Raw genomic sequence first — 72,089 nt, 5'->3', positions numbered from 1 at the left:
TGAAAAATGTAAACTAAGACACACAAAAACAAAGCCAAATCACAAAGCCAAATGTTAAGAAATGGACCTCAGAATATCTCTGAAGGTGTCCTGCGGGATCAGGTACCAAGACAGCAGATCTTTTAAGTGCAGTAGGTTTTAAGGTGGGTCCACTTACTATATCCCACACTTTGTCAACATTTGTGACAGGGAACATCATCGTGCAAAAGAAAGAGGCCACAGCCATGAGAGAACACTCTGTGTAGTAAAAGGTTTGTAGAAATGTTCAGGTAGGTGTTATGTGAAAAATAGCCACATGAATAGCGGTACCCAAGGTTTTTCAAGCAGAATATGCTCAGAACATCATGTTTTAAACTGCTTTGCTACCAGAGTGCATCCTGGTGCCATATTTCCAAAGTTAAACTATGCAAACCAGCTGTCCACATTTTATGAAAGAAAACACGATCCATCAAACCTTCTTTCATTCCATTATGATTTAGTTTGGATACTTGCTTACCCTTTGTATGCACTTTGGTGGTGGTGGACATGAGTCAGCATGGGCATAATGTGCGGCAAGTTGTGGTGCACCATCTGATGCCTCTTTATCATAGCCAGCATATTTTTGGGGGGTTACTGTGGGATTACTGGGAGAGTGAGAGTATTGAATGAGTTGTATCAGTGCCAGCAAGTTGCATCAGTGAGCATAGGGTGCCAATTTGGAGATGCAATGACCCAGTGCTCTAGCCTTCATTATCTAGCATTGTGAAAGTCACTCAGATCCTCACACATTTCCATTTTTTCTTGCTTCTAATATGTCTGTCTATTCTGCTCATTTGCTGATGAACAGCCTAAAAGGTATCATTTGACAAGTGCTGTCAAATTGTCACTGTTATATACTTCACCTTTTCCTGGGCTTAGGTTTTGTCTAATCTTAACAGTGGTGGAGAAGAATCTGGCTGGACCAATAGAGCATTCTGATAAAAAAAAAAAAAAAAAAGCACTTAAGTTTGTTTGTATTTTCTTTAACCCGATCACAATTGTGTTGGACAACAATAGTCTCAGCATGCAGCTACAGTGGCTCTGAGAAATTGTGAGGATAAGAGAGAAACTCGTCTTGGTGGAACAAGGTGTTCTGCCTTACAGGCATACAGCAAGTATCCAAAGTGACCCAAATCAATCTAAACTGCTCGAGTGACCGCTTTTACAATTTAGAAATATTTTACAATATCCCCAATATAACACAGAAATAAATCAACCCACTTATGTGCCTAATTTTTGACAAAAAACACCAAAAATCTAAAGGAAAGTAAAAGAAATGCTGAAAGGATTTATTTCTTGCATTAGCAAGAAGGTTCATACAGTATAATTGACTTGACGAACTACAGAGCTCCAGAGAATCACAGCGACAAAAGAAAAACATCATCTATTCTTCATCCAGTAGCCGAGTCTCTCAGCCAAACCCACACCATGTTCCCGGAGATGAATAAGCTCTCCTCAGACTGTTCGGCACTTAAAACAGGAGGAAAACACATAGATGTCGAAATAGAGAGACAGAGTGAGGGAGCACAAACAAAGGCTGGGGACTGACTGCTGAAATGGAAAAAAAAAAAAAAAGTGGAGGAGATGAGTGAGGCTGAAGTGAAGTGAGAAAAAGAAAAAGAAAAAAGTGAGAGAAATAGTAAAAGGTTCAGTCAGAGAGAGGGGGGGCAGAGTGAGAGGAGGAGGGAGGAGAGGTAATGAGGCCAGTGACTGGCTTTACACCTTGTCTCTGTGGAAACTAATTGGGAGAGAGCTGGAGGCCACTAATTTGAGCACTCTGCTGGGTAAATGTAGTGCACCGAACTATGAAGGGTAAATCAATGTACTACCTCTCCCTACCTCTTCACACACCTTGCTTTTTCTCTTTCTCCACCTCGTACCCCTCCACCCCACCCCCACCCCCACCTTATTGGTTTCCAAATAAAAATTCTATTGACTTCTACTGTGCTTGTGGGCATATGCCTGAGTAGATATGCCTGCGGATGAGGCACAGCTCACCAGACAAGAGATCAGCTAGTTAGATGGGGGAAAAAAAACGCAGGATAGAACCCATCTCTTTATTCCAACTAACACCATGTGTTGTCGACATTTGGCATTGTTCCTATCGCTGGATAAACATCAAAAACGTGATCTGAAGATACATTTTCTTCCCACAGTGGATGAGTAGCAGTGGGAGGTAATGATTGAAATTCGGCAATACCACTTGGAAAGTATTATGTGCAGCATGTACGTGTTCTCTCCCAAGGAGGTTTGGTAAATGGTGGGAGAAAGGGAAACAGAATGTATAGTTACCCCCTGTAGGGAGCGCAAGGGTGGTTGAACATGGAGACAGATTTGGGAGGTCTGAAGGAGGCTTATCCTCGCCCTCAGGCTTGAGAATATTGTAAACTTTTCAGCATTAAATGAGAGAAAAGCTCTGCAGCAAAGATGCGCTTTATCAGACAGAGGGGATTCTGCACTTGTGTTGCGAGTCATTTATGTTGCTTTATTTATTCAAAATCTACAAGTAAAAGGACAAAAACAGTCGCAAGCCTTTGAGAGTGATTGTACTACACTGAATGATTATGTGTGTTTGCCTAACTCCACCATCCACTGTGATACTTGGAGGATGCTGATCTGCTCTGTTCAGCACCATCTGCCCCCCTCTCTCTGCGACAGTGCCTTGCAGCTCGGCCCCCTGGGAAATAGCTGTGGATAAGTTATTCAATTAGAGGGGCATTATTGGCCTGCTCTCTCAGAGGACAGAGCTGATGATGCTGTGATTATACTGCTCTGCATTCCTTTATGGCTCGGCACCCTCTCTCTCTCAGCGTGTTTGTGTTTGTGCGGCCTCCAGTTACGCTTGTGTGTTTGACTTTCTCAACATATGCGTGTGTCTGCAAACCAACAAATAATTTTTGCTGGGTGAACGGACGTGGAGAGGAGGTGGGGGTTAAAAATAGGGGCTCTATCAGAGACGCTTGGGTGGGTTCAAATGAGCCCATTTCAATTTGAATCGAAATACACAGGCAGACACAGTCACTCGACACATATGGACTGACCACGTATCATCTCAGAGAGGATGGAGACCTCCTGAGTGACTATACAGTGTTAGGAGAGTCTCAGGTCCTTTAACAGTCCTTCAGCTACTGCTTCATTTTTTTTAAATGTACAACCTAAAAGAACAACCTAAGTTATTGTACATATGTTTCCACACAATGACTTGTGAATGAATGTGAGTTTGACAATGAGTTTTTACAGTTTTATAGTGGAGTCTGGTGTTTTGTTTATTTTGTCTCTACAAAGACAAAGAAATACAAGGAGAGATATCTCAGAAACGCAGAGGTTCCTCACACCCGAGTCCAAATACACTGGTTCTCTGCAGACCAGTGAGGTGGTCTTTAAAGCACTGCCATGATGGGTCTGCCCTATCTGCCCAGTGCAGACCCACAGATGCCCTCCCAAGGGGACAGGCTAGAGGGGAGCAGGGCAGTGGGCCTGGAGCCTCATCTGCTCTGCCCAGAATACAAATAGGTCAGTGTGTGGTTGGAGAGGAGGGCTACAGGGAGACACACACACACACACACACACACACACACACACACACACACACACATATTTACATACACACTGACCATGAACAAGAAGGGGTCCTGCCAACTGAATTCCTCCATTGGCCATGATGGGAAGGGCCATCTGGTATCAATGTGAGGAAGTCAAGCAAGCTTGTGAATGTGCACACATTCATATTCACAGCCACACACACAGCAGACATGACTTTGTTTTATCTACAGGAGCTCCGTGGCAGAACCCGAACATCGTGTCAGCAACCTCTCACTGAGTCACCAATACAATGCATCGAATAGTGCAACAGTCTTCCACCGCGTGGACATGTGGGCATATAAATCAAGCATGAGACATTTTGCTGCTCGCATCAAACAAACCTCATTTCCTTGTAATGATGGTACGCTTCTGCAGCTTTACTTTGTCTTTGTCTTTCAATGACAAAATCTGTGCATTTAACTATCTGTCAAATTTTTCAACCTTTAAAATGTAGTTGAAAAGTGTAGCAAACGAGAACCGTATCAATGAAAAAGATTGTAAGTTATGTGTTTCATTATTTAGGTTTTTTGTTATTGTTAGTATATACTCAACATATTAGAGATTTTTCCGACGAGAAAAACTTTTGAAGCAGAAACCTGGAGCTAGTTTTCTTTACAAGAACTCTTAATCCCCACAAATTTCATTTCCAAACAACCTTGGAGGATGTTTAATCCCTTTTTTTTAACCCGCACGTATGACCACGCTTTGATTCAATTTTTTGCAGCACTGTGCTCCATCTTTTAGATTTGTCCTGTTTAGGAAATTCCTGGATGTAAGAAAAACTTTAGCCAGTTTAAAAATAGACATTGTTTAGATGTGATGTAATCCCATGGCTGTATTCTAAAGTTTTTCTTTCTGCTGTCGGCGCAGGCTCAACATATAACTGAAAAGGGAAACTGATTTATTTTGGCTTGTTATCAAAACCCAGGCCTGATGAGGGAAGGCTTGCGCAGAGTAAATCAAGTAGAAAATAAGCAGGGTTGAATTATTTTCAAAAGCCAGAATGCTATTAAGCCAAAGCAGGCCTGTGGCAGCAGCTCATGAAAAGAAAACATTTCTGGGTTTTCCATCATACAACTTCTTGTTCTTAATATCAGCACCTCTTCCTAGTTACATAAACTTCCAGAAGGACAGCAAGAGCTTTACTGTAGCTTGCTGCAGGAGCCTTGCGCTTTATAAAAAGTGCGCAAGACCTGCAGTATCATATATCTGCCAGAGGGCAATGTATGAGCAAATGGGAGCAGAAGAGGTCTGGATAAGCACGTAAGTTTAAGTACTTTGTACTGATGTTTCAGGCACGAAACTATAAGTTACAGAAATGGCTCTGGAAAAGAACGTTGAAAATCTCTCACACAACAGTGAGCTTAAAACAAGGAACTGATTTGTCTGCCAAGACACCCGTGGTTGAAATTATTGCAACTTTAGTCCTCTGCCTTGCTCTTGTATTAGATAAGTTCCACACTATGGCAAATATCCCAAGCATCCCTGTCTCAACCTACCACAGTTTCATGTCTGGAAAAAGAAATGTCATTTGTGGCGCAGCAATCTGCCTCTTTTTGATTAACACCCCCATTCTATATACTTGGCGTGCCCCCTCCTCACCTCTCTTTCTTCTTCTTTCTTTCTTTATGCACATCCATCTCTATGATTATTTAAACGGATGCCAGAAAAACACTGTGACCCGTCTAATTTGGGCTGTGAGAGAGCGCACAGAGGAGAGAGGGGCCCTGCAATTCTCCACACTCCTTTTTACCGTGCGGGGAAGTGGCGGGTGAGAGAGAAACTGTTGCCATGGCTACCTGCTGGCAGCTTCTGTCCTTGTGTTTGGAGAGCACTGGCTGTTCCCTCTCTACCAAACGCCTGGGAGGGAGGAGAAGGGAAGGAGGTAAGGAGGGGATGAGGTGAGGGGAGATAGAAGGTGAGGTGGGAGGGGTCCAGCTGCCAAAGGGGAACAACACGAGGTCTCACTGCCACAAAACCAAGGGCTGCTGGCAGGGAAAAAGCAACAAAAGAGAAACAGAGGACTCTGGTGGCTGATCAGCCCCTGCTAGTTACATACAAACACAGGCAAGCACACACACACTTTGGTTGATGACAGGTCTGACAGCAGTGGGGGATGTGGAGGAGTGGCAGTAGATAATTGCTTTGGTCCTTCCATACTATTCAGGTGTCTCAACTGCTGTGTGAGGGGTAAATCTCAAGGGAAACTCATTAAAGCTCAGTTTAGGAGTCTGCTCAGTATAAAACAGGAGACCGATGTTGGCGTCATCACGCCTCTACAGGTTTGATTCAAGTTGAATTTTGGTGATTTTGCTGGAGGACGATATCTTAATAACAACATTAACTTTTCTGCTGAAAGTCTCGTGTCCACGTAAGTGAGTCAGGTTTGTCAGGGTGGCTTCAGTATCACAGGCCCCACCTTGGGTCTAGCCACCCAGTAAGATGATCCAGGTAATTGATAGCAGTGTAATGGACATAATGCGAAGCTGGCAGTTTAAAAAAAAAAAACGCACAGGTCTCCTTGTTACTTTCCAAGCTACTCTTTCATTCTCCTAAACTAATGAGGTAAAGTTACTTAGTCAACTAATTCAAACCATTTCCCTTTCCTTGCACCTTTTCTTTTGCCGCATGTATGTGCAGAGTGAGCTGCTTTCTGCAGGCACTCTTGGATGTGTTCTGAAGTCAAAGAACACTTGCTACTCTGGTGTTATGGTGCTGAAGTACATTCTATGGGCGAGTGTGTGTGGTTGCTATTAGACACAGTGTGCTGAGGCCCCGGTGGCCATGCTGCTGAAGCGTCCCCCTCCCTGCACCCCGCTCCCCCACCACCTCCACCCGCACCCACCCACTGGCAGGCAGATGACCTTGGCAGGGCCTGACAGAGAACTGGCCTGGAGGGGAATCCACGGAGCTCCACGCCAGCCCACTGAGCCAACCCACTCAGTCTGTGCAGGTGTGCAAACGCCTGGACAAACACATGCACAAGAACAGCACTCGTACACATCCATGTGTGCATAACCAGCAGACATGGGAAGGCCCCCGAGCAAGCAGATGTCCTAACAGTCCTCTTCTCCGTGTTCTTCTGGATTTCTCATCAGTTTTCTTGTCTTGTCGTATTACTGTTTCATTGTCGAGTTTAATATTTCTATCCTATCTTAATTGATCTAAATTGTCTCTGAGGCAGATAGCACAGCAACGTTTGACAAAGCACAATAACAAAAAATGAAAAACGCAACAGTTCAGAAAGCTCCACATTACACAACAGTATCACATTTCCCAGAACACACCAGCGTTCCACACAACTCAACATGTCCCACAACACAGCAGCAAAACAGAAAACATGACTGGTCTGTGCTTTCAAGCAGGATTTGTGACTTTGTGTGGTAACCTCAGCTTTAGTTTTGGGTTTGAAGTGTCATGAAAGTCGTCCACTTTCTACCAGGGTACATAGAGAAAATAAAAAAAAAGATACTGCCGCAGGAATGGAGAAAGGGCGAGAAGGCATCCTCTCCTTCCCATATCTCTGTGGAGTCAGATAGAACATAAACCCCTTGGCTTTCCTTAGCAAACATCCTTTCTCTACACAGTATGAAAAATATACAGTGGAAGAGGGAACAGGTTATCTTTAACAGAGACTAAAGAACTAAAGCTTTGTGTTGACTGACATGAAATTGGAAGTTATATCACTTTTTTTATTTAACTCAAGAGACTAATAGATTTCCTTGTAGTATTCTCATACTCAAAAACCAGTTTCTGTATGTGTTTGTCTTATTGCTCCACAATATATCTAAAACATGTAGCTTATTTCTCACAACTAGAGTAAGAGAACCTGTGTCGACTTACTGAGGTGACAAACTAGTGTCGTGACACCACTTAGCGTGATCGCAGTTCACAGAATGCAGCATTTGCTGTGGAGAAAGGAGTCGCTGGGCTCACCTTTGCAGCCTCTTATGGGGAATTTATTAACATAAACAACATAACATAAAAATAGCTAATAACTTTTTTTTTTAAATAAAAAACATACCTTTTCCTCTTAAAGAAAGCCAATGGTGATATCTGACTCAAATACCACTCATTTTATCGCTGTGTTTGTCAATATTCTAATAATATAACTCACTATAAACATTTCTGTAAAGCACTTTGCTGCTCTGTTAAGAGAACGGATGAATTGTTTCATTGATCTGCTGCAGTCAAATAGTTAAATAACATCAAATATAAATACAGATGATAAATATTAACTCAGAATTGGTGAAAACATCATCTCTGTCCCTTCCCTTCACAGGTTGTCAAAAGATTTGATGACTTCTTTATTTAGGCTTTTAAAGATCTGGCAATGACATCTCCTCACGACATAACATATAAATGATATAATCTTTGATGAATGTTCTTTTAAGGTTGGGAAAGTTGACACCTGAATGTTAGAAGCAGAGGAGAAATATTTAGATATGATTTTAAACTCTCAGATACATTTTTAAAAGTCATGTGAGAATGATCACTAAAACATTAAAGGCTCACCTTTACCGCCTTAAGATGATAAGAAACTGTTTGACATTTGACTGTCTGACCTTGCTTTTTTACAATCATTCCTGATATTTTGTGTCATATGGTTTGACTGTCTGGTCTCAGGCCTGTTTCAGGTGGAAATGACAAAGTCTCAATTTGTAAAACATCAGATTTTCTGTGAAAGGAGCAAAGATTTGAAATGCTCCAGCTGTTCATTTGAAATCTTCTGAACTTTAACTCTTTCAGAGAGCTGTGGAATCTCAATTTAGCAACAAACGTGTCTAGTTTTAAAAATCGTGTTCTTAACTGGATTTACTTTGGATATTTTATTACTTCTGATCTCTTCACTATTCTGATCAAATACAATTGAAAAATAAATGAATTGATTAATAAGAATTGCTCTAGTAAAAACATTATTGTGAACTATTATACTAAATATTTATATGTAATTCCTATGTAACTATATGTAAGGCCTATGATCACCTAGCACTGTAAATAAACGTATTGTTTGGACTGTCCTCACTCTCGGGGCTGAATGAGAGAAGGAAGAATAATCCTAGGTTGAGAGCATTTATGACAAAGGTTAAACTGAATAAAACTTAAACTGGGAACATTATGGAGCAGCATGGTGGTTTGGAGGTTATCTGCCATCAGAAAGCACAAGTGCTTGGTACTTTTAAGCTTTGTGGTTCATCATTTACTGTGATGCTGCTCAGCTGATCTTGAAATGGAGACTTTGCTCTCAGACCAAGTTTCCAACTCTCTGTTGATCTTTTCTTTTTATTTTATGTGTGTCTATTAGTAGTGACCTTAGACAGTAGTCAGTAGGGGTGGGCGAAAAAATCGATTCATGTACATATCGCGATTTTTTTATGGGATGATTTTTAAAAAAAATCGATTTTTCTCCCCTGAATCGATTTTTTTTTTAATTTTTATTTTTTTACCCTTGTCCTGTCCAGCATTATGGCAGCAGAATTGTAATCTGAATACCGTTTATGCTAAATACATTTGCTATGCCAAGGGAAGCTTTATCGATTATATTACATCATATCCGTGTCCAGATAAACTTCATCAATTCATCACATTAAGTTATATTAAAACTAGTCCACATTTGTGCTGTGTGGACATTTCAATTCATTTTGTAACTGTAAACTTTAAAAAATGCCTCTTTTTGTCTCAGTTGAAATAAATGTCAGCTGCTGGACTGACTGACACAGACTGATGTGCATTGTTTATGGGAACGACATTCATTCTAGAAGTGTATGATTCAACTTGTTTGTTTTTTTAAGGAGGAAGAAAATTGCAATTACTGATTATATCGAATCGCAATACTTGGAGAATCGCAATTACCAAGAATCGTGATACAAATCGAATCGGCACCTTAGAATCGTGATACAATCGAATCGTGACCAAAGCATATCGTCCCACCCCTAGTAGTCAGAGTGACAATAAGGGCTACAGGGAAAGATGCAGACTGGGCCTCAAGCTTTAATTGTGGGTGACGTAGAGTTGTAAAAAGATGGAAGCAGTGTGTGCAGCTGGAGCACAAAGTGGTCTGCTTTTCCAAGGACATGGTTTCAGATGTATCACACTGAATTCTGGATATATATAGCTGCATATCCAGTATCAAAATGTATCATAGTGTATGATACTTTGTGAAACATATAGTTGATCATGAATTAAAAATAATTAATTCCAGTCAATTACATTTTGGATCAAAACCACAACACTTCTTCCAAAGCCATTTTCTGTCTAAACTTATGAATGTGGATCTAACCTTTTCTGCTCTCTGTCAAGCCCACCGTCATCATGGAAAATACGTTTAAACAAACAACTAAAAATTCATTAATCATCACCCCCTTTGCAATTTACATGTTAAGTTAGTCACACTTGATTGCAACAAAAAAGACTGAAGCAAGGTTACATTAAAAAAGGAAACCTTTTGGATGCCTATGTTTAGGCTAGGCTCAAGCTCATGCTAATGCTAGCTCGATACTAGGCTGCTAGGTTAATTTAGATGCTGTGAACTATGCATATGGCCACAGCCATTATAACGAACAGCCTTGCCACTCTGTATTAAGCCCCATTGTACCGGCTTTTTGGCTGCAGTTCCACCAGAATTCCACTGGGCGCGTCGGTGGAGACCAGAATGAATGGGGCCCAATGGAGCTAGATGCTACAAATGGTCAGTTTCACCTAAGTCTCCTCAAGAGCGCTCAGATTTGAATGTAGTTTCTGAGAGCTCAACATGGGTTTCAAGTCAAAAATCTACTGAACGAGTACATATATCCCTTTGATTTCTTACAGGTTGGCTTCTTGTTGTCCACAACGCGCTAGCATTGTGCTAATGACAGCTGGTCGACCAGCTATGTATGACGTCATATACACTTCAAATCCTTTTTTTAAGCAAATGAGTGGCTCTAAAAATCTAAAACTCAGCCATGGGTATTTTCTAAACACCCTCTTTCGAAAACAACATTCGAATTACTAGAGAAAAAATTATATCTTGAGATAAGGGCACGAAAGGGCGTATAGCTCCATAGGACTCCATTCATTCTGGTCTCCAAAATTGGGCGCCCCACGTGGAAAGAGGGTGGAACTGCAACCAAAATCGCCTCGTTGGAAACCGGAAATGCACCGTGAGTGGCGTATCTGTCCTATTATAGAATCTGTGATATGGCTAGGCTAGGCAACTGCTGGTGCTAATGGTGATTTTAACTATGTTAGCTTAGGAGGCCTATGCTCTAGGCCAGGCTGAAGCCTGTGTTAATTTAATGCTAGGTTAATTTAGCTTGTTGCTATTGTTACTGCTACTATGGAGCTAGGTTATTAATAGCTTTATTGCTAATGCTAATAACTGTTGGCTTATTGCTAACATTTATTGATAGTTAGCCTTAATGCTAAAGCTATTTTAATGTGGCTCAAGTTAAGGTTGTTGCCCTATCTTTTGCCCTACCCAGATGCTTCCAGTGGGATCAATACAAAGTGACCTTTCAACAATCTAAATGAGACAACCTCCCACATCACAGCCATGTCAATTCCGACCAATTAAATATGGACACACTACTAAGCCTGCCTCATAGGGTCTTATTTTACTCCTCCCAGTCTGTAATCTAGGTAGGCAAAAGAAAACAACAAAACCATAATTCCACAAATCAAAATGGTGTTTGTAACTCAAAATAGCATTTGTATCACTATTGCAACAAATAAAGGATATAAAATACAATCTCAACCACCAACACAAGCAATAATAACTAACCAAAGAAGAACAGAACAAATATAGATCACACAGCGACTTTTCTCTTCTCATTTAGTTCAAGACTTTATATAAAAAGGTTATATGTTAATGATGATTTTTACATATGTTTGGATGTGCATTCAGACAAATACAATCCATAGACTGTCACTATGACCACACTTTTTAAAAATTTTAACTACTCAGCTCTGTTAAACCATTTTCTACTTGCAAAATGCTTCTTTTAGACTCCCGCACTGTCTCACAACAACCTCTGAAAAAATACTTCCACTATCTTTCATTTACATAAATCTTCTATAATTACATTAGCTCTCTTGTCATTTTGTTCAATACTATGTGTATTGAGGCCGTATGTAGCCTACTAAATCTATGTGTGATTTAATCATATAATAAGCAGTAAAAAGGGAATGAAGGAAGTCAAGGGATGGAGTGAGTTGGAACCTTGATTTTTCAAATCAGGATTTCACACACAGAAGCACAAATGAACTCAACAAATCAAACAGGTTTACACATACACCAAGTCAGCAGTCAGTCAGTTATTCCCCAAATGTTCACAATTTTAAATAGTTTGGTTCCTTTAGTAAAAGAATAAACTTTTAATTTTCAGGAGATATCATCATAGACAATATGTGAAATTGAAAATGTTTCTTTTTATAAACCTTGTGGTTTATTCAGGGAATCAGAGGAAGCTGACGTGAGCTTCATCAGCCTCACCTGTGACCTCTTCTAATATCTCCTGTGGCCAATTAATGATCCAATTTGAAATTCCTTCTTAAAATATTTTCTACAACAAAGTCTAAGATAACTGGTTCAAAGCAGATATAATAATAATAATAATAATAATAATAATAACACATATATTAAAACACGCCCTGGAGCTGGAATAAATTTTCAGAGTTTTCCTGAGACACTTTATTGATTCCACCTTCAAGCTTTTTTGTCCTCAGGTCAAATCAATTATCAGTATCCATCTGCTTCTTGACTAGTGAAAATAATTTCCACATATAAATAATAACTAGTGTGTGCCTTGGTCCGTGAGTTATCGCCCTTCTGTGCACTAAAGGTTGGCCTTTGGCACCAAAACAACACCATGAGCGGGTGATTTACATCCTCTCACTACACCCTACTCACTAAAAAAAGCATATCCAAGATTCCAGTTCCCAAGATCTTGATTCACACAACACAACCTGCCAGGGCCAAGCGACTGGTCCTTCACAATTCACAGTGCACTCACGTCATTTCACGTTACAGCGCAGCTGGATACATCTCACAAGCTGCTGTTTGCCCAATTATTCTCCAACTTCAAACCCCTAGCATCCTGTGCTCAACAATTTTCCTGAATAATTTCAGCAGCCCCCCTGCGCAGAGGAAATAAGAGGCTACGAGGGCGAGCCCACCACCTTCTCCTGTGCTCTTAATTTGAAGGAACCTCAGAAGCTGTCACACTGTATACCTCCACAGCAAACATCTGCTGCTTTAAATGGTCGGCTAGAAAACATACCTGCCGGCTGGCTTTCACAAAAGGTCCCAGCTGCCGGGGCACAGAGGACTCACCCAGCGGGGTTCCAGAAGTCAAATTCGTCGGGGTCACCATTATGTTGTGGAGGAAAGAGTAGTCGGACTCACCTTTGCAGCCTCTTATGGGGAATTTATTAACATGAACAACATAGAAACATATTACATGGCAGCATACATAGAATTCCCAACGACCCCAGTCGGTGAGTTTCTCTAATATAATATGATATAAATGATAACTCTCTGTACGTATGTGGCCAAAACCAAATCTCTGTCCGACACCACTGTGTCTGATATTGCCAGAACGTCTTCCGTTATCACCTTGACAGAGAACATTATGGCCGTAAATAATATGTGGTGTGAGCAGTGGCAAGGCCTTGCGCCATCCCACACGTTTAAAAAAAATCCTTTCTGAAATCTTAGGTTTGATATATTTTTATGTTCTCTGAATTGTTGAAATTTTTTGAAGGTTTGTTAAATATTAGGCGTACTTTTTCTTAATGTGTTTTTTTTTTTTTTCCATTTTACTTTGTCTAAATTGGTTGGGCTTTGCAGCTGATTGCCACCTTGGTTATCACTCTCGAGAACCGTTTACACTCATGAACACTGGAGAATTTGGTTCAGGCCTTGTTCTTAGTTGCCCAATCATACACACGCACACGCACACACACACACACACACACACACACACGCATATTACAGAGAAGATTCTCTGTTTGTGACACAAACGCATCGGGGTAAAGCTCACAGGAAACAGGACATGATGCAAATGTATGCTATGGAAATTACAGTGTTTTCTTTAGTTGTAGTATGAACAAATATGGACCTTAAAGGAGACATATTATGCCATTTTTCTCAAGCTGGCACAATTTACTGAGGTCTTAAAAGAATGTCTGTGACATACTTTGGTCATAATACAGACACACTAGAGCAGCATTTTAGGTTCTGGAGTGACTCACTCGACTCCATTCTGTCCGTCTCTTTATCAAAGAATGCCTTTTTTGAGATCTTAAGTATTTGGTAGCCCTTTGGAGCATGTTATTACATTATGAGAAAGCAAACAGTAAATAGTCTTAGAGCTCAGACCACACATTGCAAACTGATGAAAAAATTCTTGACAGACAATTTTACTCTCAAATACTTACATTTCCCACTTCTGCATTTGGACCATGGACAGATGGTAGACTACCAACAACTCTTTTAGGTACAGTCGCATGTGTTGTACCAGCCCAAGTTGTTAAAGTACAGACTGGAGAGCTTAAACAATTGACTGGTAAAGCGTTATAAACTTTTTTTTTTCTTCAGTTAAGTGAACTTTATTACTAATGACATATCTGGTGTTAAAAGCAATGCAAAAAGCAAGTTCAAAAGAGTTTCTCCCACTTCTGAGGGACAGCAAATGCAGCATCATCTGAAGTTGTCGTTAGGTGGAGATTATGAGAAAATGGGCTGGATAACCTTGTAATAAGTTTTGGTGCAATTTGTTGGTTTCCTTAGCTTGGCTTTTTATGTATGAATTGGACAAATTTGGACTTTAATTAATTGGATTTGATTGGCTTGACTTGTATTGTATCTTTGAAGTGCCTCGAGGTGACATTTGTTGTAATTTGGCGCTATTTAAATAAAATTGAATTGAATTGAATTTCGAGTCTGTCGTCGCGATTGCTCTCTGGTAACATCAAAAATGCATAGGTGTTCTCAACAATGCGTAAACTAATTCTCTTGAGGTATGTGAGCAGATCGTAGTTTCTTCATCATTGTCTGTTCTGAGTTTTTCCCTGTTGTGTCCTGCAACCTCATACCTTATGCTCTCATTGGCCGTAGCTTCTCACTGACGGTTCACTCAACAATCCTAAACCCTCCGTCTCCTTGAAAGCAAACATGCAAAAGACATTCAATCAGGGGCTGGGACATGTCTGCGAACATCTCAAATCATGTCTTTAAAACATTCACATATAGCAATTGATTAACCAGTAATTGGACTGCCTTTTTGCCGCAGATATGAATAATGGGCTTCAAATCTTGTCGTGTCAACTAGGTTTAAGCAAGCATTGTTATTGCTTAAACCAAATGAGGAAGTGAAAAAAATGTTTTAGTAAGGGGTTCTTAACTGAACATTGTCCAGAAGTTTAAATAGTTTTGAAATCTGGGTGTCATACTCACGTCCCATGGTTGGTATGACTGTGCTTAATTGCACCATCTACACACTCGCCTTCTTAAGAGGACTTTGTGGCTGGTTAATGGAAGCACTTGATAATAAGGCTGATGTGGAAATGCTCAAATAACTTGTTTTTCCCTTCTACCACCTGCATGGGTAGTAGTTTAAAGGACGGCCCCTTGGATCATATTTTATTTGGTTGCTTTTAATTGAGGACTTGTTATAAATCAGATGATTCAAAGTTTCAAATATTTCTATTTTGTAATCATTTGTAATTGGCAACGAGAAAGAAATTGTCATTCAGCGTGTTCTTTCTTATTCGAGCCATGCTGCAACAAATGGGACACCATGTTGAGAAATGTAATAGCAGGTGCATTGTGAAAAGGTTTATATGCCGCTGTGAAATTCATCATTTACTCTGATCTGTAAATTCAGTCAACAGTGGGATGCATGTTCCATCAAAATAAATTTAAGTACACAACACACAAAAGCTACATTAGAGGTTTCTTTAAAAATATATTTTTGCAATGTGTCATGTTAGTGTTGCCCTCAAATCTGCATATGCTTAAGTCTGAAATTCTTTTGAAAGACGTATGTAAAACTTTAGTGTGATTGGGTGACAGGTTGGCAAACAGACAAAAGTGCAGAGCCACTCCTTTGTACTGCTCAGAATTCAGCGTGGGGCATAGGAAAAACCTTGACTAGTGAAGCTGAGAGCAAGTGCTTCTCAGTTTGTGAACGTAGTCCTTTGCTGTTGTGCATTCACAATGGGGGACGTAGTGAGACTGTAGTGGATAAAGAGGAGCTCCGGGGATGAGCACATTATTGCTTACAAACCTGGGATCTCTGACAAAGTCAATATGTATATATTCTTGTCCATCCCAGTTTCAAGGTTTAATCATTCTACTTTGAGTTTTCTCATGGTCACTTCTTGTAATCCATTTCTCATTCATAACCGGTCAATTTTATTACTTTTTCATCACTATATTGAAAGCCAGTGAAAAATATGTAAAAATGACTTATTTCTTTAGCGTACACTCTAATTGTCCTTGGAAAAAAAAATCATACATGTATATATATATTTATATATATATATATATATAGGAATGGAATGAAAAAGAAAGAATTGTATCTGTTAATTATGGTTATATTTACTAACTCAGCCTACAGTAACAGAATATCCACTGTCGCCTCCCTTCTTTCGCTCCCTCTCCCCCTTGACTGTGCTGTTACTGGTTGTGTTTAGCCTCTCTGATCCCTACTTCAGCTCTAGCGTGGCTGAGTCCAGAGTCTAAGGTTTAGTCAGAGACAACAGGAGATAGCATCACTCTTAGCTTCTCATGAGACACATGCACATTTTTTCTGCTCTCATCGGGAGATGCCACCCCCTCAGCGTAGACATTTTCTTGTAGTGTATGACTAAATGGTGAATGGTGTTACAATAACTTGACGAGATTGGGGTCGGATGATGCAAGGGAGAGGAGGGTTATGATAATGCTCTTCTTGATGTCTTCTAGCTTATTATGCCACTCCACAAACAATCTCCCAGACACCCACGCCTTCTTTGAACTGCTCCCTCCCCTGGGTGGCACATTTGCAAACTGTCTGTAACCAGCGTAGCCTTTGGGAGATGTGCTTGTGTCTCAGGTGTTCAATAAGCCCAGCTGCTGAAGGATGGAGCCCTGACTCGAGCACCAGACCACCTTCACATACCTCCCTTTGCTGTTCCATCTCTACTGAGAGCCCCCGTGTCCCTCAGACATCTTCCATCATCTTCTATCTCGCCCCCCTTCCTCTTTTCAGTCCTGTTGCCTGTTGGTGTTCCTCTCTGCCTGCGTTCCCTGAACACACACCAGGACACCTGGGGCACTGGTTACACAGCGAGGATTTAATTTGAAAGAACTCCTGAGGACATCATTATAAAGATCATCACCGGGCCTTACGGCTGATGTTACATTAGTGTTACATTATTGCAACCAGCCAGTCCTCTAATCAAGTAAATCAGAATGTTTCTCTGAGATTGGTAATGTCACATTATCATGTACTTGACCATTCTTTTGGATCTGTGATAATATTAACAACCACATGTCATTCATTTGAACCATTAATGCTTTTAATGCATTTATGCGACATTACAGAGTTATTGGAAGCTCTACTAGTAATGAGATGGCAAGATGGCAAAAAAGACTGACGGAAGACGAAGTGTGGCAGTAACATGAAAATGTCCAAAACGTGCCTATATGCCGTTTGTTCATGCAGCCGGGTATGACCTATAGTTTCTTAAAAAGACTATGTAAACTCTCGTTGTCATGAAAGCAAGTGCATTTGAAGGATATAAATGGCGTCCATGATGGAATGGCCACCCTGTGAAAATAATGTTTTTTTTTAGCTCTAACAATCATTGTTTTCTAACCCTACCTCAGTTGTTTTCACTTCTAACTCTAACCAAGCAATGCTACTGCTGAAAGACAAGCAGGAAGTGAAAAAGTTTTGTCACCATGGCAACCAGTAGAATGACATCTTTATGACGTGACCATCTCCATCATATATGTTATACATTTGTTATATTATATATATATTTGTGACCAAATCATGATCGTTTCTAGCCCTACCAAAGTAACGCTGTCGTCTAAACACAACCAGGAAGTGGAAAAAGTGCTTTGTTTAAGTGTTTCCGTTATTGATGAAACGTATGCTGGTCTTAATCTAATGTCTCACAAAGGCCAATGGTTAGCTCCTCCAAAGGCTTTAGAATGACGTCTGCTCTGATGTGGAAGCAATTATATGAGTCATGTTTCCCTTCTGCCACATGCAGTGGCAATACTTTACAGGTCGGCCTCAAATCGGTCTCAAATACCACAATGTTCACATTCTTGATCGTTCTCATACAGCATTGATTACATCATTACATCTTTCCTACGATTGCAAAATGTCACATTGTCTGATTTTTGCATGGTTTTCCACACATTTTATGATGATTCAAAGACTTATTTGGGACAAAGGATCAGGGGGCAGACTAATTTAATCTGATTTCAATACAAACAAAGGTGAAATTGGCCTCTCACCTAAAATGACATCAGCTATCATTTGATCTACGAAATGTATTGATGCAGATATTGTAATAGTATCTAATCCCTCCCCTCATAAATCCCTTTATTAAGGTGTTCAAAAACACAGTTAAAGCAGCATTTGCATCCCACACAGCTGTGCAGGTCCTTACCGCTCATGCACCACTTCAATTTACATCACAGCTATCATCTTTACCTTTATTATCCATCCATCCATTCATTCAACCAAGCCCTCTTCCCACTGGACACCTTTAGTGCCGCCAAACCAGACAGCCACAAATTTCCCCCTCAGACAATCACCTTGCCATCCCTCTAACCATCCAATTCAAGCTCATTAATCTATCCTTTTTTCACTCCATTCGTATCCTTCCATTCTCTCACCTCCACCCAGTCATTTTATCCTCCATTGATTGCAAACAGAAGACTTACAGTATCTGAAGTGAAACAGAATGAATAATAAGTGGGTGGCAGTTGGATCAGGCTCACTGTACTACAGTAATGTAGTCTTTCTCCTCTCTGGCTCTTTCTATCCACTCCACAATAAAGCTGGCACCCTGTAAAGTGGTACGAGCGCCATCAGCCATGTAGATGAGTCCTCTTCCTTTACCTTTAATTAGAGCTCCCAGGGGAGTGGGTTTGAGCTCCAAAAGCATCAGCCCCTCATGCCACATAGTTCCTCCTTTTTAAGCCTGGCAACACCAGGAGGAGAACTGATATGACCACTGAGGCTCAGCACTACACAGAAGACAATTTTAAAAACCGTCATTAAGTTTTTTAAAAGCTGGGCAGTTGGACGGTTGATAGAAATGTGTCATTTTAACATATGAGCAGAGTACAATTACAAGGAGAAGAGTGAAACTGTGTTACATAAAGTCCCAGAATACACATACAAATTTCCGATGAGAGTTTGTGTATTCAGGCTGTAAAAAATACACAATTAGCTATAGTCAACTATGAGTGAAATTTAATTGTAAAATTGACATGAAAAACGATCTGACTTGAATACACAATTCAATGTTGGTTAATTTCTTAACAAATATGGTCTAAAAATAACTGGTTGCAGCCCTATTTGATTAATCAAATAATTATTAAATCAAATAATTATTTCCCAATCAAAACTGTCAGTATATCATTACAACAATCGAATTAGTTTGTCTTCACCTGTATACCTGAATTTAAGAAGTAAGGTTTGAGCTAAAGGTAGTTTTTTCAAAAGTTACTTTTAATATCACTTTATTAATCTGCCTATGCATTAATTTGACAATATATTAATTGACGCATGGCTCCTTCTGTGTAAACAGAGAAAAATGCAAACTTAATTTCACTAAATTGCAGCCAACCAAGAAACATAAATGAAACAGAAGCTGGAACCTTCACACTTTAGCTTTTATTTGAATGAAAAAGATACATTTAAAAAAAAAAAGTTTACCCGTTAATCCTTACTGATTGACTAGTTAATGGATTTGTGCTGTATAGCTACCAATTCTCTGTTCTCACTACTCGTGCACATGGTGAAAAGACCCAATTTAGGGGGGAAAAAAAAGAACAACTCAAATCAAGTTTCTGGAAATTGTCACCAGGCCACCTAATATCCTGTAAAGTGAGCCAGTTGAGCTAATTTGCTGTTTCCCTTTCCTCTCCGTCCCCTTTAAACGGGGAGGTGCTGCGGCGCTCACCCCTAGCCCGGGGCGCACGGCCGCGCTCCACGAGGGACACAGAGGGAGTTTGGGCTGGTTGAGAACGGACGCGTCGGAAACCTCCCCGGAGGGGCCCCATGTAATTCGATGCATGCTGTTAAAGCTTAGAGTATATTGTCTTCCCTTTTGCTTATGAAGCCTCCACCCACCGGCCCACCCTACATTTAGCGGATCATGTGACTCGGGGTAAGTCATTTGCAAGTACAACAGTTCTCTGTGCGCTCCTATTCATTTCCTGAGAACTGCCTGAGCCGAGCAGCTGAGAGGCAGAAGGGGAGGGAGCTGCTCGCTCACATACACTCTCTCTCACACACACATTATCACACACACACACAAACACTCGTACATTCACGCAGAGTGAGAGGAGAGAAGAGGAAAGGAGAGGGAGAGGAGGAGACGAGACAGAGAGGACTGTAGAGAGAAAAACAGTCTTCTAGTCTCCACGGCTCTGCAGCTTCTGACAAGGTCTGTGCAATTTTTTCTTATCCTGTTCCCGTGCTCGCTGCCGCTCTGTGTGCTTCATTCGTCACGTTGTTAGGCTTTGTGCTTGTGTTCAGTGCGCTTCGTTCAGCTGTCATTGCTCTGTCAAAGCAGATGACAACTCAGATCACCTATGGCATTGTGTTTGGTGTCCGTCAGTCCGGGTGGGTGGGGGTCGCAGAGACCCTGCGTGGTGGTGACTGGACATGTAACACCCTTTTCTTAGTGTGAATTTATAAGCTGTCATGATCAGAAATAGAGAGAGAGAGAGAGAGAGAGAGAGAGAGAGAGAGAGAGAGAGAGAAAAACAAAACATTATGTCAGAGTGAGCATGAGCAGCATCTGGACTTTACAGTGCAGGGACCGGTTTGTGTTTCACATCTTTTTGCCTCGCACAAGTCCAACGCAACTTCAGAACGGATCAGCTCAACAGCGGAGAAGTGTTATAGAGCGACACTGACTGAGTGTCTTGACGGGAGACTGCAAAAACTCTCAACATTTCTCAGAGGAGGGGGAAAAAAAAGAAAAAGAAAAAGTTTGCTGTCTTGTCGGAGTTTTCGTGCATGTCTTAAAAGAGTTGTGTATGTGTGAGCGTGTAATGTGTGTGGGTGCGCATTTGTGTGAAACAACTGTGGTGTGTGAGAGACCAGCTTGTTTGCCCACTGTAGCCTACTAAAGCAGCTTAGATACAGAGAGACAGGGCTGTTAGCAACGGGTTAAACATTAGGAGGCTTGGGTAGCGGACACTCGTGTGTGTGTGTGTGTGTGTGTGTGTGTGTGTGTGTGTGTGTGTGTGTGTGTGTGGGAGTGTTGCAGGGGTGGTGTCTTGGATGTCATCGGCAGCGCTCTCACTTCCAGGGTAATAGTCATTGGTATTGATGGGTGGCTGTCACCGAGGCAGAGAGCCACCAGGCAGGGGAGAGTGGCCGGGGGCTGGCCCTTGGCTGTTATTTTCAATTACAGGGGACCAGGGCAGAGCTGACAGCAAAGGCATTTGTACATCCAGGGAGGGAGGAGGAGGGCGTTTTTTTTTTTTTTTTAAATTTGTGTGTGTGCGTGTGTGGAGGGGTAGGGTGGGCAGAATAGGGAGGGAGGGAAGAAGAGAGGAAGGTGGGAGGGGGGACTTTGGCCTCTGCTCTTGATGTGGAAACTAAGCACTGACCTCGGTGTCTTTACCCTTGCGATGTGGAGAGGCCCTGCCTAGCCTTTATCAGAGTGTCAGCCATTGGGTGTTTGTGTTAAATTATGGTTGCATCTGTAGAAAGGTCAGTTAATCAATATACTGTTTAGATGTAAGTGTACCTTTAGCGAGACCATGTGTACTCAGAATTATCTTCCATGTGCTGGTGTGTACCCATACGTGTTGACTAGTCTGTCCAAGAGTCAAAGAAAAATTCCTCCATGGGGGTAATAAAGGATGCCATCTACTTCTACAGTAAGGGGTGGAGTTATGTGTGTCTGCGTGTGTGGATGAGACCTCCTGCAGTTCTTCGATGTTCAGTGACGGGGGATTAGTGCCCATTTAAAGTCTCACTTAAATCCATTCACAAAGGGGCCGTCTTCATGTGCACGAATAAGCCGGCTGATATTATCATATGTGTAGATAATACTCTTCACATTATGCATCAACAGTTCTGGAGCTGGCGCACCCCTCAAAAGTTTGCAGGTTCCCACAACCAAATAAGGGAAGTTTTCTCAATTATGGCTTGATTCTTTTGACTATTTTTGTTGTAACAGCAATCACACATGGACAAAATAAGGAATTACTTTAACGTTAAGTACCTCAACATTGACCCATATCTGCAATCAGGGTCCCAGTCAACACTGGGGAGCGTGGATTTAATTAATAGTATGAAGTATATTAAAACAAATATTCACTTCAGAACTCACTAAGCTGCACAACAATTGCTTGCAAATGCTTGAAAAATGGTGAATGACACGGAAACCATCTTTCTCCCGATAGTTCTCCCATGACTCTTGAGCTATTGAAAATTTGAAAACAATCACAATTTAAAAAGTTTGAAATTTTTTAAGAATGTGTTCATGGACCAGTGTATAGACTGTATGTCAATGATGATGCATTCTGCACTCTTAGAAAAGTGAATAAATGACCAAGTTAGCAGCTGCAGATCTTTGAACTGAAGCCAACAAAACCATTGAAACTCTTAATTGCCCCGTTTCAATTTGTTCTCTTGGTATTTTCATAGTATGAGTATTTATTTTTTTCATGATGTCTGTCAATGTACCAACTGGTGGTGCAGCAGTGGTTCTACAGATCTCCTGAAATGATGAAGTCCATCATCTTGTTTACATGTAATAAACGTTAGGGAACATGCCCTTAAAACATGCTTATTAACTCATAATTGGTGTTAAAACTTGCATTGTTCACAAAATTATTGTCAGAATCTGAGATATCTTTCAACTTTTTAAAAGAAACTAGTTAATAGGTTATTGACTTTTTTTTCTTTTTTTTTTAGAAAGATCGATAATGAGTTTCTTGTAATTGCTTATGCTATACCTAAATATTGAGTTTAATAAATTTCCCATTATTACTTAAACCCAGCTTAATGTTTCAGGAAAAGCTTCAACAACTGTTTCAAATACCTGAAAAATCTAAGGTTAGACCAAAGCGTCAATGTTTTCCAGCTGAAACATTAATCCACAGGCATCAGGTTTAAAGATTAAAAGTGGAGGCCTCGAAATGAAAGTATATTGTTTTTTTTCTGTATTTAAAAAAAAAACAAACAATATTTGTGTTTATGTTAACAATATGATGCCCCACACATCTAGTTGTTTTCCTCTATAGCTGCATCAAGCTGCTGCTGTCACTATGATTCCCTCAGTGCTTCAACCCCCAGCCCCCACCCTGAGAGATGGACTATAGACTTATGATAGAGATCAGTACAGGTGGTGGAGTGGGGGGCACTCAATTAAAAAGCCAATCACCAACAGATAGACTCTATCTGTCCATCAACACCACTCTGCCCAGGACATTTAATTGCACTGAAGGATTCCCCCACCAAAGGCATCCTCTGTCTGCCACAGATCACGCCACACAAATTGGACTCGTGTTGACAGATTGAATCTTTCAGGAGGAAGCGCTACGCTCCGGCTTGCTCATTCTAACAACATGTAGAGCTGATTCTTATTCAGGGAGATGGAATTCCCAGTATTAGCCTCTAATCAGCTGGGTTAACTGCTGGCATATTGAGTGAGTGCTCATTGATCCAGGTGGGTCTTATGGAGTGCATCAGCATTGATAGCAGATAGACTGTTTGCTTGACAGTACATGGCTGGATTCTTGTGGGTCCCTAATTGTAAGCCCAGGCCAAAGAGGAGAGAGGAGAATCAGAAATGGTTCTGAGTCAAAGAGATAACTTCGTATACTGGTAGATGTAGGAATCTTGCTTATTTGCTGTTGTTTCTTTCTGAGTAGTAAGACATGCAGTAGATGTTGTTTTGATAATTGCCAAGGGTGAAGTAAGACATAATATTTGTAGGTGATGACTGTGAACTGAGGTCCCCGTGCTGTAATTTCATCATGTCAGAGGATGACAAAATGTTACCTCCCTGTGCGATTTTCTCTTGTGGATTCAACCTTTGACCTGGGTCTCCAGCCCCCGTTTGTTTACCAAATTGAGTTAGGGCTGCACACGGAGTGCTACAGCTTGTGTGTTTAGTGATTGAGAGAAAGAGACAAAGAGCAAGGAAAGTATTGTGCAACTGTCATCGACTCCACAATTGATAGTGGAAATAGTGGAAAAAAAGACAGAAAGAATTACAATGTAACTAGAGTGATCACAGCAGTGCAACTATTTAAAAAAAAAAAGAAGAAAAATCAGTTGCATTGTACTGAAAACTCAGCCTGTTATTGTCAAAGCTACTGCAGAGCAAGCCTGCTTTTATTTCAGTGATCAGAGAAACTAATCAAATAACAAACATGCTAAAGTGGAGGCACATTTTACAATGACGTTTGACCATTGATCCTTTTCTTTCCTTGTCTTCTTTTCTTTTGAGTAATGAGACCCTCTCCGGAGTTGCGCACTCGGTGTTTCCTGGAAGTGACTCGCTCTTCCAAGAGCTTGCCCCCAGACTCAGATTTGAAGTTCCTTGACATGTTCCCTTGGTCAGGGTGGAAAGGTATGCCAACGGAAGCACTTTCTCTCTGTGATGACATTTCCTCTTTTCTACTGGGTGTGTAATGTACTTCAACCAAATACGGTAGTTTGACAGATGGAAGGGAAAAAAAGAAGGAAGCCAAGAAAAGGGAATGAAGGAGCATTAGAATAAAATTAGAATAAAGTATTTTTCTCTTTCTATTTCTATTTCTAGAAATCTGCTTTTTCCAGTGTTGTGGACCATTTCTCTGCTGTTTTTCAAGAAACAGTTTCTCTTTACAGAATCTTTGGGGAACTAATTCTTTTTAGCATCCGTGCCAGATGGCTTCTGCAGACGTGTGTAAGGATGCCTTGAACTTTGTTTCCAGTTGTACCGTAGGTCAACTGTTAGGAGAGGAAGTTATGCGGCTAGCATGTGGAATCCATTTAGGGAGGCTGTGGCACTCCACTTGCTCTTTGACTTCAGCACAGCCGAATGGAAGTCCACGCTACTGTCCGTATCTCCTCTCTATTACCTGCCGCAGCCAGATATCAACATGGCAAAGCATCAGCTCAAAAAGGGAGGAAAAATAATCAAAGTAAAGGCGTGAGTAAATGAGTAATAGAGGTAAATACAGCTGTTGGCTTTTATCGAGTGGCTTCGTGGGAGCTGGAATGGGTCAAACCAAGAGGAAAGAACTTGGTGAGCGAAAATAACTGTGCACATTTGATGTAACAAGTGTCAGTGAGTTGGAATGTTTTGGTTGGTTCGTTATTGTCTATTTCCATGTGCAGCATGTTGGGATGGATTTGGTTGTGTCAGCACAAAGTTAGGTGAGCTAAGGTACACATTTTGTGATGTTGCATCAAGAGGACTCTGCGAGGCTTTTAAGCACTAAAATGCTCGTGTCCTCACTATGGGCTGCATTCTCACTGCTGTTTGTCTCACAAGAGATAGCAAGTGAGGAAAAATAGGTAAGGAAAAAGAAGGAACCAGAAAAAGTGTCTAGAACGTGTATTATCTCTAAATGAGTTGCTCGCAGGAGATACTGTTGATGAGTCAGTGAATTTGGTGCCTGTGCGTGCTTGCATTGTACAGTTAATGTAGAACATCTAGGTCGATCTTCGAGAGTGCATGTGAGTGCACATGTGCTGTGATGCATTTAGAGGAGAAGCTATTGTGAGTAGTATGTACATAGTGCCTATGTTGGGGGAAGGGGGGGATAACATCACGGCATATATGTTAGAACACAAGAGCACACACATATGCTACCATAGCCTTGGGGGATAAAAGGCAGAAGCCTACTTAAAGAATTCCCCCATTAGGGCAGAAGTGTACTTTCACCCCTTGGGGCAGGGGAAGTATGTGGGTGGTTGGTAGTGGTGGTGTGAAAGATGCATTTTATTGTGAGGAAGCCATTCTGCTGCATCCTAAACATTGGATGGGAGCACAGTTTTACTCCGACCCTTATTTTCAGCATGTAAAAAGTAGCTAAACTTCAGCATGAGAGGACTTTGTACTGGCTGGGACTCGTTTGCATCACAACAAGCTCTCTTGATGGGCTTCAATACTTATCACAGGCAGCCAGCATTTAATATCGCTCTGTATTTTGGCTCATAAAGTCTTCACGTTAAGTTATTCCCCAGTCTGCTCCTTTTAGTGTTTACAGAAAATTGCGTGCCCAATGCAACTCTGTCAATTTGAGTACTGCAGTGTGGCCACCTCAGCTAAGAACCTGTGAATGGGGAGTAAATAAGAGGCTGGAACAGAGTCAGCGAGTACATTTTCTATTGATCCACTCAAGCTAACCTCTCTTTCTAACCATCTCTCAGTCTTGCATGCACTGTGTAGCCTTGTGATCTGTATACATCACCATAGAGATGCAGATTCTTACAATATTTTCCTGAAAGGCTGCACTAAGTCGCCACCATGTGTATTACCTTCATATGACCACAGGACTTGTTGTATATATTAGAAAAATGGAGAGGCACTATACAGCAGTCTCATCCCGGTTTGTTAGTTGGCTCCACCCCCCCCTCCTTTGGTACAAGTGAGGTTTTTGTGTCAGAGGCTATTTTAGATGCACTGCTACTGACCCTACTGCATTTACAGAGGTGAGTGAGTCTGTGTGTGTGTGTGTGTGTGTGTGTGTGTGTGTGTGTGTGTGGTGTTCCTGAGAGGTCACTGGATTATGTTCAAGCAAGAAGACCTCTTAGTAAACTGGCTGTCTAGGAGCTGTTTTTCTGGCGTCTGATTGTGGTTTCTTCTGCACTAAATGCAGCTCTCATGCTGAATGTTTGGCTTATCCTTTCCCGTGATTACATCAAAAATGGTCTTCAATTGAACACAAATTGTCGAGAATAGTGTCACAAATTGCTTTGACTTGGAAGTCAACGCTCACTTGAGTAATGCCACTTCATTTTAGAGCTGTCACAGTCACAGCTTGTTTAGCTGTTTCTCAGCTGCATTTGAGGCACATGATGCAAGAGGATGTCAGACTCTTCTGTTTACCTCTCTGGAGCGCTGTGGAGGAGTGTGTGTGTGCGCACATTTGTGCTTGGTTTGTGTGTGCACACTGTAGGTGTCTGTGTGTGGGTGGCTGTTAGTGTTGAATGGGCATCCATATTCTTCTTTCATGGGCAGAGCTGCAAAACTAAGAGAGTTTTTGAGTGTGAGTGTCTGTGTCTGAATCTAACACAAATATGGTTCATTGTGGGTGCAGGCAGAGGTCACAAGGTTTGTGAGCCTGTGTGTGTGTGTGTGTGTATGTGTGTGTGTGTGTGTGTCTGTCAGACAGACTACAGAACAGAGCAGTAGCTCAGGAAGTCAGCCTTATAAGAAGTGCAATTGACACACAAACAGAGACAGACAAACCAGACAGCGGCCGACTCTTCTTTTCGGTTTGAGTGTTTCCTCTCAGAAACAGCTTCTTCATTTCCCACAGTTTCACAAGGGAGACGGAGGTGGTAATGGTGGAGGTGGGGATCTTTTACAAAGACAAAAAGCCACTGAAAATAATTTTTTTTTTTTTTTTTTACAAAAACCTTTGACAGACAAGAGACATTTTCTGCATTTTTTTGTTGGGTGAAGGAACTGTCTCGGTTGATGCATTGCATGGATTTCCTATGAAAGTGGTCTTACAAATCTTTTTCATGTGCGTGTGTCTGCATATGTGTGTGCTGGTAAAAGGCAGTGGACTTGAGCTGCATCCGGCAACCTCATCCCCTCATCCTGACAGGATTACTGACACAGGATCCCCCTGCCCCTGGCAGAAATAGCAAGGACCCAAGGGCAATCCACCAGAATATGGGAACTTCCGTGGGCCTTACTAGTGCGCATGTGTTTGTGTGTCTGTGTGTGTGTGTGTGTGTGTGTGTGTGTGTGTGTGTGTGTGTATTGTGCGTTGTCTGTGTATTTACACGAGTATCAACTATAAATGGAGCTGGTTTCCTCTCAGGTGCTGAGCTCCTTGGCTCACGCAGGCAAAAACAACATGCGTTCTCTCTGACTTTCATATCGGCTGTCTTGTTTCCATCACTTTAGAGGACATTCTACTGACTTACATTCATATGGAACCTAGCCTAACCATGTCTTAGCACGATGAACACTATTGGAACTTGCTGTTTGCCCCCAGAAATTGTGAGTACCCACAATATGACCATGGAAACAGATTTATATTGCCACAGTGTTAGTAATGCAAGAACACACACACTTTTTTGCCTCTTTTAATTTGTTTCTTCTGCTGTGAAGAGAGTTTAGATCAAACTGTAAACTGTATATGAAAGGAGTTTTTTTGCATTAGATGTGTACAGGAACTTACATAATGAAGTCATTGTGTGGGGGGAAAAAAAGAGCTGGCATGCCACATTGTTGCTCAGACCATGTTCTCATCAGGTACTGTACCAAAACCTGATGAACCTGGGCTCCTTTAACCATAAATCACAGCAGTTTGTTTTCACAAGTAGCTCTATACAACTTGTAAAAAAAAATAAAATAAATGATTGTTCAATAATACAGTGTTTTGATGTGGTTTGTCACACATCTATGAAGCCATGCACAGTTTCAAAGTCAGTTGAGAAAAGAAAACCACAAAGGGAAAGCCCTCAGTGTTGTTCTTAGCTGTCTTTTAGCAAAGAAATTTCTACCAACTCTGATGCAACGGTTTAGCTGCATCTATGCCAACCTCCTAATGAGCAGCAATTATTGACTTTTGTCACACCTACAACCTGCCTGTAGCTGCCAGCATACGATGGTGGTTTGTCCACGATATCACAAATGCATAGCTTGAAGCCTAATAAGAAGTTTTTTTTTGTCTCGGTAGTGACTTGTAATGTGACTGTCAAAGACCAAACTATCTGACGATGTACAGACGAATGTTATAGCAAAAAGGATCTGCTTTTCGAAGCAGTGTGACGAATGGGCACTGGTTTGAGGGTTTCTTGGAGCTGGATTTCATCGTAGTGAAGCTTGCATTCTGACACAATGGTCGATGAAATCAATACTCGTTTTTTTGCCATTCTGCATTCAGCCTGTGAAGTCTGTGGTGGAGCTGCCTCAGTATATTCTACACAGTGTCTTTGTTTTAACTGCTTACTTTGTTCTGGTAGATGGGATTTTTTAACTAGCATTTCGTCATTACTAGCTTTAAGAATGGTCACAGAAGGGATGTTCAATACCTGATAACCAAGGAGCGTTGGCGACTGTATTTTGTTACCACCGACAGACGATTGTGTGTACGATTGTGCAATTTCTTTTTATTTTCATACAAAAAATTGTGATGGATTTTATTGTTTCTTTCCATCATTGTATTCTTCCATAAGGCTGAAATAGTTTAGCATAATGCCATAATGTGGCATTGCAACCTTTGTTTTTTTGCTACAAATTTGACAGATTGCCTTTTTCCAAGTAATTTGGCTCTCCTTTTTCATTTGGATCTTAACCTGAACGTTCCCAAAGTGCTGCTAACATGTTGGACTTTTTTAACTAAATCCACAATGCTAACGTCAATAGATGCTCAGGTAAATACAATGTGACAAAGGTCAGAAGTTGAGCACGGTTAGTGCCATTAAGACATTGCAAAGGAAAGGGCCCAAATAGTGGAAAACAACCAAAAAACAGTTTGTTTTATCAAGCTGTTTTTATGTATGAGATGGTGGAAATTATTCTAATGGCAATGCAAAATGGTGAGTCAGCTTAATCAAGGCATTCAGGTTACTTTGTGACAATTGTGACAAGTCTTAACCTACTCCCTTGGCCTTCTTTTAAAAAATGTGTGTTTAGCATTACACTAGCATGAGTTCTATTTTAAATTGTTGGGAGCTTAAAATTTTCCCAAGTTTTGCTGTATTTCCCAGAGATTGAATTATCTAACACATGATGAGTGTCCCGTGTCTATTAATAGCTGTGCTCATGTAGAAAGTTGTGTTATCCCTCCGTGGAGCGGATGTATTCTCTGACGAAAAGGGCAGTGTTTTGAGGTAAAAGCCTCAGCTGAGTGCATGTTTAAGGGACTATTAACCCTAAAGGAGAACCCTTTTTCTTTCTTTCTTTTTTTTTTAAGGTTAGTGCGCATAAGCTGAGATTTTATGCCGTTGCGCTGGCCAGTCGTCCGCACTTTTACAAGCAGCGAGGTAGCAGCGCTCTGCTCTCTTGAGCCCTGTTCAAAAATGTCCTAGAAGCATCTAAAAGACTTTGCTTGCTGCTCTTGCCAAGGAAAATACGGCTTATGAAATGGAAATTCTGAGACCATTCACAGAGTGCCAGGAATGACTGAGAATAAAAAAACTATGTCCATGTCAGTACACCCAGGAGTGAACAGTGAGGGAAAGCACACATCTTCAGCTTGCTCTCACAGACACATGCATAACAAGGAGAATCGTCACTGTTTACCTGTTATGTGCTGTTTTTGGGTAGGAAACTATGAAAGGGGAAACTCCACCAGTTTTACAATAAAGGTCACTTAACTCATCATGGGGAGTACTGCTCTTCGCTGCAAGCAAAAACAAATGTTAGGCGCCTTCTGTGGCTCTAGAGGGTAAGTTTATCACTTTTGGCATCATCACATTTTCTAAACAAGGCAGTGAAAACAACTTGCAAAAACGTGAAGTCTGACCAGGCAGGGAGGGTTTATAAAAAGAATCCATGAGTTGCATCATGGCATCAGTACGCTGCGGTGTATTTCGAGTTCGATGCATTGATTGCTCTTTTAAATTTAAGGTCACCTTAAATTATGTCTTAAAAAGAGAAGGAAGGCACACTTACTTCTCTCCACTTGCTTGTCTTGTGGAGTACCTCCTCATTAGATATTGGATAGTGAAAAGATATTGCAGTACTAACAACGAACTGGCAATCCAAAGGCAACTTCTCAAAATGCTTGACAGCTTTAACTGTAAGTGCTGAAACCCTAAAACTTTTTTTTGCCATTTGAGGAGTCATCTCTCCCCATGCTTGAACAATCTATGTTTGTGGCAGAAATGGTTTATTATTTATGTGGTATAACAAAGTCTTTTCCAGTGCAAGACAGCACTGAGTGGGTTGAAGATACAAGTCTGCTGTACCTTTGACCAAATCCAGTATGGTTGAAGTTACTCTTTAAGTATTAATTCTGCGGGGAACTACAGTATTTGAATGGCTCTCTAGCAGAATCAGGCCAACTGGATGAGGTCATGAGCAGACACAGCTCAACATGAATCAGGCTGAGGTTAAGATTTAAAACCAGCTGTGATTCAGCTGCAGCTCTGTTGTGTCTACGCTCTTAGGATACAAAATCAATAGGAATAAATTTATTGAACCTTCATTTTATAACATCTACAAAAGCGTCACTCAGCATATTCCCTTTGGCCAGCAAGTGCTTTCTTTGTTACATTGTTCAAGATAGTGTAATTGTGAGTGTGCTTTTGCAGCTTTACAAAAAGTACTTGCGCTCAATACTCAAAAGAGAGGAAGTTGAATAGTGTGCTGGTGAGCTAGCAGTTGTAGGCCGGTTATCAGGCCAATGTGTCACATCGGGGTGTCCAGAGGCACAGAAGAGGGAAATGAGCTGCAGCAAAGAGGCCAGTGGCAGACAGTGCAGGCAAAACACAGGAAATGCTTGTCTCACATCACCTAACGCCTCTGTTTTTTCGATGCATTTGCACATATAGCTCTGCTCCCTAATTTGTTTGGGTTTTGTAATATTTTAAAATGTTTTTCTCTGCAGCTTTTCTCCATTCTTCTCCTCTCCTTTCTCTCTTTTTGGTTGAGGACTGGGTGGGAGGGGATCTGTTGGCATTCTTGCACCGTGTACTTTGCGCTCGACCGGGCCTTGGCTCTGATCCATAACCCTCTCTCGCTTCTTTGACTCCTGCCCCTCCTCCCGTCCCTCCGCTAAACTACCCCTCTCCAACCCCTTCAACTCTCCTTGATTGCTCCCTTAACCACTGCTCTTGCCAGCAACTCTTCGACAGGCTCCACCCTCAGTTACTTCTTTTGCTATCACCTTCCTTAATCCTTCCTCATGTATCACCCACGATTCACTGCACCCTACCTCTTTTCAACTCTCCTCTGTCCCAGCCTGTGGCAGCAGGTCTGGCCTCTGTGACACAGATGCACACAGTTGCTGTGGGCGCTCGACATGGGAACAAAGCACTGGTGGGGGCCCTTCTGTTGCAGCGTGTTTCTGCGCGTGTGTGCAAGTATGTTCACATGAGAGAAAGAGATAAGTGAGAAAGCAGAGATGGTGCACACAGCCAATTACTAAATCTGGTTTCATGAGGTTGTTTAAACTCAACTTTCATTTGAATAAAAATGGGTTTCTTTTTTCTTTTTTTTTTCAACTAGTGAACAACCAGAAACCGTGCTAAACAAACTGGCTTTATGCTTACAGAGATGTTAACCACCCACTACACTTGCACACACATTTGAGGGATTTTGCCAGGAGTACTTAGTACTGCAATGTGAAAGCTGAACAGTTGGTTACATAAATACCATCTCCATTTAATTCATGCTTTTGTCTGTATACATGTGGCAAAAATATAAACAGGGACTCATAAACTTAGACTCATTTGCTAATCGAAAGTAAACTTAACGACACAAAATGTTTTTCCAGCCTTTAGAAATGCTTTATGCATTATTTGACTTAAAGAAAAAGTAAATAATCTCCTGTGGTCATACGTAAACTCATCTATAGTGAGACAATTCAGAAAATAAAAACATCAGGTTTAAATCTTCATTTTGGACTCTTTCTATGAAGATATGGTGGAACGTAATTCTTCTAATGATAAAAAAAAAAGAAGATGTTTAGGAGTAGAAAGCACCAAACAGTAGTACACTGCTCTGATATGATGGAGTAATGTCACACTTGATAAAGTTTTTATCAAGTTATTTACTGGCCAGCTGGTCAGTGAGGAGACTCGAAATGTACCTACATTTAGCACTTAGCAGGTTTTATTTTTGGACCTTGGGTATAAAGCTAAGATACATTTCAAGAATGAGCAACACAGCTGTTTTAGCACTGCAGGTTTATAGTGTTGTTAAGATTTTGTACTGTATTTTTTTTTACATCTGTGTGTCGTTTATGATGTCAGTAATATCTTTGTTTAGTTTCAGAGGGTTTGAGACTTTCTGAAGAGGTTTGTCTTGTCTATACCAATCAGGTTTGGCATGTTAAGCATTCATCCATTCACTCCTGTTAGTCTCTGTCGGTACAGAGTCAGCAGCCATCAGAAAACTGGGAAATATTGGACCTGAGGTCATAGATGTGAAGATGTTGTGGGAGTGTCAGTTCTTGTTTTGAACTGCACTGACAGAAGAAACAAAGAGGTTGGAAAACACGATGTATGATATGGATATTTCGAGTATTTCTATTCCTAAAGGTGGCTTCAGTCTTCACATGCTCCCTTTGATTTTTTGTGTGTGTGTGTGTGTGTGTGTGTGTGTGGTGGGGATGAGATGCCTGAACACTCTACTGCCCTCCCTTCTCCCCCGACTCCCCCACACACCTGGGATGGCCATTTCATTTCAGAGTGCAGTAAATGGAAAGGTGATCCTAATCTACCCCGTTTCCTTCGAGCTCCCCCCCCTCCTTCTTTTTCTGTCTCCCACACACAGTGCCTCATACCGCTGATGGACAGCGCACGGCTGGTTGCCTGAGCCTGCCACCAGCGGACAAAATTCAGTGATAGACCACACTGAATACACAATGTGTTCATTTCATACTCAAGTCCTTGTTATTATTTCTAATCTTTGGGATTTGTGATGTTCAGCACGCAAATGTGATCCTTTAACGGGAGCTGACTTTGTAGTTTTTTAACATGACCTCCTCAATAAGTGGCGCTCCTCTGTTAGCTCATTACGCAGTGTTGGGTTTCTCTCGCTGCAGTTAGTTCCTTGGTCATTGCAGTCACAAGCAGAGCTATGCAGTTGCCATTGATTTCCTTTGAATGGACCTCTGCAGGCAAGTTTATTAGGAAGGTGCTCGCAAACTAGCCTGGGCGAAAGCCGACTGTTGACTCCGTCAAACAGTCTGGGAAAACCCAAGAGGAATCTGTTTCCATGGAGGGTGGGACCTTACTCAGCAACTTAAATTCATTGGAGTTCCCTTAACCAATCAGTAATGTTTAGAAAGGACGTAGGTTATGCGCCGAGGTTCATGCTTACTCTCGCGAGGCTCTAGCTCGCGAATCACGCTTCCCACATCCGCTTTCATTATACCGGTACCATTTGATAAATCAAACTTTTCCCAAAGCCAGTTGGAAGGAGAGCTACGACATCCTTACCACTAACAAAATTGACGAGGCATTCCTCTTGCTCTTGTTTTAATTGTATAATGCTCTCCAGAGTTGAGACAACTTCATGGATAGCTTCTAGCGTTCTTCCGTCGCCATGTTTATTTCCGCTGCGGTTGAACTACAATTATATGGACTACAATGGACTCCGCGCGTGAGTTCTGCGTCACCACTCGCAACTGTTTGCTGATTGGCAAAACACTGAGCGAACCGAGGTAGGGGGATTTGGCCAGACTATGTGCGGAGCCAAAATCTTTGGGCGGAAGTACGTAGGATGGCGTCGCCAGGCTACTCGCAAACCCCTGGGTGACCTGGATTTCAGGCACAGTTTAGAAGGTTGTTGTTTTCCAGAGATATGCATTTGTGACTTGGCAACGCAGGTGCACATTAAGCAAAAATAACTATATATAAAAAAAGGTAAACTTTTTGAGGCTCAAGAAAGAACTTTTTGACAGTTTGCCTCATGAGGGAAAAGCAAGATTTTATGTGAAATGTCTATTCTGGAAAATATATGCTTTTTCTCCAGTGAGCAATATATGCTTTTGCAAGAATGACGGTCATCCAGAGGAAAACAAATCTCACTTTCTGCCTGTCTCAGTGTGCTCCCCTCTCTTTTCTCCTCAACACTTGGCTTGAGGGTTGACTGAGGCTGCAGCTCCACCAGCCCAATGTTACTATGGTAACGCTATCTGGGCCTACCAAGACCTGAAGCCGAAGGACATCCTGGACAACAATACAATAGCAGCGCAGCCAGGGTACCTGAGGGACTTAGACCTGAGAGGCGAGATCTGGGGGGTTGCAGATTGAACGAGCAAATCCTCTCTCTTTTTCTACCTCCACTTACACACAAGCACAGCCAGGATTAGCCCTCAGCTTGAGAACCTGAGTGGAAAAGGAACAATATGTGGCATTAGATGAGACAGCTGCCACAGTTCTTGAAAAGAGTTTTTTTTTTTTTTTTGAGTGTCTTGAGCAAAAAAGAAAGTCTTGTAAGTTGGACAGACTGCACGGATATTGTGTGAAATGTGAGACGTTTGCAATAATTAGATGTTCAGACACCGTCTACTTAAAGAAAATATATGTCATTCATCACTGGCTGAGCTTTTTTTCTTTGAATAATAGTGGTCACGATGGCCTTTTTGCTGCTGACTGCAAAGACTGGGCCACAAACCCTGCTGCTGGTGCCAACAGCAGAGAGTAATAGAGATGTTTAGAGTCTGTTTGCCTTGCTTGCATTCCTCCATGTAGTGCTGCTAAAATAATAAGAGGGAGGGTTACCTCAGGTCGGCCCCAGCTGAGGGATATGGAACATGCATTGTTGTCATTGGCTCCATTTGAGTATCCCTCTTAAAGCCACAGCACGTAACTGAGGAAATGGGCACTGTTGTTAACTGTACTGACAACCTCTGGCAGAGAGGAAATGTGTGAAAGTACATGTGTCCTGTCGTGGTATAAGTAGACATGTCCAAAGTTTTGATTGTTGCTGTATGTGATCATGAGGAGTATATTCATCATTTCACTTTTGCATATTTCAAGTGATTCTTTTTCATTGTTTTCGCAGTCAGAGAGAAAACTCCCGTTGTGCTGATGCCATTGCTGTTGAGTAACAATATGAAAGCGTGTGTTTGTATTGCATTGTAGTCTTAAGAGGATTGTATTCAGTGTTATTAAGTGAGCCTCGCAGCAGCCTACCAGGATGAAGGAAAATCGCTATTATTAAGACGGAGTTACGGTGTTCGAAGAGTTTCTACAGTTTGGGCTCATCTTTTGTCTGTCAGCTTCTTATGATCTAAAAACATGAATTCATGTCTATTTTAAATGTGTTTATCTCCCAGTGGGTGCAAGCACAACATTGTAGATGTCCGTGTGTGAATAACTGTGTGTGGGACCTGCTTAGTCATGCTAAAACACCCGTCTTACACCTCCTCTGTGTTCCTTCACAGGCAGCCTAAGAAACAGGATGTTAATGCTTGACGGAATGCCTGCAGTCCGAGTCAAAGCTGAGCCCCTGGAATCGGAACAAGGGGTAAGAGAGCAGTTGTTTTCCAGACAATTCCTTCTTTTTTTTTTTTTTTTTCCTGCTTTCCTCTCCTTCTTTCCTCCTCTTGGCAATGGGCTGATAATCACTCCCAGGCCAAAGCAAGTGAGTAACTGAGAGAGTGAGTGAGTGTGGGGGCTAAGAGGAGTGGTTGGAGAGCGTGGTAGTAAGCAGAAAGAAGAGAGGAACCATGAAGAGGAGGAGAGCCACAGCTGGAGGAGGAATGCAGTGGGGTCTTTTGGGGAGGTGACTGAGGCCAGCAGAGTCCATGCTGGCCGCGGATGGTTGCGCAGATGTAGTCACTGCTCTGGGGAGGATAGTTTCATGAGAAACTCTAAATCATATACGTCTTTGTGTGTTCCTGCCTCTCTATGTCTCTCTGAAAAAAACGCTGACAAACAGCCACTTGCACTCAGACACAAATACGCAGAGACAAGCGCAACACACCATGTTATACTCTTTCCCTCAATGTACTGAATGTCACACATGGCTTAACTGAACCACAGAGCTCTACGTCACTTTTGGGTTGTTTCTATCACTCAATGCACTTTTGTCACTACAAGCCTTGTAAGTGCTGTCAATTTTCCACCATCAATGTTCCACCTTTGATCATCTGTTTTTTTTCACAAAACATACTATGTGTGTCTGAAAGTTTGTTAATTCTCTGAAATATCTCTGCAATCAGAAACCTTAAACAGTGTCAGATTTTTTGCCCAAAGTTCCACAAAGACTATTTAGACAAATATATCATACTTAGCCATTTTTTAAAAGAGTGAAATAGTTCAACATTATATGTAAACCTTCACTTTCAGTTAGTGGTGTAACTTCCTTTCGCAACAATTACTGCAACTAAATGTTTCCTGTTACTGTTTATCAGTCCTGTACACCACCTTGGAAGAATTTTGGTCCATTCTTTTTACACAACAGCTTCAACTCTCTCCAGATGTTGCTGGGTTTTCTCATATGAACTGCCCGCTTCAGGTCCTTCCACAACATTTCTTTTGGATTAAGGTCAGGTCTTTCACCCTATCATTCCAAAACATTAACTTTATTCTTCTTTAACCTTTTTCGGTAGAATGACTGGCCCACTGCGTGACCCATTTTCTTTTGAGGTTTAATTTTCAAACGGATACCCTGACATTTTCCTTTCCAATATGCTTGCACAATTCAGATTTCCTTACAAAGCAGGCCCAAACCATGATGGCACCACCACCATCTTTCACAGATTGCATAATGTACTTGTGTTGGATGGCAACGTTGTCCTCAACCCAAACATTATGCTTCTTGCTTAAACCAAAAGGTTCTATTACAGTATGGTCTCACCTTTCCACAAGACGTTTTTCAAACAGCCCTCTGGCTTATTCTTTTGATTTCTAGAAAACTGGAGCCACATTCTTTTTGGAGAGCCATTGCTTTCTCCTTGAAGCCCTGCCATACACACCATCATTGTTCAGTGTTCTGATGGTGGTCTTAACATTAACATAAGCCATTTGTAAAGATCATGAACAAAATGAGGCCCCTCTTACCCCTGATTGTCATGGCTTTGATTGAAAACCCCCCACAAATTAATTTCGCTGAAAATCAAGTGCCAATTTCAGAAGTTATCATTCTTTTGCTGCTCATGCCATGAAGATGGATGTTCATGTATGATATTTTCTCTGAATTTGTTTAGATTGATAAAAAATTCTGATGATGACTCAAATTCATGCAGAAAACGAAGCAAACGGTTCACTAACTTCCAGGTTTCATGGTACTTTGCTGAATTCCATTACATTTTTTAGTTCATTATTAATTTAAACGACGCGTATTGGCCATGTCATGTATAAAAAAAAAAAGACCTCTTGCAAGGTTTTTATGGCCCACATACAGTATCAGTGCTCTCTGGTCTGACGTACCGAGAAATAAAGTGGTCTTGTTATGGTGAAGCTGTTGCTAGGTTACAGGGGCTGTGTGGCTCTGTAATGCTGCCACAATTGTGTGCCGTGGATGCAGGCCACCTAATATTTGTAATCATGATGAACTGGTGTTCAGTTATTATTGATTCCCATTTGTGACACATCAACGATATTTTTACCACTAATTTATCACCAAGAGCAATTTGTAGGAGATCAGCCCAGCAGTTTCCGTTGAGATGAACCTGAGAGCGTTGACGGATGAGAAAAATACCAGCATCTGATAACCCATAAGGTTATTGCTGTTCTTAAAGAGGATTGTTTGGCCGTGGATGTGCTCTGGGCTGATAAGAATTGAATCTGTCTCAGCACATCTAAGACCTAGACAGAGAGGCAGCAGGTGGGTTACTTTCTGTGTGTCCTGCCCTCAGCTGTTGCTCAAGGATTTGAGAGCCGTACTCTTGTGCTGCTACCTTATACCTGGGGTTTGAAACCATTCCCCAAGTGGTGATGTCAGTCGCAGACAGGATGTGAGTGCTGCAGCCCACACAGCTTTGAAGTGCATTGAGATCCAATCTTGCCCTAACAGACTGAGCTTCCCTTTAGATGGCAGACGCAGACAGACAGTTTAGACTGCTGTAGAAATGTGGTCTTCATTTGGGTGGCGTGGGGCCAAGGGCTTGCTGGAAATGGTCTGCCTCCTTAAACAATTCGCCTGCAAGGGGCTGGAAAATCTGCCCCGCTAACCAGTATCCCCTAATAAAGACAATGCATGAGAAGAGAGGCAGGCAAGCGGGTCGAGCGTATCTTTACGTCTGTCAGTGTGTGGGATAGCGCACATACACGTGTTTGTATCTGTCAAAACAAGAGTGGAGGTGGCTTAAGTTTTCCATTTCTGCCGGTTGAGAGTTGTTTGAAAATCTGACCTCAAAATGCAACGGTTTCTGGTTTGCATTTTTATGTAACACCACATCTCTGTTGTTTTGATCGTCCTCATGAGTTTTACTCAGGAGCCAGAGGAGATTGGCGAAGCCTAACAGAATCTCAGTAATCAACTGTTTTTTGATGCCTTTATGATCGTGTCGTTAACACAAAACACACCCCAAACCTTGAGAATAAATAAATAAGACATACTTTTAATAGAAATTAGATTGTTTAAACAAAAAACAGTCGGCCTTTGTGACATACAGTAAGTCTTGTTTGGATACTGGGGCTGTCACTTTTTCATAGAATCAAGTTGAATTTTGACTGTGCTTCCACTGCCTCACTTTATGTCAGACAAAGTTAGTAAACAGCCTAACCCCTGTGTTTAATATTTCCATCTATGGCAATGAATCCAAAATCTTTTTCACTTATCAGGCCTTTTGGTTGATCATTAACTAACACAGCTTGCTTGTTTTCTCCAATTTAAGATGTTTAAATAGAGTAACATGGAATTTGGTTAGTCAAGGAGACCTGCAGCATTGCACCTGTGTTTTCAGTTAAAGCCAATCATATATTTATTTCCAATTTCAAAATGATCAATTAAAAATAATTTAAAAAAAAGTTTTTTACCATGGATAATCTTCTATAACCACATGCTGTATTTTTGGTTCCACAAGCATTAATTTTGCTTGAGCTTAAACCTCATTTGCCCCTTTTATTTGTCTGCGACATGCTGTTCTAATTTCTCTATTTTTGTTACTGATTTCTTCTATTACATCTGTTTACATCTGTTTGGCATGTGGTTTGGGGAAAAAATATGTTTTGGTCTCTCTCTGACGTATTTGATCATTTTTAACGTTTTAGTTGATTCACATTGAGCTACTTGTCCTGCATTCCTTTTTGTTGATTCACAGTAATGGAGGATCTGATAGTATCAGCACAGTACGGACACTACCAACCGCACCTGGAACTTTATAATTATTAAATAGAATAGACATTTGGCATTTTTTTTGGCAATAAACGTTTATCATTTTGGCTGATATTGGGATCTAGTTCATTAAAGTTCGAGGGGAATCTTGCTAACCTGATGCTATTGGATTCAGTTTGAGACACATGTAATCATACAGAAACAGATGTTATCACATAGGTAAGACCAGATTACCAGATGGCACATTTGATGTCTTGTGGTTCACAAACTCTGTTTGGTGATTATTTAAGTGGTCGAATTGGAAAAGATTAAAAAGTTTGAAAATTAAATCCTCAACTGTGTGTGAAACTGTACTGATTAACTGCAGACAAACTATGCTAATAATGGCACTTTTTACATCATTTTGCCACACAAATTACAGGATAGGTAGTAAAAGTTCTGGCCAGCTTGGAATTCAACTGCTGCTCAGGACTTTTGTGCTCATGTACCCTTATCATGAAGCTACTGTTGTAGTTGTTTAATTCTTACTGAGGGAGCAGATGCATATGTATTTGCAATAAATACTATTCTCACGTTCTATGTTCAGATTCAGTTATGTCACGGTTTCTCTGAAGGAACGCCCCATTTGCTCCAAGACTGATCGACTGCTAGAAGTCAGAAGAGCAAACAAAATAAGGCACAAAAATCCAAATAAAAGATTAGGGTCAAACAACACACAAAAAAGAAAATCTAACAAGGGAACCAGAGGCACAGGGAGCAAAATTAAATTGAAATTCCACTCCAAATACAAACAAAGAGCAGCAAGAGTTTTACTACAGGGAATGTGAAGATGATCTGACCAAGAGCAAATAAAGCAGGGGAGTAGAAACTAAGTGAGCGATGAGCTTATAGAACACAGATACAGGTTAAGCAACTTATTGAACACAGGTGGAATGTTTAGACAAGGTGGAAAGCAGTACAAAGTGGGATGCACAAGGACAAAGCTTTTCAAAGACGAATGACATAATAGGTGCGTATTTGCCAAAGCTGCAAACATGGCTCAGCCAATCAGAGTCCAAGACTTGGCACAAATCTGTTGTATTAATCAGAACATATTACTTAACAGTCGTCAGACTACTTTTGGGGTTGGCTCTTGAAAAGGTTTCACACTTTGGACTACGAAGAAAAACTGTCAATACTGCATAACTGAAGTGGTCAACCACACCCACTTACTGAGAAAGACGATATTTCCATACTATTGAGATTAACCTGAGTGGATCTAATAAATTCAAAGCCTTCAGGCAGCATTGCTGCAGGCAGACTGTGACACACACTTTCAATACAGAAAATGCAAACACAGAGAGATCATGCGGAAATGCAGCTAGATGGTCGCCTGAGGCTCTTTCGAATGAAAAAGACAGGAGTTGATACAAGAGGAGCAGGAGGAGAGATGACATTTCTCATCACAAAAATATATATTGACAATTAATATATCTATTCCTTTAAAAATGTAAAATCATGATATCATCACCAGGTAGTATTTGGACAATTTAAAGGAGGAATCTATTGGATGAGATACAGAATCTACTAACAAGTAGGTTCAACAGAGATTTGTTACATAGATTTATTAAAAGCAATTCTTGATTATGGTTATGCACTACAGAGCATGCGATTCTTGTGAGTATAATGACATGTCTTACAAAGTAAATTACAAAGAGTTGAAAGTATATCTTTCCTCAGCGAGAGTCATAAATTAACAATCAGCCAATGGCTTCATGATGAGATATTTTATCTGCAGTGTTTAGTTGTTCGTCTCACATGAATTTGATGATGCATACATGATTCAATTGCAGTCATTGTCTGCGGCGCGCTAGATGTGCATAAATGTGACCTTAAGCATGCTTTTACTCCGATTCCATTTTATACAGGCTTACTTGACGTTAGGTACAAAGATTATGCATTGGACCTTGACAAACGACAGAAATGCAGGTGACTTACAGTATGCCTGATCACATCCCACGTAGACACATCACCGAGGGTGCTCTGCTGCTTTCTTACGATATGCCTGCGTGAGTGGACAAACAACTCCCAAAAGCATTTCTACCACAAAAACCAAGCATTTTGTTTATTCACGCAGGGCGATAAAAAGCATCAGCTGATAGACATCAGCTGCTTCTTTCATGCTTTGCCTTCAGTGGTTCATTCATTCGCTGCTTGGCTTCCAGCTGATTTAAACTCCAAGCATAAATGTGCAGAGGCTGACCTTTTAACCTGATACCTATTGTTATTATTCTTATGCCATTTTTCATTTCCAGCACATTCAGACTCCTCCTATTGATGCTCTTACTTTTGTCTTAAGTTGATCTAATTACTGAAAATGTCTTTATAAAGGGCATTTAGTTCTCCCAGTAGAGCCTTAGTCGTTCCTCTGATTCTGTGAGAGTGACCTCTGAAAGGAAGAGTCTTCTCTGCTTGTTATAACTTAATAAGTATTGACTATAAATGGTCACCCCCTTCAGGGAAGCATCTGACTGAACTGCACTGCTAGGAAAAAGTTCATGAAGAAACGCAGAGTGTCTTTGTCACAGGAAAAGGATTATTTTCTCAATTTAGTCCAAAAAGACTGGGAACAAGCATTTTGAAATATGTATGGCCACTGATATTGTGTAATGCATAAAAAGCCTTTATCAAACCACTTGAAAATGTTTCTTCTAAGGAATAGTTGTACACGTAAATTGTTTTAAAGGCCTGTTCTGAAAACACGGGGTGGGTGGTAAATATGAACCAGACTACGATATACTATGAATCTTGACTTGACACCAGTGCCCTTGAGCTGAACCCTACTGAGGTCCAGAGGCCATCAGAGGGCATATTTCACAGGGCACAATTTGTTAAGGAGGAGTTCTGCACTGAGAAGATTTTTTTTAGTTTTTGTTTTTTGGGGGGGAATTCGTGGGGTCGTAGCGTTTCCTGTAGGCTAAATAACTCTTGTACAAACTCTGAGAAAAAAAAAATAGCAAAGCCGCCCCATAAAACGACGCCTCACGCAGACAGTCAGAAAAATCCACCACAGATCAAATCTCTGGATTACATAACGAGAAAGAGATGTGAGTCGACAAATCAAAAGTGAGGACAAAAATTCACAGTGTTGAACATTTTTCATTTGCGATGCGGCTACCATCGGAAAGTTTTTTTTAAGAGCTTTCCTCATTTTATTTGTAAAAATTCTGCTTCTTCCTCCCTGGTGGCTCCAAGTGTGACTCAGTCTCCGAAAGTCTCCACTGTGAGGATCTAAACACCACTGCAGCACGCCTCTCGAAACGAACAAAGTGAGCCGAGATCAGCGACATCAAATGTAACTCGGGAGGTTTGACATTAGAACAAAGACTGATATCAAAGAGGAGCTGTTTGGGGAGTATATAGAAACAAATAGTATAGCGGTGAGCATTGTCTTCCTACCATGCGTGCTCTCTGTTATCTCCTCTGCATAAACAGGTCCCTGAAACCTGCAGACAGATGGAGCGGTTGTGTTACAGTCTGCTCGGTGTTAAGTGAAAGATGTGTAGAGGGATACTCTAAGCCACCAGCGTTGGCCTTAAGAGGCCCATCGCTGAGAGACAGAGGGAGACGGTCAGGAAATTGAGCCCATATGATGTTTTTCCACCGTCACAAAGGAGATTTAGGAGAGATACATGGGGAGCCAAGAGAGCTGCGTTTGAGTGGGAGTCATGGAAAGTGGGAGGGAAAGGGAGAGAGTACAGCCCACGCCAAGAGAAAAGGAAGAAAAAGTGGAAGAAGGCGAGTGTGAGAGACACTATCTTTACTTCTGCATTTCATATGGCATCATTCTAACTAAGGGGATGACACAAGAAGAGTTGAAGGCTTGAATGAATGTGAAGCCCCTTCTCAAACAAATGTCACTGCATATGCATTTCTGACATTTCTGTCATGTAGCATAATTACATCTGAAAGTGAACGTCTACACAAGCAGTTATCCTTGATCTTAATTACTCAATGTACCACTATTTGGTCTTTAGTGGTAAGTGAAAGATTCAATTTTGAGCTGATTTTATGCATGTTGTTTCACCTGTTTTTTTTTTTCTTCTACTGTATGTGTCACAGGTTTTCATGGTACTAAATAACAAACTCTAACGTCGGTGCTTCTTTTCCTCCCACAGTCACCTAAAGTGCGCCCTTATTCGGCGATGGACAGCGTCCCCTTCTTCCTCAGCAGAGTGAAACCTGAACCCCCAGAAGACCTACTTGCTCACGACCTGCAATTTCACACACAGACCGAGCCTGTCGACCTGTCGATCAACAAACCCCGCCCCTCTTCTTCATCTACTACCACCATCACAACCTCGGCGTCATCCCCCCTCAGATCTGCCTTCTCCCCGTCTTCTTTATCGTCGTCATCCTCCTCCTCCTCCTCCTCTCCATCGGTTATCACCTCAGCTCCATCGGTGCTCACGCCAGGCCCTCTGGTTGCCCCTGGAAGCGGGGTGAGAGGACAGCCGTATTTGCACATCCTGCAGTCTGTGCCGCCGCCTCCATCCAGCCCTCTGAGCCTGCAAGGAGGAGGGAAGCTGGCCAGCCATGTTCACCGCATCCCAGTTGTGGTACAGTCACTGCCCCTCATGTACACCACTGCCGTGCGATCCCCCTCCAGTCTCAACAATGCTATTATGCTACCTCTGATGGAAGAGGCCAAAAGCCAGGGCAAAGGTGAGACTGTGCTCTCAGTGTTACATATTCATATTCATATTATTTGTTCTTTTGGAATTTCTCTTTTTCGTCTTTCATCATTTTCAGTGAGAAACACATTTTCCCTTTCTCTACCAACAAAACTGAGGGAAAAATAATGGTTCCCATGTTTTTACTTTGAATTATTTTATTTTTTTATGTTTACCGAGTAACATAAGTCATTTATAAGGCTCCTGACAACCTTTACCCTCAAGTTTTTATTGTTGCTACCCTTTTTTAATATAAAGAAGTATTTATTAGAAATCCAAAATCTGACATGAAATGATTTCCCAAGCATAATCCAGGCTTCTTACTGTCTGAAACATGACCAAACTGTCACTTGGAGTCACTATAGAAATTAGAATTAGAAATAAGATTAGTCTGTTTGAACTGTCTCTGGATCAAACTCAAGGGTTGACTCAGACAGTAAAGAACTGTCTGCGCATTGGTGTGAGATATCCCAAACGTAGGCATAGTGTATGGTGTTTTACTGTCTGCTCAGATGTTCTGTTGTAGATTCAGTGCTGTGAAGGTGGCATGCTAACAGAATGGCCCTTGCATGGAAAAATGATTCGCCTTCAGATTGAACGCCTAACCCATCTTTAATAGCCCGCAGTGCATTTTCCTTTTCCCTCTATCGAGGAGCAAATACCTTGGGTGATTTGAGTATTGGACTTCTATGGTGTTGCCTTGAGTGTATTATTGGTTTTCTCTCTGGGTGTGGTTTTACTGCCAACCACTGGAAGCAAGCCTACAGTAGGTGTTTCTTTCCAAGTCTGAGCTGTACACAGGGCAACTGTTGGTTGTAAAAGAGGTCGCTTCTTGTCACTCCCTTGAGAACGGATGGACACATTTAGACTTGTGCTCACACCCATGTATGTACTGTACGTAGAGGCAAACAACAAAGATGTGTAATTAGAGCATGTGCTCAGACAGACACTTGGCCGGCTGGGTGTGGTGGTCCTCAGAGATGGGCGTTTTAAGTGCTGGATATCTGTTCTAGAGGAGAGGAAAGAAGGAAGGATAGGAAAAACAAAACTTACATAAGAGGGTGGGGCTGGATATTGAAGATGGGTGGCACTTAAACAAACACATGCATGGGTATATGCACAGACCAGCATCAGCTCTGATGCCAACAAACACAAAGAAAATAGAAGGAATAAATTTTGTATGTTGGGTGCGGTAGATGCATTTACTCATCGAGAGAAACCAGCAATCACACAAACAGAATATTTAGCTATTGTTTTGCACTTAGGTGATGCAGAAAAAAAAAATCATTAGTCATTATTAGTCATCAGGTATTATTGATTGGTTGTTGACAAAATAAGTTGTAAACCCCTTCCTCCCATTAAGAAGTTTGATGTTATCGTTGTTTTTTTGAGTTCTCATCAAAGATGTACTCACAAATGCTCAAATCCCCTCTCCCGTGCACCCCCAACAACTCACACACACACACACACACACACACACACACACACACACACACACGTACACACACAAACAGGTTGGCCATCCTCTTTAAGAGAGGGTGGGTACCCTTTCTTTCAATGCTGTCTCCCTGTCTCCGGCAGGAGGTTGCCATGGAAACAGGGCTTGACTGGAAACAACAGGAGAGAAAGAAAGAAATCCGGTGCTCTGCCCACCTCTCCACTCCTCCTTTTTGTCCCTTGTTCAAAATATCCCCTTTCCAACACACGATGCGTCTCGAACTAATTACAGGTTTTCCACGGGGCTGCTGACCACTCTGCATGTCCTCGTCTCCGACAACAGTAGAAACCTTTAAAAGCAAAAGTCCAACCGAGTTAAAGCATTATTCCTGTGCTCCCCCCCCCCCCCTCCTTCCCTTCAATAATAACACCATGTCTGCTCCAAACTCAAGACCATTATTATCGACCATTATGGCCACAGTCTCAGCTGAGAGGGCAGAGGAGGTGAGGTCCTGATAGCTTGTAAAAGCACCACGCTTACAGTAGACAGGGATGCTGCAGACCTCAATGGTCTGGATATCTCCATATATTATGTGTCTGTGATGATTTCATCCTCAGAAATAAGTAACCGCCACACAATCTTAAACACGTTGATGTAGTGCAGTATTTCTTTTTAAAAATATTCTTCCTTTGAATCGATTAATTACTCAAATGATGATTATGCTGTCAATTTTTGTACCCTTTGCCATAAAAGTGCTCACCAGCAGGCTAGGTTTTTCTTTTTTTTTTGGACAATGATTTCTTGACTTACCCAGAATGTTTCTCTGTTTGCGACCATGGAGACGGCATGGACAGAATGGCCGCAGGCTTTGGCAGTTTATCCGCTGAATTGTCCAAGGAAGCGACAAGTTGTTACAACTTGCAGAATAGATGCAACGTTCTTGTTTAAGTCGAGAAACGGAGACCACTGAGCTCACTGGCTCAAAGAGTCACGCTTCAGTGACATGCATGCCAGTCACACCTTTGGCATCCTCTTGTTTTTGCTACTGTGGCAAAATGCAGATTTGGGTAAAGGAAAAATTGAACTTGCTGAATACTTAGATTTTCTGTAAACCACTTAAGCAGCTAATGTATAAATTGTGTGAAAGCTTGTCTTTCTTCTGAGTATTATTCTCAGCTGTCAGCTGCGGTTGTAGGGGATATGTGCTCAGCTGTGGCACGCATGCATTTGTGCATTAAAGTTGGACATATTGAGGACTCACCCACAACAACAAACTCACTTAAATGTTTCCACTACTGCAGCAACAGCCAAACAGTGCTCCACCCAGCTCCTTATCTCTGAGGCTGGAGGCTGATATAGATTATGTGTGCGTGTGTGTCCGTTCGCATGCTCTCATTTTGCTCTGTGAATATGCAGCTACTGGGTTTAGTGTCACGGTTGACTGCTCTGTCCCCGGGTTGAGGATTGTGTTTGTTTGAAAGCTGACTGAAAATACTCGCAATAGGGACAATTCAACACTCTCAAATGACACTTTATACAAATATTTATTAAATACTGTCAAACCTAGAGGGCAAAAATATGACTTTGTACGATAGTTGGATGAAGTTAAAGAGATTACTTCATTACAATTTGAGAGACTCTCCAGCACACACAATGTGATATGCCTTATAAGTTTACAGCTCCAGTGTCATGTGTCTGACTCCTATGTCTGTGTCCCTTTCTCACAGTGCACACAGACCCCAACGGCCTGTCGCCAAGGCAGATCAAAAGTGACAGCGATGACGATGACCTGCCAAACGTGACCCTGGACAGCGTTAACGAGACCGGCTCCACAGCGCTGTCTATAGCTCGCGCCGTACAAGAGTGAGTATCTTGATCTTTACACGTTTTAGGCAAATCTCCACACAGGCTTTTTCCTCCTCTAATTACTCTGAAAGCTTGAAGAAGATATGTAAATCTCTGTCTTTAGCTGTAGGTTACTTTCAGTGGGGAGAGAGGACAAAATAGCACACGGCTGTAAGAGCACGACGAGCTCCGACAGAAAGACATTCGAGGAAACCAGAAGAAATCTGCTAGGGCATGCCTTTTGCCCACACATTGTTTGGTGTGGACATTTGAGCCCGTGCACTATCCAAAGACTATTGCATTGCCACTTCTAGGACAGTGGAGGTGCATAGGAGTGTGATATGTACCTTGTTGTTGCTCAGCAACCAAATTGACACAGGAAAAAAAAAGAAACACGAAAGGAGCAGAACTGCACATCATTACAGTGCAGTTTTTCAGGGTAGTTTGATAAATGTAAATGCTGTTTTGTACCATCTTACGATATGTACAGATAATTCTATTTAGTTGTTTTATTCATTTTAAAGATGTAATCATCCTTAGTGGATGAATCTTGTTCGCTGCACTTAGGAAGGTTCTTAACTGACCGAAATAACCTGGATGTAGCTAGGTGGCCGCCATGATGAAATAATTCTAAAAGCTAAAGAAAGGCACTTCAGTGCTTCCTTTCTTATCTCTTTTAACAATAGATACACATGAGTGTCCTATGCAAAGCGAATTATATAACACTGGATGACACTATCCCACAGTTCTTTGGAGTTGCAAAATCTAAGGCACCATCTGGTCATTCAGGCGATACATATGCTGGATAAATTTAACAATTTTTTGGGGGGTTGGGAAGATGGACATAAGCAACTAATCTCAATGTGAAAAACATCCACTTCCACTTTGTGACTGATAGCCTACATTCCTTTATAAATGTACTTTCTAACTCCTAAAATCACAAAGGAATGACCAAGTTGGTGCATGAAAGTACATTCAAAGAACACATGGGGTATTTCTTTTCTTTTTTCAGACCATTCTCAGAACTCATCACAACAACATGTTTTGTTGCGTAGCTACTGTATTGCATTCCGGTTGTCTTTTCCCAAGTCCTTATGGATTCATCATGTCGCATTCCTTGACCTCATGATGTTTTCCGCTCAGCTCAAGGAAAACATTTTAGGAAAAGCGATGTGAGATGAAATCTGTTAGTCTGATTGAAAGTTGCAGACAGTAACTCAAGTTTCAAACAATGAGGTACCTACCTTGAAAAAAAAGCTTGTAACAGAATACAGTGAATAATTCTAAATGATTCTAAATAAAGAATGTAAAATGATTTCCTTGACACCCTTGATGAGAGCGGCATCATCAAACCTACTGTAAAGCTTAGCTTTGTAGACTGCTGTGGGATTTATTATTTCTTTTTACATCTGCTCTACCACATTTGAATGCATCTGTGTGGGTGTCGCATCTATATGCCTGCCTGCATATGGCTCAGACATACTTTATGCCCTGTTCGGCCTGCAGACGTCAGCTCCTGTGGTGCCAGTCCATCTGTGTTGAAATGAAAAGACTTCCTCTCCACTGGATGACAGCTTATAGTATCCTGATCAGAGCCAGGAAATCAGATGCAGAGAAGCCTTTGGTTTAGCCATGCCCTCCTTCGCTGCTGCCCATCAACCCAAAACAGTCAAACTCTACAGACTCACCTTAGCACCCATGAGACTGACTGTAAAAAAAAAAGTAATGCAGGAATGTGTGAGAATCCTGCTAATGATGCTGCATCATTAGTGAGGCTGAGCCAATTCCCAACTTTCTGTGCTTTGGTGGTAATACTCCAGCTTACAGAGCTGACATTGTATCATTTGTTTGGACACTGCTGGCTGTGTGAACCTCTACACTGATTAAACTTAATAGGTTTTTGTAGTGGAGCTGTACAACACATTATGGTTTTTTAAAAAAAATAAATAGCATTGTCCTTTTTCTCTTATTCAGTGGGACAAGTAGAGGTTGCCATGTATTACACTCACACGCACACCCACTTACAGGAGGATTCAGGTTTCAGTGCAGGTTATTGAAAGGGACAGGCGTGCCCCTGAGTGCCACACGTGGGCACTGGGTGGTCAGAGGAGAACAGAGGTTGGCAGGACCCAACCTTTCACTGCCCAAGCTTTCACTATGGAGATAAATCACCAGCCAGGCTTAGCAATACCCTGCCAGGGCCTGCCCACACACTCACTTCACTGTGTGCAAAGTGCAGACTGAGCTATGTGGAAACTGTGCTCCTGTGTGTGTCTGAAAAAAAGTATGCCTGCACATTTGTAAGTATCAGTGCTCCAGTGTATGTGTGTTTTGTACTGTACGCACGCATGTTTATGCACAGTGGACCGAGCAGCTGGTTCCAGGGGGAGGTCAGTCATTGTCAACAGGAACACAGACTTGCATGTTTGTCTGTGAAAAACAAAGCGGCCTGTAGTCCTCTTGAGTTACATGCTGGTTTGGTCGCAGAGTGGAAGAATGTGTGTTCTGTATCGACACACCACATGCACTCCGTGGACATCTGCACTGCAACAGAAGCTGACATATCAGTCCTCTGCGTCGCTGTATTCCCTTTCTTTTGTACGCCGTGTACACTGTAAGAGCAGAAAGAACTGCTTCATTTAATTTGGCACCGCATTTACACAAGCAGTCATCCAGGGAGCATCGGGGAGGAGAGGTGTAAGGGTGGAGGATGGGAGTGCCTGCAGCCTCCAATCCAGGTATCCATATATAAATAAATGAGTGAAAGGAGAGAGTGAGTGTATGTGTGAGTGTATCATGTGCTTCTTGGGCAGCCTCCTCCATATTCATGCGTTTCCCTGGGGACGGGTGGATAGGCTATTGTGGGAGAGTGTTGGTGAAAGAGAGGAAGGCAGAGAGAGGTGTGTGTGTGTGTGTGTGTGTGTGTGTGTGTGTGTGTGTGCTGGGGGCAGGAGCTTGTGTTGGAAGGGCTGTCTCTGCTGAAGTCTGGCTGGTCCCTGAGGACCCAGGGGGCACAGAGCAGAGTAGGTGGAGGGGTGAGTTGTGGGGTAGTATCCTCAGACAGGTACAGGAATGCCCAGTGGGCAGTCTTCCAGTGTACGCACACTACGCGAGTCACACGCTCCCTTTCCTGTTTTCTTGATAATTCAAAGCAGCAGGCAGTACTGTCGCTCTGCTGTAGCTGGTGTTGTGACCCCGCTGCCCGTGAGAATTCATAAAAATAAGTGTTGTTTTTTTGTATTGTGAGAAAAACCCGGACACATGTGACACAGTCACTCTCACTGCTCCCAGTTTCGCTGTTGTGCTGGTGAGGAGATGAAGAGGGGAGAAAAAATGGGAAAGCAAATGAACTAAAAACAGAGGTCACCTCTGTTTGAAAACGTTCTCAGCTGTACATCCTATTTCTCCCTGCTACTTAGGGAGGCACAGACACATTCGTACAGTCATAATGCAACGCTGACACAAGGTTCCAAGCAGAGAGAGCTTGCCCTTGAGCTCCCATGATAAAATACAACAAAATAACTGTTATGGAAACCCCTAAACTTAATTTGTATGTGTCATACATATTTAATGGACTACTTTGAGTCAGCCACTTGATCTTAAGGTGGAAATTGTTAATTATTTTTGTAAAAATCCATTTTCAAAAAAGTTGGCTTGCTAAGGAAAATGTCAATAAAAATCAGCGCAATCATTTTTCAAAAGCAGAAAAGGCCTCCAATGAAATTGCCAATCTGATGTCTGATTGAGGGCTTGTATGATAATGCGCACTCGCCAACTGTCTTTTTCTTGACACTTGGGACCTTCAAAAGACCGAAGCGCTTAGAGTGCAGCGACCGTGTTGGTACATATGGCTTTAGAAGGTCACTTAGATATCCCGGTGCACTGACATTTAAGATTGAATAAGTTAAAAGCAGGCCTTTGAAATCTGTTCCAGAAGCCAATGAAGAGAAGCGAGGACAGGGGTCACGTGATCACAATTAAACCAGCTTGTGAGAATTTGTGAGCTGACAAGGCCTGTTGCTGTAGTTTTTACATTTCTCTCCAATTCCATTTCTGATGTTGGATTTCAGCTTCTCAACAGTTTTCCACCGAATATATTCAGCTGGTGGCAGGCCTGAACTGCATGCAGTAACACAATTTATGTTTTTCTTTTTTTTGAGAAATGTTCCAGAGTCTATCAATGACAAAAGCTGTCTGAGGGCCTGAACATCCCCGCTATTCAGTTTTACTTTTGACCTCGCCTCTTACATATATTTCTCCGGATTCTCTGAATGTTTTCGTTTAATATTTCAAACGTCAGATGATGAAACATCCAAACTGTTTGCCGTTTTGATTTTGGTAAACATCCCTAGATTTTTTTAAATTAGTTTGTTGAAGAAGTAAACACATTCTGGTCTTCCAGCACCACTTTTTTTTAAACATGTTGCGGGCATAGACTTAAAAGAAAGCATTCACTTTGTACTCTTCTCAGCTGATTATAGGGTTAAATCTTTTTTTTAAATGATTGCATTCTGCTTTTATTTACATTTACCGTCTGGTCACATTTTTTGGAGGCTAGTAACAGGCTTGTAAACTATTGGATGAGGACAACAATCCATAAATAAGTGGACATAAATAACGTTTTACACTTCGAGTACATGTCACATCTTTTTAGGTTTGAGAAAAGTTGACCAGTGGTGAGGGAAGTTTTCTCAACCAATAGGGTGACTGTGGAAAATATTTTTATGCTGCAGTGATGCAAAACAGGAAACGCAGGAAATTGTGTAGTACGGAATCGTCGGGAATTCATTTTCTTTCAATTGCAAGTGTATAAGCCTGCTGATACATGTTCAAGCACTCAGAGATTGAAGTGAATTTTTTGTTTAATTTATGTCACATTTAATGATTAAGGCCAGTGCTATTCTTAAGTTGTGATTGTTAGATGTCAGTTATCGTGTTTAAACACTCTGCTGTTGTTGGTAAGTTTGTCACTGTTACATTTGTGTCAGGGCCAGGTTTGTTATGACTGCTCCTTTTGCGAGGATTGAAGAATTTCCAAGTTTTCTTGAATAACCAAAATACCAATGAAAATCCTTAATTGACCAAACCGGAATTCTGCCTCTGTGCTCTTGAAATAGAGCGGCGATGATGACAGAATGTTAATCAGCTGTGGAAAAGCAATTGCGCTCCATTGCACGAATTAATTTACGATGCTGCTTGTTCGGTGTTTTAGAAGCCGTTGTACTCAGGCCTTCCTAAATTATATCATAATCATGAAGTTACTTCATGGATGAAGTCAGAATGTAAACATCCGCCTCGTCTGTTCGATGTCGACTCGGAGTGTTTCCATTGTAAATCCTGGCTCTTCACTTCACTTTCCCGGGTCACGCACGCACATACAGAGGCCCACAGCGCCTCACGCCTCAGATGCCTGTCGATAATTCTCTGTTAGATTATTAGATGGCTTGTAAATAATTATATGACTACGCCTCTTTGTCCAAATGTTTAGTTTTAACATCATGTTGCCGTGCTATTTGAGAGCACAGTGAGAGCGCCACACAGAGAAAAGAGAGGGGAGTTGGAGTTCACTTCATATCTGACCCATGTGCTCATTTCCTGTACAGCTTCAGGTTGGCCGTAAGCCAAGAGTAACAGGTGATTTGTGTATATATAAATATATATATATGTGTGTGTGTTTTTCTGTATTTCTGTGTGTCTCTTTGATCGTAAGCATGCTCTGTATCAGAGTCTGCATTTGACAGATCACGCTTTGGTGAAAGGCAGAGAGACAGGAAGTGGGTTGTGTGTGGTGGAGACAGTTCACTGGAGGGCCTGTCTGGCAAGCCCTGCTTCTCTTTCAAATCCCCTCAATATGATCACAGCCCTGCAAACACCCCCGCCCCCCACAGTCCCCCTTCCACGATCCCCCTTTACCTGTTTCTCAGTAACCGCAGCACAGACTTCACTTCAGCATGGCTCAGAGAACCCTGTTAAATATATTCCACAGACATTACTCCCCCCCTTAAGTAAACAGAGATGTTCTTGTTTTCTCTCTCTACCGTATCTCCTTTTTCTTGCCAATTCACTGGGTGTGTGCTGCAGTCATGTGTTTATCGTTGTGTAAAAGATGCTCACTGTTCTGCCCTCGAGAGTCATGGGTGAGGCACGGACTACTCACCATCCGACACAACCTCTCCACTTTGGACTTATTTTTGGTTGCGTGTTTGAGTTTGCTTTTTTAATAGTCATAAAAAGTGATGTCTGAGTAGGTTTATATTCAGTCTAGGTTTCAAACTTCACTGCAGCGACACATGAAAGCAAACACAGAGCTTCCCTTATGGCGGTGACAAATCAACTAGTGAACACTGACACTGACCTCTGCCAGAAATGTATGATGACAGAATTAACCAGTGGGTTAGTGGCCTCATTCTTCAACATTGAGAAAAAAAAGTCTTTCAGATTTGTGTGAAATATTTAAGCCACAAGCCCTCACAGCTCATCTTCTCTCTAAGAGGTAGTACTCTACTGCAGAGTTGCACTGCCACCTGCTGGAGAGGTTGCTGTTTTGCCTGTCCGTGCCACATAAACTACAAAACTATTGTTGTTACGCCGCTGTCATTGAACTATTCTGACAAGAAATAATGTGCCACATACAGTTGGATCTTCGATCTCTTCATTGTTCATTTACTGCATCATTACAGTGTTCTCTTTATTTCAACTCTTTACAGTTAATCTAAATCCAAACTGAAGCGTGACCAAAAATCTTCATATACGTCCAAGCACAAACCTGCCATAACACCAAAACATGGATATTATTACCTAGTTTTACCAAAACATTACCATTTTACAACACATACTGTGATATATTACCTTTCATATTGAATCTTTTAAACGTAACTTCCAGAAAACCCATATCACAACTGATATTTAGGGAACTGCATCCTTCTCTGCAAGTACGCTGCTGTGTATTATGTTTATTTTGTGAATCAGCTAAAACATGGATGTGGAATATACAAAATTACATTTGATTGTTCCCATTTAGCTAGACAATTTGTTTTCATTTTAGTATCTGCGCTGTGCTGGGGGATTGATGTTAGCTGACTTGGGTTTTATGCTAGTATCAGCTGGTGATGCACACTAAATAACACAGCTGTTGAGCAACATAGATTGTATTATGAGAGATGGATGTTGCCACTCTGATGTCCTGCGTTGGTTCGTAAACAGCTGGTTTGAAGACTCAGACCTGGTAATAAGCCATCACCATCTTGATTCCTTTTTAGAGCACGATGTGACCATATTTGGGCAAGAAGCTGGAGCTGAAGAGTGACTGAACAAAAAACATATTTGTTTTGAGAATTGTTTTAAAAACAACCACCAGCAAGCACACTGATCAAAAGAAGTGAATCTGAGTTATGACTCCACCGTGACTTGTGTTTCATGACAAAAAGTGACGCTTGTTGAAAGAGGAGTCCGTTGGAGCCATAGATAGTTTGGTGCTTCTATTGAAAAAGAAACTAAGGCGAGGCAAGCAGGAGCAAACTTTAATGGTCAACCTTTGGATTGTCTTAAAAAAAATGATCCCAAGCTCTGTTAAAAATGACTAATACTTGTATGATTTCTAGCATTTTTGGCATTAATTACGTAAAAGACCTTGGGGGTTATTACTCAATATGGATTTGGAGAACAACATATTTGACCTGTGAAGTTGTTATTACAGCCTAAACATACCTTTGTGTTGACTCTTCTCACTCTTTTTTTTTTTTTTTTTCCAGCTCCATGTCCCCGTTCAGTATTGAAAGCATACGGCGCCCCCGGAGGTCAGAGTCACCAGATTCCAAAAAGAGGAGAATCCACAGATGCGACTTTGAGGGCTGCAATAAAGTGTACACCAAAAGCTCCCATTTAAAAGCACACCGGAGGACGCACACAGGTCAGTGAGTCTGTGGATGTGTGTTTATGTGCTGTGCTTCCATTTCGCTTCCGTACAATGTTTATTCAAGTCTGAATGGGTGACATTTACATACTCAGGAAAAAGACGTACTACTTGTGTGACCCTGTGCTGTGACCTTGCAAAGATGTAACCCAGGCAATATTATGATCAGGCCACGCTGAAATCAGTTAGCGTCTGACTCACTTCGCAGAGCTGGTAACCTTAAATTTTATTCTAGCGAGTGCCACCTCAAAACTGAGACTGGCAGAGAGTAAATGACAAAAGCACGAACTAAACAATGAATAATTAAACAATTCATTTTTGATTGATTTGAATGCATCAATCGATATTTGAAAATACTCCGTCTTCCTCCCACCGTCCAAAGACGTGAATGTTAGGTTAATTGGTGACTCTAAATTGGCCCTCGGACTGAGCGTGAGCACAGATGGTTGTTCTACTCGTTTGTCTCGTTTGTCTCTGCGTGGCCCTGTGATGGACTGGCGACCTCTCCAGGGTGAACCCTGGATAAAGACCAATTAAATTCCAAATTGTTAGATAGTTTTTCTTCAAAAGTCAAGTCACAGCTTTGATGATTATTTCCAATGAAATTTGCTCAAACATAGAATGTGTAGTAGTGACTGTGCTATCTATGTAATCGTTGTCCTTTTTGTCCTCATCACAAACTCAGACACACAAAGGGACATTTTGATGGCATCTTTATTAAGGGTGAGCTGTTGTGGATTAAAACTGCCCGTTGTCCTTTCTGATGGCTTATTGTCTGCTTAAAGTAGCGGGTGTAAACCGACAGTGAAGTGAGACATTCCATGTCAGGTTAACTTTCCCTCATATTGTTTTTGTGGCTCACTTTTTCAGGTTGAAAAGGAGTCTGTATTGGAGAATTCCTCAAATATTAAAACCATGGGGAATATTAAGTGGGGTCTGATGTAGCATTTCCACTTAAGTTATTGATAAGGCTTAGGGTCTCAAAACAAGTCTACTTAGAGATGTTGTGAACCTATCATTCTGCTTACTGGGACAGGTACAGGTACTTACTCAGGTACTTACTCTATAAGGCTCTTATTAGTTTGATACATTTCATTGTTTTTTTTTAAGTCAGATACCCAAAAGTGGGTTGCAGTGATTTATATTTTTTTTAGTTGCTGCAAACTTTGCAAACATCTACTGCTCAAAAATGTACAAGATATCCAGCAAATGACTGCAGCCCTATCTTACAGCAGACCTTTGTGGTGATCTGTGCTGTGGCTCTGCAATGGATGTGTTGAAGTGTTCAACAAATAGCAATGGAAAACAATTGGCTAAGAAGTGAAAAGGTGTAGGCTACATTTTTTTTATTTATAGAAGACGTCAGTGAAATATCTTAAACCACTAAATAACTTGCTTATCAAAGGCCTAATTCCACATAAAACTATTCAACGGTGAACAGGTGAAAGGTGACTCAGAATAATCCAGTTATATAGTTTTACTTGCAAAGAACTGTGGTATCACTTTAGGACTGCATTATTTTATTTACTTTCCACAACACATGAATATTCCGATTCCATCGTACAACATACAGTAATAGGATCGTAGAATTATAATAGGCCGCACTTCAGATTTTCATCCATATCGCTGCTTTTCTGCCTTCTAGCATAATGTTTTGCGAAAGGCTATTGGTTCACATAATTTATTACATTGAAAATGGTCTTTACGTCTTGAGAAGGTTTTAGCGTTTTTAAAGTTCTGCAAATTGCTTCGCAATGTGTTCTGCAGGTGCTCATTTGCACACTCACCAACGGTGACTCAGCTGTCATCAGGAGCCTTTTTGGGTTCAATGTCTTTCTTATTGACATGTTGACATTTGGATGAGCTGAGTGACTGAACTACTAATCTTCCTTGTAATGAACAACCAACTCTGTCACCTAAAACAAAGTCAAACAGTAATTTGTTTTTAAATGAATATGTGTCCAGTTGAACAAAATGTTTACATATATAAGAGGTAGGCACCTATTCATACATACATACATATTCTTTGCTGAAAAGTTGACATTATTTAACAAATCCGACTGGAAATCCAAATCTAAAAGATCTGTACACGAACTGCATCGATATGCTCTGATGATGCAATATGGTGTGCCTAGCTTTAGCAGGTTTTGAGTTTACTGATTGATTTTTTTGCAAATGTTCCAAAACTAGAAGTACTTTACAAGTCAGTGTCTCCCATATACTTACACAGTGTAGTGCACAGTGCCTGCAAGGAAGGAGCAAAGGCTGAAATGCATTAAATGGCATCGGTGACAGGACTGAAAATGGGACTGAGCGTGTTCTGTGTTTCCTGTCTTCCTCTTCAGGGGAAAAGCCATACAAATGCACCTGGGACGGTTGCACCTGGAAGTTTGCCCGCTCTGATGAGCTGACGAGGCATTACCGAAAACACACAGGGGTGAAACCCTTCAAGTGTGCAGACTGTGACCGCAGCTTCTCCAGATCCGACCACTTGGCCCTTCACCGACGGAGACACATGCTGGTGTGAACTAGATTGCACGGCGATTAAGAGAGAGGTCAATGGAACAGACACACACATACATGCATACACACACACAGGCAGCCAAGGGAGCGGGATCTCCCTTTGAATGTTTTTCAGCTGGCCTGGATGCCCACAGTCACACCTAGATGCACACACACACACTCTCTCATCCTTTATATGGAGTGGAGACGGAGATGGAGAAGAAGGACGGAGATGCACAGAGTTTGCGGAGCACAAAACAGGGTCACTTCTGGATCCTCTTGGGGTTGGAAGGAAAAGACGTCAGGATCTTTTAATGTCATTGGAGTATAAGAGGGAACCGTCTTTAACAGCACTGTTCGTTAATGTTTCACTTTGATTTTTAAGATGAAGTCGCACTCTTTATTTGGACAAAAAATATCATTAAAAAAACTATATATATATGTGTGTGTATGTATGTATATATATACATATATATATATATATATATATATATATATATTTGCATTTTATATACAAATATAAAATGCAACTGCAGCGATTTCTTTTTAGTATTCTTATTTTCATTTTTTTTCCAACCAGCTGCTTTTCCAGCATTCATAATGTGAAAGACCCCACTGTATGGAATGGATTTCCTGTGAGAGCAGGAAGACGTTAGACCTGGAGTGGATCACAGGAAAGGACTTTTGGGTGTATTGGGTGTCGTTGGATTTACAGGCAGTATTGTTTTCTTCGCCTCCCTGTGAGTTTGACGTGTGACCAGCAGAGGGCACCGTTGAGCCACATATTCTTTCCCATTTGGAAGTCTGCTGTCAGATCTGAGGCATCCCATACGGAAGCTAAAAGAGGGCTGGACTTTCACCTTTCCAATAGCCAGCAAATGTTAAACACCATCAACTCAAACAGCCACCCTTTCAGTTATTAGTTGCTTTCTTTGAAACAATAGAAATTGGACATCCATATCGTCATACCAGCAAAGAAACGCACCCTTTTATGATCCTTTCACATGGACATACCGGGCAACCGTACGTCATCAGTGCTATTCTTTATGTTGAGCCTCTTGAAAGCATTTTCTTAAAAAAGAAAAAAAAATCTTTTGTGGATTTTGAGCTGTGATTAGCAATCAGTAAAGTGCAATCTTAAAGGTTAAATATACTTTCAGTATGAAAACGTTTTGTTTTTTGAATCTTGCTTTTTTTTCTTTTCTTTTCTTTTTTTTTAATTGCCTGCTTATTGCTTATGTTTGACTCTGAAAAATATGACCCCTCATGTACAGAGAACTTTGAAACAATCAGAGGAGCTTTCCGGTATGTGAAAAAAAGAAAAAAATTAAAAAAACAGAGGCACCTTAGAGACTTTCATTCTGTCCCTATTTATCTGTCCGTGTCGTTCAGCTCATATTTCTCTGCCATGTTTCACAGAAAAAAAAGGTATTCGTGTTGTGGTTTTTTTTGCACAGCACAGCAGCACTTAACCATAAGCTGACAAGGACATCAGCTGAAAGTGTTACATAGATAATTTTGTGTACAGTACGGATGAGCAATACACTCTGAACAAAGTGACGAGAAGGAACACCAACCTTCTTCCTTGTTTTGTTTGTTGATGTCAGAATCTGAGAAGAGGTTTCCAGCTCGGCCTCACTCTGTATAACGACTCCCTCTGTTACTGTCTGCTCTGTAGCTCTGGTTCAAACGCTGACGTGTCTCAGCTGGTGATTTATTTCCATGTAACCGTGCATTTGATTCATTTTTCAAATACATAAAGTCACTTGAAATGTTCTTGCCTCAGTCCAGATAGATATTCGGATGATAGAAAATGCTGAAAATGACAGGAATTGCACACGTGCATGAAAACATACATAAAACAGATACAACTTACACGGCTATATTATACATCCATAGTAAGATTTCAGATGCAGTTACCGGCAGAAACAACTCTCAACATCAGTTAACCATAATCAGGGAATTCAATTAAAAGTATATTTTTATAGCCCTAATAACAGGCATTTTTGCAAGCGTGTCCGGTGCTCTTTATGCTGTGTAAAAGCTTCAAACATAAACTCCACGTATCAGGCCAACCAATGTTATTTGATAGTGCTGCCAAATGCATTTATTGGATGGAAGCCAGTACAAGAACTGGTAACCTTTTGGATTATGGTACCTTGAAATCCTTATGCTCATACACTAATGCACACATAACACGCACCTGCACACTTCAACGCTCTGACTTTCAGTAAAACAGCCAAATCCAGGAAATGATTTCCACACATGCATGCTGTGTGTGTGTGTGTGTGTGTGTGTGTTAGAGAGAGAGAGAGAGAGAGAGAGAGACACCCCTTTGATGTAATGGAGGATGCTCATGTATGTTATCATTATTTATATATCTTGTTTGCGTACATGTCATTATGCCCAGTTGTATTATCTTATTGGCAAGAGCATATCAGCACCTTGTTTGTTTATTCGTATGATTTTCAGATCATTTTATTTCAGATGTCAATTTATAAACAAATAATCATCATCATATTTTATCATCCATATAATGTGTTATTAGGACATTTTATGATTGAGGGGGCACTTCGTGATTGATTATAATTCTTTTCTCTTCTGTAAAAAGGATCTTTTGAAATGTTGTAATATATGTGATGGTGAAGACGAAACCTATTACAAAGTTCTACATACATCGGAAAAAAAAAAAAGATAGGGCTTTTGATTAGTAGATGCAGGAAATACATTTATACATGTAAAGTCTTTTCAGAGACTGTAATTTATCTAATTTGATACAAAGTGAAACGGGGCTATTGGTAATTCATCCTGTAAATTATCATATGTGATTTTGTGTAACTGCTTTTTTTTGTGTGTGTTTTTTTTTGTTTTTTTGTGAAGTTCATGATCAATTCTTTGTTTTTTTTTCTAAGGCTGAACCAGTGTTTGCTATAATCAACAAATTATTTATATACATTGACCGTATTAAGGTACTCGATTCCCTGCGTTGCTGTTTTGCTATACCCGGACAAGAAATTCTACAGATCAAGCACATATCAACAACACATGTACTCTTGTATTCAGTATATGATGTTGCATGCCTTAATACACCAGTGTTTGAAAAAAATTCAATTAGACTTGAAGATGGTGTCCCCACAGGACAGGGTGTATTGTATTTCCCTACCGCATCTCTTTCCTCATTTTAAAGCATAATTTTGTTACGGTAACCAGGGTCAAAGTTATGCAATAATGATGAATAGTGCCTCATATCACAAACTTGTAATATCACCTGCTTTGCGCAAAGTGTCGATTTCCAATGCGTGTGCTTCAATTACTACATTTCAAATGAGAAAAACCGGGAATTTTGGTAAAAAGCACAGACAACAATATGCAAGTCGGACCTCTAACGTTGAACTATTCTTTTCGCACTGAGCCTTATACAGTACCATTGTGTCAAATGCAGCATCCTCTCGTAACACTTAAACAAGGCTGTTGATAGCACAAACCATTGCTTTGCTTGCAATAAGTCCCTTCCTTTAAGGGGAACAAAAACCGAGTTAAAGTCCTCTGGGTGTTTCAGTTTCAGCAGTTCAACACAGTGACTCCATGGAAGATAAAGAGGAATCCCACGTAAAGGAAATAAATAAATCCGGTGGTTGGTTGGGATTCCAGCAGTAGATTTCTTACACCTTACACCTTTTTATCAGTTAAAATGATTATTTTACTTTCTGTGTAACATCTGCTTTTGATTTTACAGGTTTTTGAAAATTTTAAGTAGTGAAGCCAATGCATATGTTTCCAGTTTGCTGATATTACGTACAGTAATCGTTGTTCCTGTATTTATGTAAAGTGAGTGTAGTGTAAATATATTCAGATCTTTTCATTCTTACTGTTAGAAAAAAAAATGTGATATTGCTCAGCATTGCTTCAAAAGGGAGATTCTGCTCATGGAATTCCACGTCTGTAAAATAAATTTTTAATCCTGATATTTTTCAAAACTTCAAGAACAGGTGTCCTTTTTTTTTTTTTTTTTTTTTTTTCTCTTACGCTTTTTCTTTTCTCCAAGAGTTGTATCAAGTCAGTGTTTTGCCTTTTTCTCTGTATTTTTCATATGGATGGAGCTGTGAAATTAAAATAAGTTCAAACATATACATGTATATTAATATGAATGGAGGCATGAAGGTTAATAAAGTTGCATTTTGTATGTAACAGACTGCGATGGAGCTTGTTGCTATCTATGACTGAGATGAATGTTATGTGGGTTCAGTGTCACTTTGACATCTGAGTACTGTACTTGCATTCATTGGCATTCAGAAACCCAATCATCTAAATGGAGATGGCCATTTTAAATCCTAGGGAATGTACAGTATAGTGGTTCCAAGTACATACGATCATTGCAGAAAAGAACAACATTTTTGACAGCTTATCTATTTTCATTTAAATGCAGCACACTTACAACAAAAAAGATTCTAGATTTTTCTCGCTTAGACATAAATAAACATCCAAATAAAACACAATATAATACCACACCGCTTTGTTGTTGTCATGTAGTACCATAGAGTGGTATTTTAAGACACGGTGTGCTGTAACAGCGCAAACTGAATGCAGTTTCTGAGAACAGGTTACACTTCAGAGGAAACACCCAGCACATTATGTACAGTACTTAAAACTGGATCTGGGTGACTGTTTGTCACAAAAGGATTCAGATGATTACAACCTTAATCCAAGTAATGAAACAGCAAGAAAATGTTTTCAGTGGCTTCCAACTTCCTCTGCATTCAGGACAAGCTCAGACATCTTCTGTGGTTTGGTTAGATTCTCTTGGCAACCTTTGTCGGCATCTTTGCTATGACTCACGCCGCAGGAACACTTGCAAATTATTAACAAAATACTAGAACATCTTGTTTTGATTGCACTGAATATATTCGGATCAGTTTTGAACGGAAGACTGCAGCTTTTGAATGTGGAAAAAATATTCCCCTTTAACACCTGCTCTGTCCTCGTTTCCCCCTTTTAGTTGGTGATAAATGAAATCCTTGTTATTTCTGACATGTTCAATATGGCAGAGCAAATTAATCGACACCAAAATCTGCAAGGGTTTTACCCTGAAAAAGGCTGCGGTGAGAAGAGGTAGTAAAATGCATTAAAAGTGTGAGATCCCTGTTGTGCTTCATGGACCTTTGCATAGGTCCTGTGCAGAGGTCTGACATTAATATCATTAAAAAAAAAATCAGGTAGTTATTAAGAAATCTTCAACACAAAGCTTTTATTTGCACTGAGGTCACATGGATTTATTTGACATCAGTTTAGATTACACGATTACGTTCAGCTTTGACAAAAACTATCGTTATACATGTGTGTATACATTTCAACAGCTGCTTTCTTTGCGAGATAAAGTGAGAGTGTAGACTGCTACATCAGTAGCTGATACTTTGCGGATGAACAATCTAATGATTAAAAAAAAAAAATTGGAATCTTTTTTCACACCCCAAAACAATCAGCCGATTGCATTTTTTTTTAAATAGTAGATACAAAATATGTACATCTTAAATTACGACACTTTATAAATCTATTTTGTTCAACCATATTGAAATTATAAAGAAATTTGCTCATGTCAAAGAGGTTGCTATATTGTACACTTGTAGTCTTCGCCAAGGCCAAAACCCAATCTTGCAGTTTTTAAAAAAGTAATCCAAATCTAATGTTCCGTTACTGTAATTAGTTTTTATGAAATTCTACCACAAATGTTATTGCGTAATCTCACCGATGAACATAAAGAAACAGCGGACAAACAGAAATGAAGGGCGTGACGTGAAGAAAGACTCAACGTACAGAGCAGAGCAGCCTACCCATTGTTTTTTCATTCATCCAGAAAAGGCACACGTTGAAAGTAGTCAAAGTAACCCATAACTTTCATGGATGTTAAGTCAGGTAATCTATCAGCTGGAAAAAAAGAAAAAAAACCAACTTAATATTTCGATCTAAAAAAAATCCTCAAGAGCAACTAAATTAAAGCCAATAAAGGATATTTCATACCAGCTTTTCAGAGTTTATGTCTTAATTGGCTTGGATATTGCTGTGAGGCTGCACTTAATAGGACAAAAAAAAAAGATTAAACAAAAACAAAAAAACAACACGTTAAACCCGTCGGAGCCGAAGGTAAAGCAGTGTTCATAGAGGCCCTGAAATAAAAATGCAGCATTTAGATTCGCCTCCTGCACCTGCACCCTCTAATGACCGGAAACTTACAATGCAGCAGAATAGTAGGACATGCATTGGCGTCGTCCATATTAATACCATTAACATATCATACCCAAATGACTCTTTTTATTGAAGTGAAATTGGTAAAAAATAGATATTCTTTTGGGTAAGGTTTCTTCGTGGCAAAGTATTCCATAAATCTGGCAGTGTTGAAGTCATGCAGTGATCACTGCACTCACCACATTGGTCTCAAACAGCGCTCATCCTAATATTTATTTTTCGTCCTGGCAGCTTTTAGTCTCAATCTACAACTTGCTTTTGCACACAACTTTAGCTGCTGTTCCTGGCTAAAACCCATAGTTTTCCTTCCAGTTCATAGCATACACACAGCTCGCTGTTTTCAGCACATCCAACAAAATGCATGGATCTCACTTTGCTGATGTGATCTTTACAATTAGATTTTTGAATACAAAATCAATACCTATGTTTGTATGAAAATAAAGCTTGAAAAGGTCAAATTATTTCATTTGGCTAATGATTTTTGACTGACACATTTGCAAATATCCCCCAGTAATGAGCCATTTGTGTGGGGGTGAAATAAGGCAACAATTATATTAAATCTTATCACAATAAAAAAGGACAACTAGTGGTGGGCCAGCACTTTGAGTGTAGCGCTACCTCAGAATAAAAGGACTAAACCACAGTTTTTCTTTTAAATTTGTGCCAGAATGTTGTCCATGTTTTCTGAAAAATGAACGGACTTGATAGGTTTAGGAAGGGGTCTCTAGCTCTGGTGTCTCTTCATGTGCAGGGCCAGGTGATCTGAGCGGGAGAAACAGCGGCTGCACGCTCCGCACTTGAAAGGCTTCGCCCCGGTGTGTTTCCTGAAATGGCGTGTCAGCTCATCAGACCGAGCGAAGCGCCACTCGCATCCCTCCCAGGAGCACTGGTACGGCTTCTCGCCTTCAACGGACACAAATGGCAAAGTGAAGCTTTAGCAGGCAGACAAAACTTTGGAGAAAACTTCCCTGAACAAAAGAACATTATTCAAGGGAACACAAAACAAATACCGTAGCACCCATCTAATCGAGAAGTTTTAATAATGAACAAACTGATAACACAGCTCCTCCGTGAGCCATAAATCACAGCGTGGTGTCCTGTCTTTCGCCCTGACACTTTTTATGAGAGCTGCTGGGTTATGAGGTTTGACAGCAGTGAGGTGTGGGCCTGGTCTGTCAGCAGGCAGAATGCATCTGCATGCTAAGCACACTTCTCTGGCTGGCAACATCCCCATTTTCACCCCAAAATAAGACGGGCAACACAAAGCACTTTACCTGTATGGGTCCGTAGATGGGCTTTTAAATGAGAGGACTTTGTGTATACTTTCTTGCACCCTGAAAAAGAGAAGAGAGTTCATAAAGTTTTTGAAAGTTGTGCCAAGAATAAAAGGAACATTTTAGTTTTAACTTTGCTGCAGCTCTTGAAGACAGGCACGAGGTCTCACCTGGGACATCACAGTGGTGGATCCTCCGTCTCTCCAGATCGGGATTATTCCTCCGATTGTACTTAACTGGAGCAGATTGGGCCAACACTGGCGACAGTGGCCCAATTCCCGTTGCTGTCTGAACTGGAGTCAGGCTGGAATGCTGCACTGATCCAGTATTTGGACTTTGGACGAATCCAGCGGTGTAATTTTGGTCTTGGTCTTCAATTGCTGCCACGCATGAAGACTGTCCAGGATCAATGGAATTGTGGGTCTGAAAAATTAACTTGGAGGCAATGATGGCTTCATAGGAGGGAGGCGGGGAGAGATTTTGAAGGAGCTCTTTGCTCCTGTCTGGACTTGGAGGCTCAGAGTTTGGCGGGGAGGGGGGCAAATAAGTGGACCTGAGCTGGTGGCCTAAGTGTTGATTAAAAGGAAAACATTCACTCTGCGAACTGTTTGCAGGTGTGGCAGAATTCTGCACTGGGCTTACATGAACGTTCCCGGTTGGAAGACTTAATGGGGCAATGGGGATGGAGTTCATCTGCGACCCGTGAGTTAGCTGCTCAAAATCAGAGTTCAAAAGCTGAAATTGAGGAATGTCCTGGAAATCTGGCACTTCCTGTTTTATGAAAAAGCCACTGCTAGCAGTGTCATTTGCTTTAAACATGCCTGGGTATTCTGGGAGAGTCGTCTGCACTCCGTTGACCTGACAGTTGGGATGCACCAGGGAGTGCGATGGCTCTGTTTTGATCTGTCTCGTGGTCCTGCAGAGGCTAGGTTGCAGGTACGTGACATCAGGAAGCAGCAAGCTCATGTTGACACTATAAGGGGAGGGGAAGTCTTCGGTAAAAGGTGGATCCAGGATGAGAGGACTGTCCCTGGACAACATTTTAGAATTTACCACATCCTGTGGGTGCAGACATAAGTAATTGTCCATCACTGATTTAGCCTGGAAGGCAAAGCAGAGGGCAAATTAGTAAGAGCCATACACACACAAATCTTGTAACTGAATCAAGGCAGATTTAATTGCCTAGCTCTGAATTCATGCTATGCAGTGCATTTTCAATTTCTATCTTTGATTCAGAAAATATATTAATTTATCAAATAGAGACCAGCTACTTTATGAAGAACACAAGCAAAACTGCACACCCCTCCCCAAAGATGTTGAAGAGCCATGAGGCTGACGGGACATTAAAAAAAGAAATGGGCTGAATAAATTTGGGGATGCATCTGGGGCCTACTTGTATAGGCTGCTTTCTGTCAGATCACAAACACCACACCACACCGCCTCCCCCTCCCCCTCCTCCTTTACAAGCAGCCACTCTGATACGCTCGAGCATGGGCTGTTTCGAAATACATGGCTGAAATTAGACAATCCAGTTGCTCTGCAGCGCTATGCATCCTCCTCCCAAGTTTCGAGAGCGGGTGCACAGCCCAGCAATGCCCCGCTCGCCATTCTCTCGACAGTTAGTGAAGTCAGCATCAACAGAGAGATTTACAACCTTCCCCATTGGGATCACACCGTTCAAATGAAAGCAATCTTTTTTTTTCTGTGCTGATCGGATACACAGACTGCAATATTCCGTCAGTACGAACTGTGACGCCGAGAGATGCAAAAATAAAAAAAAATGCTATCGCCTACCAAATCGTAATCATGAAAAGATGAAGTTCCCAGGCTGGCATCCCTCGTGTTACAGAGCACTTGTCCATGATCTTCACCCCTCCGCCCGTCAGCTGTGAGCGGTGCGGTGGTTTTGAGGAGAAACTGCGCGTCCTGTCCCGGAGCAACCCAAACATTATTCCTTACGGCAGCGGCCATAAAAGCAGAGGTACCGTCAAACTATCCCAAATCGTTCGCGAATGAATTCAGCATATGTATTCTTTTGTTTCGAAACAATCAGTGCGGGTAGCTGTCAAACCCTCATCCCCTCCTATTTTTGCGCTGGCTTGTGAAATTACGCAACTGCGTGATATCAGCGCGTCTACAGGGCGGGGCTGAACAAGTACAAAATAAACAGGGCAACCAGCCGATCGGGATACACCTAGTGTAATAAATACTGCGGTTGGATGATAAAATCACACTGACGCTTGAGGTAAAAGCACATACGCAGTGAGGAAGGGTCGATTTAATGAATAAGGGATCGAATTTTGGTGTTCGTAAGTGAGCGCTTTATTAATAAGGTGAGGTGTGGAGTCTTGCTCAGCAATATTCCTCAGGGTCATATTGGGCAGGATCCATGACATCTTCAAACGCTAAGAGACGTTTCATATGTTTAAACTGGAGACAGAATTTTAGGACCATAGCTCAAGAATTTGAGTGAATTTAAAAAAAAAAAATGTTTTTGGTTTTTTTTTAGCTCTAAGATGCCTGAGGACAGATCAAACTGGCCAATCATCTGCCTCTCACCTGTCACCTCGGGAAATCCAGTTCTTTTCCCCTGAGTTCATTCTATTTTTTTTCTCATGCACTTTTTGATTTTCCCTGGAGACCTGCATCCTGGTCTGGCATGTTAAAAACGCCACTGCTGAGCAGCTGTCTGTCAGGAGTGCATACTTGATGCCAACATTCCTGTGCCAGCAGCGAAGCCTGCTCACGCACAGCGAACTGGCAGTGAATGTTTTTCTTCTAAATGGTTCAGCATTTCCCACAAATACACTGTGTTTCAGTTTTATATCCACAGTTTTGTACCCGATTTGTGCCGGCGGCGGGTGTCTGAACTTTGACCTCTCACAGTAAACTGCAACTGCCGGATTAATGTTGACTTACTTTGTTCTTTTTACATGGCGGTTGATGAATGTGCAGGAACTTCCTACTATAGTGGGGGGGTTTTTTTGTATCGGTTTATAGACTCAGCAGTGAAAAACAAGCAGTAGTTCAACCTCTATCTCTCCAGAGATCACAGGGATAGGAGCTTTATACCTCAGCTTAACGAAACAAAAGTGACTCGTGAGAGTCCTGTTTTTCTTTGCCCCCACAAAGTTGAACAGAGCGAAGAATTACTTCATAACAGTGCAACGTGCTGGAACTGTGTGCCACAAGGCTGGCACAGATGGACTTAAGGCCAGGCAACGTTTCATTACACAGTAGCCTATATGTATACATAAAAACGCAGTCGGTGTAAGGATTTTTTTTTTAATATGACATTTATGCTACCCCTCCCTCCCACGCGTTCCTTCAGGCATTTCTTGTTCTGTCATTAAAATACTGTTACAACACCCTCTGCAAGCTTGACTGAACCTGTTTTCAGTATTACTGGAAGTGCTATGGGGTCATATTCGTGAAAATGTGGAGAGGAAAGACAAACAGTAATCGCCCTGCAGAAAACCATACATTTACATTTTAAGGCACGCACATATAACAAGCAACATGTCGTTGTTTTTCTAAGGCCCCTCAGCATTTTCTTAATTCTTACATTAGACTGGATTATAATATGACTGGATATGACTGGACAGTTGCCTGTCTGGATACGATGGATATGACCGAGGACGGCAACCACGCACACACTTTTCTGCCTACGGTGGCGGGCAGATTTTTTGGCACTCCTGAATTTTTAATACATAATTTGCTGTACCTTAAAAAAAAAAAAAATGCAAATAAACACATCCAGCTCTGACACACAGAGATATTGAACAGCAACCAGTAAAACAAAAAGGGTTTCAGAAGATGACTTAAAACAAAAATAGACATAGAAACACTAAATGTACACAATTATTCACTTAAAGGCTTACAGACTATTTGGTTGCAGAAACTTTTGGTAGGTTTCTTGCATCAGTCTGCTGCTGTTTGTGCTGTTTGTCTCCTCTGCTTGTTTTTAAGACTTTCCCCGAGTCCTTTTCGCACTATAAAGTTTCAGTTTTCTTCAAAGCCTGTCTATGAAATTAAGATCTGGAGGTATCACAACAGGTAGTCACCGTTTTTTGTTGTTGTTCGCTTTGGATCATTGTCCTGAAAAGACTCCTCGAACTTTGCCTTGTGACACACGGAAACACATTTTGCCCTAAAAACGTCTTGGTAACCTTCTGATTTCATCATTCCCCTCGTACAATCAATGCCTCCAGTTCCAAAGGCCTAAAAGCAGCTACCCCACATGTTTTACTGTTGGTAGGATTTGTTTTTATTCTTATTGCTTTCATTGTCATTGTCAGCCTTAAACAAACTTGTGCCATGCATGATCAAAGAGCTCTATGTTAGTTACTTCTGACCATGGAATATGTTCCAAAACAGTCTAGTTTATCTACATGGTTGTTTTTTTTTGTGCTTCAGTTTTTAGTAGTGGTGTCCTGCTTGGTTTTTGCCTGTGTAGCCTGACTCGGTTCAGTGTGTGCACCGCATGTTAGGGGTTGAAAGCAGTTATCCAGATCATTCAACCTCAGCCCGAAGCTGTTTAGAAGTCTTTTGTGGCGTTTTTCTCTCCCACTCTTGGCATTTATTCTGGCCAACATGTCCTGGTTTATGATCCTAAAACTTCTGATGCAACAAAGCTCGCCAAACAGGGATTTCAAGATTTTCACAAATGGCCTTGTGGCGTTTGGATTTGGTCATGTACTTTGATCAGTTGACATCTTGATGACAACTGTTCCCTTGTCTCCAATAGTAACAAAAGAAAGAAACAACCATGTCCCTACTTCTGCTGTCAAATCCTGATTTAATGGGAGTCAAGTGAAATCTAAGAATTAAGCACAGTATTGCTTAGTTCTTATTTTGTTTAGTAAAGTTACAAGTATAGGTACATTAATGTATATATAAATGCATAGAATGTTTACATATTTTTTCATGATACAGTAACAGAAAATCTGAAAGATATCCTTGTGACTGTAGATCATTCAATTGGGAGCTGACCAGTTGCCTGTCATGTGCTGACCTTTTAAAGTGCAATTCAAATCCAGGGATGTCTCAACTCCAAGAGGAGCAACTGTCATTCTTGGCTGCGGCTCTTCCTGTACGGCGAATGTGAGTCGAGCCCTTCTCTCTATCCCCCCCGTATTAAAACCTTGCAATATGCCCAACAACTGCACAGCGGAGGAGAGAGAATGCACGGTATGTGCTTACAGCATCACAACTCATCTGTCCTCTCACATGGACTAATATGGCCAGGCCAAGAGGCGATTGGACCACAAACACATCCACTGCGTTGCTTCTGCCGTGATAATCTCTTCTTTTAGCTTCTTTGAAAGGGTGAAATGACTTAATGAGGATTCAGTTAATTGTTTTGCTTTGTTTGTGAAATCATTATGATTAAGAGTGCGTTTGGGTTCTTGTTTTTTTTTTGTTGTTGTCACAAATGAACTTTAAAGTTATGATATTTGTAATACAAGTGATACAAATAAATCCAAGTCAGGCTCTAAATTTAGCTATCTTCAGGCAGGTGCTTGGCACTCCCACCAGAGGGCAATGGTCAGCTACAGTTGAGTATTTGTCCATTTGTACCATAAAAAAAGGTAAAACTGTTGTTTGTGCTTTCCAGCTTTGTATTGCTTCCAATTATCCCGTATAACTAGTCATTCTAAATAGCAATTGGATACTATTTCCTTCAGCTGCCCGACTCTTTGGTTAAGCTTTCTTCTAAAGAGAGGGTTCGTAATCTGGATGTCCTTTTGATGACACAAACAAATTCTTTTCAAAAGACTCTTTATTTTCAATATACCTTTAAATCTGGTCTCATGCTTTCATTCAAGGACAATTATGTCTCCAAACCTGCTTAATGCGTATTTCGTATGACTCTCTGTATTCTCTTTAAAACATCAAGTAGGCACTCAGCATAATAATTCATCTGATGTCAGTTTTACAAAGCCCGCCCTTGAAAAAATTGCAATCAATAATTTCTTCTTTGACTTTATTGTTTTGTCTCAAGTTTTGGCTGTGTTACAAGCTCGGCTTGTTGATTCTGCACAGCATTTATCTGATCCGACGCAGTTTCATGAGGCATTAGTAATCATTTCCATAGCACACGACATTAGAGAACTCCTGTTTGTAAAACAGCAGATGAGGCTAATACCATCCTCTGGGGAGAAATTCAATATAATTTGTTAATTAAATGGAATAATTTAATTACAGCAACTTAGAAAGCATTCATCAATATAATTGTTTCTGGA

General features: G+C 41.1%; 2 protein-coding genes across 5 annotated transcripts; one reads left to right on the top strand and one right to left on the bottom strand.

Annotated features, from left to right (window-relative positions):
• The first annotated feature begins 19,806 nt into the window (after positions 1 to 19,806).
• klf12b (Kruppel like factor 12b) lies at positions 19,807 to 62,525 on the top strand. 4 transcript variants are annotated; one of them, XM_075479235.1, is made up of 7 exons: positions 19,994 to 20,262; positions 24,295 to 24,417; positions 36,083 to 36,165; positions 44,079 to 44,625; positions 47,799 to 47,934; positions 55,668 to 55,825; positions 58,174 to 62,525. In XM_075479235.1, exons 2-7 carry the CDS (start codon positions 24,297 to 24,299, stop codon positions 58,353 to 58,355), a joined length of 1,227 nt encoding a protein of 408 aa, XP_075335350.1. In that variant the 5' UTR covers positions 19,994 to 20,262; positions 24,295 to 24,296; the 3' UTR covers positions 58,356 to 62,525. The 4 variants fall into 4 exon arrangements, with proteins under 4 accessions (XP_075335352.1, XP_075335350.1, XP_075335351.1 ...); XM_075479237.1 differs by lacking the exons at positions 19,994 to 20,262; positions 24,295 to 24,417 and adding an exon at positions 19,807 to 19,983; XM_075479236.1 differs by lacking the exon at positions 24,295 to 24,417.
• Positions 62,526 to 63,547: 1,022 nt separating this feature from the next.
• Positions 63,548 to 67,965, bottom strand: klf5b (Kruppel like factor 5b). Its single transcript, XM_075479233.1, has 4 exons — positions 67,639 to 67,965; positions 66,015 to 66,945; positions 65,845 to 65,904; positions 63,548 to 65,473 (listed from the first exon to the last, which is right to left on the bottom strand). Exons 1-4 carry the CDS (start codon positions 67,813 to 67,815, stop codon positions 65,295 to 65,297), a joined length of 1,347 nt encoding a protein of 448 aa, XP_075335348.1. The 5' UTR covers positions 67,816 to 67,965; the 3' UTR covers positions 63,548 to 65,294.
• Positions 67,966 to 72,089: the final 4,124 nt, after the last annotated feature.

This window comes from Odontesthes bonariensis, chromosome 12, assembly GCF_027942865.1.
Source record: "Odontesthes bonariensis isolate fOdoBon6 chromosome 12, fOdoBon6.hap1, whole genome shotgun sequence".
Lineage (NCBI taxonomy): Eukaryota > Metazoa > Chordata > Actinopteri > Atheriniformes > Atherinopsidae > Odontesthes > Odontesthes bonariensis.
The sequence above is the reverse complement of the archived record's forward strand: the minus strand, read 5'-3'. Positions and strand labels throughout refer to the sequence as shown.

Bases quoted from the DNA above. Each gene is read 5' to 3' on its own strand.
- klf12b (XM_075479235.1), top strand. From the start codon at position 24,297: ATGAGACCCTCTCCGGAGTTGCGCACTCGGTGTTTCCTGGAAGTGACT. The intron at 47,935-55,667 runs GTGAGTATCTTG...TTTTTTTTCCAG, and splicing joins ATAGCTCGCGCCGTACAAGA to CTCCATGTCCCCGTTCAGTA. The intron at 55,826-58,173 runs GTCAGTGAGTCT...CTTCCTCTTCAG, and splicing joins ACACCGGAGGACGCACACAG to GGGAAAAGCCATACAAATGC.
- klf5b (XM_075479233.1), bottom strand. From the start codon at position 67,815: ATGGCCGCTGCCGTAAGGAATAATGTTTGGGTTGCTCCGGGACAGGAC. The intron at 66,946-67,638 runs GTAGGCGATAGC...TTTGCCTTCCAG, and splicing joins CTTTTCATGATTACGATTTG to GCTAAATCAGTGATGGACAA. The intron at 65,474-65,844 runs GTAAAGTGCTTT...TGTCCGTTGAAG, and splicing joins CCATCTACGGACCCATACAG to GCGAGAAGCCGTACCAGTGC.